Source organism: Arachis ipaensis, chromosome B7 (genome assembly GCF_059453495.1).
Source record: "Arachis ipaensis isolate K30076 ecotype BB chromosome B7, ASM5945349v1, whole genome shotgun sequence".
Taxonomy (NCBI): Eukaryota; Viridiplantae; Streptophyta; class Magnoliopsida; order Fabales; family Fabaceae; genus Arachis; species Arachis ipaensis.
The window spans coordinates 94,258,843-94,330,931 of record NC_142442.1 but is presented as its reverse complement, the minus strand read 5'-3'; the positions used below and the strand labels follow the sequence as shown (position 1 = coordinate 94,330,931).

Below are 72,089 nucleotides of genomic sequence, written 5' to 3'. Positions count from 1 at the left end.
CTCTAGGCATGGTGGTGTCCTGACCCATCTCCCAAGGAACAGTCGGGTCGAGAGCTATCCATGCCTTTACAGCATCCCAATCAAACTGCATCAGGCGCATGTCCTCCTAAGCCTTTGAATAACCATCAGGCTGATCGAACTTGGCTGGGAGCTGGAGAATGTCCTCTAAGGCCTCCTCAGTGACTAGAATTTGTTTTCCTCTTAGGTTCACTGTATCTAGGGTGGTGATGTAGTAGTTGCAGTAGAATTCCCGGACCCAAGATGCATTGACCTCTGTCAAAGTTCTCTCCAGAAAGAACCAGCCTCTTTGCTTGATTTGCTCAGTGGTGTACTGCTGAAGTGCTTCTGGAATCTTCAGAGTTCTCTCCAGGTATAGATTCCTAGAGTTTGCAAAAGTCGGGTACTTCAGCTCACAGTACCGGTTTGCAAATTTTATTGGATCATTTGCAGGGAGCAGCTGGTCAGCTTTTTCCTGCTGTGTAAAGTTCTTCTCCCGCCATGAGGAATCATGCATGAGGGCAATGATGGACTGGGAGGAATCTCCTCTCTTGCGCTTGCCAGTAGCCTTGCCTTTTCATTTCCTCTGTGAGGCAGACATCCTAAAAAATGGAAAACCAGGATATAGATAAAAATAGGGAGGCAAATAGGCAATTTAAACAAAGAAAACTCAAAGCGGCAAAGGAGAATAAGAATGAGGTAAATGAGTCAAGTAAATATGCATTAAGGATTGTGTAGTAGTTTAAAATTTGGAAAAGAAGAATTTACAATCCAAAATGTATCAGAATTCAAGTTAAATAGAAAAATTGTCATTATGCCATGGTTGGAAAGTTAGAGGAAAGTAAAAAAAATCAGAAACGAGAATTTGAAAAGGTTAGTATGGTTAGAATTTGAAAAAGAAGTTAGTAAATTAAAATTAGTGAGTGGGTAAGTGGCATAAAGAAAATAGTCCATGTAACAAGGATTCACAGGTAGGAACTATAGTGATTCATAACCAAACAAGGAAAACAGGATGATGTTGATTCAAACAGATAAAAAGAAAGCAAGAATCGGAATCAGAATATCACAGATGCAGTGTATAAACCAGGGAATCAAAGAGGATAGGAAAGTCTGCCATAGCATTCATGAAATGGTTTGGGTAAGGCAGAGGACAACAGAGTTCAGATTGCCAAACCAAAACATGAATGAAAACAATTTACAAAAAAACATGCTGTAGTTATCTATAATTAATAGAAACATGAAAATTCAGAGTAACAAGCAGCAAATGCAGGAAATCACAGCATATGAACAAGGTCACAGGAACAGCAGAATTGCAGTTATGATAAAACAGAAGCATGAATAGTGCAAGTAAACAGACCTAGATCCACTAACCACAGTCTAAGCTACCTAACAACCTAAAAATCCACTACAGCATGCATATCTATCTATCTTAATTATGAACAGAAACAGAAAAAAATTGTAAAATAACTGCGAAGGATAGGAAGGCGGCGTTCATCGGAGCCTGGTAGGCGTGAGGAGTAGAACGGGGTAAGAAAGCTGCTGGGTGGTGGCTGCGGCGGCGTCCGGCGCGGTGGAGGGGTACGGCGGCACGGTGGCGGCTGAGGGGGCAGTGGCAAAGGGGGTAATGGGGATAGGGTTTAGGGTAATTGATAGAGGAAAGGAGGGGGGTTGCGGGTGGGTGGCAGAGGGGCGCGGCTGGATGGCTGGCGGTGGTGGGTGGTGGTCGCGGAGGGCAGTGGTGGAGAGGGGAGAAGAGAGGGAGAAAGAAGAAGAAAGAAGGGGAAGGGGTGGTACGGCGGCGGTGTTTGGACGGCGGCGGCGTCTGGGTGGTGGCGCGGTGGTTGCTGGGTGGTGCTGGGTGGTAGTTGGGAGAAGAAGAAGAGAGGGAAAAGAGGGTTGGAGGGGCTGCGCGACTGATAGGGTTCGCGTGGCTGGGGAGTTATATTTTCGGATCCACGCAGCCGCGTGGGGCACGCGGTCGCGTGGTTGGGGTGAAAATGGGAGTGACGCGATCGCGTGGGTCGCGCGATCGCATGAAAGGGGTGGAAGAGGGGATGACGCGATCGCGTGGGTCACGCGATCGCGTCGCTGGAAATTGTGCTAAACGCACGACTCCAGCACCGTTTCAGCGCAACTCTCTATCTCGTCCTAGGGTGTTGTGCAATCCATGCGACGTGATCGCGTCGCTCACGCGGTCGCGTGGGATTGGTTTTGTGCAGGTAACGTGATCGCATGGGGCATGCGATCGCGTGGGCCAATTTGTGCAAAACGCACAAGGGCCGCACAATTCTAGCCTAACTCTCTGGACGTTGGATTTTTGACGCCGATCTTCAAGGCACGCGGCCGCGTGGATGACGAGGTCGCGTGGATAGTGTATTCGCAGTATGACGCAATCGCATGGGGCATGCGGTCGCGTCGTGCATCCTTTTTTTTTTTAATTAAATGCAGGATGCAATGCTTAATGTGAATGCTATGCATGATTCCAGGTTTAATAAAAATAAAATTCAAAAACAAACAAAACGAAATAAAATTAAAATTGCAAAATGAACGATCATACCATGGTGGGTTGTCTCCCACCTAGCACTATTAGTTAAAGTCCTTAAGTTGGACATCGGAGGAGCCTCTTGCTATGGCGGCTTATGTTTAAATTCGTCCAAAAATCTCCACCAGTGCTTGGAATTCCAATAGCCTCCGGGGTCCCATACTAGGCATGTAAAGCTTCTGAGCAGCTTCAGACAAATTTTCAGGCTCCTAGGGTGACAAATGTCAGAATAGATTCCAGGATCCCAAGCTTTGCTATTAAATCCGCCTCCGTCTTAATCTACACGTTTCCATCCGGGCGGTTTAAAAAGTAGAATCCCACCATGGTGACCAAACATTCTTCGTGATCCATGCAATTGAGCATGATACCAATCCATGTACTTCGAGGTGAATCATGGAACCTTATTGAACCTTGTGCACCAACTCTGAGTACGAGCCATTTCCCTCTTACTCTTAAAGCCGCAAAGAGCTCTAAGCTGGCCATCTGTTTCAAGCAAACCATATTCAAGTGAATAAGTAAAGTTATAGGTTAAGGATTGTACCCACTTGAAGCTTGTATTAGGTGGTAATGGCCTTGGGATAGGATTTTCTGGTGGTTCTATAAGTTCTACTCCCTTGTGCTCTTCTGTGAATTTCTCCACTTCCTTGCAAGGTTCTACAATTGTATCTGTGTCCTGGTCAAAGGCTTCTATGTCTTCCTCATCACTTGAGTCGTAGATTAGAGGTTGAGAGAAATCTACCTCCGCATCATCTTCATATTCACTTGGGGAAGATTCTTCGATCTCAGAGAATTCACTTGCGGATGCAAGTTCATTACTAAGAGAAATTGACTTGTGACTATCATCATCAAGGGAATTTGTGTCCTGGGTTATTCCGTCTGATTCGTCATAAACAACTTGCCTTGGAGGTTGTACAATATCCTCCTTAGCATCAACTGTAGCGTCCCTGACGGAGTTCTCCACAGTTCTGGATTCCCATGGAGGTTTAGCATCTCCTAGATCTTCAACCAACTCTTCTTCTTGAACAATGATAGCTTCTTCTACTTGTTCTAGTACAAATTCATTCTCTGTCTTATCCACTGGAGTTTCTGGTATTTCCTTCATGCTACGCTCTTCGTTAGGCTGTTCACATGGGGCTGTGGTTGATCCTTGTGTATTTGAGCGTCTAGAAACCCATTGAATTACTACTTGCTGCAGTTGTCGAATGGTTGTTTGAAATTTATTTATTGTTTCCTTTAGGCGAACCTCTACTTCTCAGGTTGCCGGACTTGGGCATGATACATAAGAAAGTGGTGGTGATTGGGAGTGATTGGATTGGTACTGGGGTAAGGAAGGATTATATGGTGGCGAATGGTGAAGAGAAGCTCGTGAGTGTGGTCGTTCGAGGTTATGTTGAAAGGATGGTTTATATGCACGGGGTGGGGCTTGTTGGTAGTTACAAGGTTGTCCACCATATCCTTCAGCTGGGTATGCACGGTAGAATGGTCTTTGTCTAGGATATCTCGGAGGGTGTTGCTGCCTAAAGGGTTGATTAGATCCTCTTGGCTCCATCCATCCTTGATTGGTCTGACCTTGATGCATATTCCTGCTGTAACTTTTATTTCTTTCAACAAAGTTAGAACCAAACTCAAAGCGAGAGGGGTGAGAGTTCATGGTAGCAAATAAAGATGAAAAGGAAAAACAAAAATATATAAACAAGCAAAAGGAAAAATATTTACAATAACCAATAATAAGGCACACGTTAGCAGTTCCCCGGCAACGGTGCCATTTTGATAAGAGGAACTTTTGCGTGGTCTAGAAATTTGCGGATAAAACCTCGTTGCAAGTATAGTTTCTAAACCTTCAAAAGTCCTTTCATACAAATGTTTTGGGTGTCACAAGTAACAAACCCCTTAAAAATTGTTAACCGAGTATTCAAACCTCGGGTCGTCTTCTCAAGGAACTGCAAGGAAGTATGTTCTTATTATTGGCTATAAAGGTTGTAATCGGGGTTTAGAAGGTGAGAAGCAAGTGATTTGAATGACAAGTAAAGTGGATAGCAATTAAAATAAATAAATACTGTAAAGCAACTTTTGGCAAGGTAAGAGAAATTGGAAGTCCAACTTAGTTATCTCTCTCAACAATAATGAAAGTTGAATCTAAATTCCACTTAGTTAACCTTTACTAAAGTAAAGGAAAGTCAAGGGACTAATTAGTTTGACCTTCGAATCCTGTTTATTTCCTAAGAAAAAGTTGGGATTATTGAAGTTCAGTTCAATTAGCAAGATAACGATTATCAATTATGCTGAGTTTAATAATGTTGAGTTACTGATTTCTTAACCAAGACCAAAAAGGGAATAGTAAAATTGTTGGAATAAAAATGTCCTTAGATGGAAAGAAATGGTAACACAGATTAAGGAGAAAGCAATCAATAACTGAAATACCTCAAATAATCATTAATTCAAATCATAACATGGAAAGGGTTTATAAGTCAAGTTGGCAACATTTATAGGAACGAATAAAAGCATTAAAGTAAATATTAAACCTGGATCGAGAGTCACTCTTACAAACTAAGAGAAGTCCCAAATCCTAATCCTAATCCTAAGAGAGAGAGGAGAGAACCTCTCTCAAACTAAATCTAAATCAAGGAAAGTGAAAATTGGCGAGCTCTCCCTGAATGGATGCATTCCCCCACTTCATAACCTCTGGTTTATGCCTTCTGGACTTGGATTTGGGCCAAAAAGGGCTTCAGAATTCGCTATGAGCGTTTTCTGCAATTTCTGGTGTGTGGCCTCTGTCACGCGTCTGCGTGGGTCACGCGGTCCCGTCATTCGGAGCATTTCCTTGACACGCAGTCACGTCAGTCATGCGACCGCGTCATGTGCGTTCTGCTTAACGCGCGCGGTCGCATCAGTCATGTGGCCGCGTCGCTGCTGATTCGCGCTTCGCACGCGATCGCTTCGTCCATGCGATCGCGTGGATGCCAGTTTCTTCAGAAGCTCCGTTTTGTGCTTTCCTTCCATTTTTGTATGTTTCCTTTTCCATCCTTTAAGTCATTCTGCCTTAGAAAATCTGAAATTACTCAACACACTAATCACGGCATCGAATGGAAATAAAGGTAATTAAAATAATTAATATTAAAGCTTAGGAAACATGTTTTTCACATAAATCACACAATAAGGAAGGGAAAGTAAAACCATGCAATTAATATGAATAACTGGATGAAGGATTGAATAAATCACTCAAACTAAGCACAAAATAACTCATGAAATATGGGTTTATCAGGGTCGCCCTCTAGTCACTAACAATAGTCCTTCCCAAGGGAGAGGATTGGAACTTGTGAATAGAAACTGACTTCCAACTTGCTTGACTTTCCTTTATCTGGTAAAGGATAACTGAGCAGAACAACCTTCAATTATCAATTAATCTTGGGAGAACTCCAACAAGGATAGAACTTCCCACTAATCTACTCCCGGTCAAGGTTTTTATTTAAATTACATAAATTCTCTAATTTAATTTCCTGTCTATCAAACTCAAACCCTTTTGGAAAATATCTGATTAATAAAATAGCACATCTTTCTGCAACTCGTTGGGAGACGACCTGGGATTCATACTCCCAGTATTTTAATTCTAATTTTGTGACACCCCTTCTAAATTGATAAGTGGATTTTTGTTGATTTAGAACTGTACTTGCAATGTATCTCTTATATTAATTTCTTAATCTGCCAATTTCCACCACGTCAATTCTTGGCGCCGTTGCCGGGGAGTTGCAATAGAGTGCTAAGTTATTGATTGGAATTTAATTATTTGCATTTTATTTTATTTTTGCTAGTATGAGCTGCATGTTTCTTTCATTAAATGACGTGTTCACTTCCTGATCCAAGCTTGCCAGTATTTGATCCTGAGATTGAAAGAACTGTTTTACGTATAAGGCAAGCTCGGCATCGGTTAGTCCTTTCTGAGGGTGATTCTGAAACGTCACGTAAGGAAGAAACAAGCTCCCTTTCTACTAATTCGGTTGATTTACGTGCAGGTGACATGGCAGCACCTAGGAGAGTTACTATCCAGGAGGCTTGAGCCCCTGATTTTACAATGCAACCGTTTCAAGCGCATCACCCAGTGGTGGCTACAGATTTTGAAATAAAGACTGCACTACTCAACTTGATGCCTAAGTTTCATGGCTTACCTGCTTAAGAGCCTATTAAGCACCTTAGGGATTTTCAAGCAGCCTGTTCTACTGTCAGGCATGATGGTGTAGATGAAACTTCTATTCTGTTAAAAGCCTTCCCATTCTCTCTTGAGGGAAAAGCGAGAGAGTGGTACTACACTCAACCCGCAGCAACTGTTTCTGACTGGGATACGCTTAGAAGAGAATTTTTGGAAAAATTCTTTCCAGCTGAAGTTACTAATAAACTGAGGAAAGACATTTCCATGATTGTTCAGGACAAATCCGAGACTCTCTACGAATACTGGGAGTGCTTCAACAATCTTCTGGAAGCATGTTCCCACAATATGATTGACAAGATAGTGTTGCTCGGCTACGTCACACAGGGCATGAGGCCTCAAGATAAGACCACATTGGAAAGTGCTAGCAATGGGTCTATGAAAAAGTACAAGACCACTGATGAGTCATGGCAATTGATCAGCGACTTAGCTGAATCTACTCGGAATCACAGGCAGAAACAAAGCCGGTCAAAAGCTATTGTAGAGGTATCTTCTATCAAAGAGACTACTGCTCTGACTCAGAGTATATGTGAAATGACCAACTTACTGAAGCAGATGCAGTTGAGTCAATAACAAGCGCACCAAAGCCAACAGTTAGTCCCACAGAGAGTGTGCATAATCTGTGCTGATTATAGCCATTATACTGATGAATATTCGTAGCTCTAGCAGGAAGACAACACTGTGGCAGCCACTCATAACTTCTATGACCGCCCCAATCAAGGCTACAATCGAGGTGGCATCTACAACCATGGATGGCAGGACAATTCCAACAAAGGTTGGAGAGATAATTCTAACCAGTGTTGGAGGGACAACAATAACATAGGAGGTAGAGACAATCAAGGAAATCAGAGGTGGAATAATAACAACAACAGGCAGCCGAACCAAAACCAGCCTTACAGAGCACCTCACCTGAGGCAATCCCAAGGACCACAGCACAGCCAACAACAAGTTCCGCAGATCACTCAATCTAATTCCTCTCCGAGTGACGAAGTATTTCAATCCATTGCGCAAGGACAAAAGAACGTGGAAAGTTCACTTAACGGTCTAACATCCGCTATACAAGCTCTCATCTCTCAGCTGGGATCATCCAATACTTCAAACACTCAACATGCAAGCTCCAGTGGAATTCTTTCTCAACCCTTACCCAATCCAAAGGGTGGCCTCAATGCCATCACCCTAAGGTCCAGAACCACACTGCAAAGGAGGAATTAGGAGGAGCCGATCCCATCAGAACACGCCTCAGCTGAAGAGGTGGTGGAAATAGAAGATGCTGAAGAGGAAGAGGACATGCAAGCCATGGTTGAAGAAGAAGAAGCTCAACCATAAAAAGAAGCACCAAAGGATGCAGACGCTGTAGAAAATACCCTTCCTATTCCATTTCCACAAATTGCAAGGAAGCCCAGGAAGCAGATGGAACTTGATCCCAAAATGGTAGAAATATTCAGAAAGGTTGAGGTAACTATTCCCCTTTTTGATGTTATTTAGCAGGTACCTAAAAACACAAAGTTTCTAAAAGATTTATGTATACATAAAGACAAAATTAATGAATTAGAAACTATTCCTTTAGGTAGTTCTATATCTGCTTTAATGGGAAGTATACCTGAGAAGTGTAGTGATCCAGGTCCGTGTATGGTTAATTGTACTATTGGTGGTGTGATATATTCTGACTGCATGTGTGATTTAGGAGCGTGTGTTAGTATAATGCCTTTGTCTATATATGATACTTTGAGGCTCCATCCCTTAAAAAGGTCGGCAGCTCGTTTTGTGTTAGCAGATAAAAGCATTATTACAGTGGTTGGAATTACTGAAGATGTATTAGTGAGCATTAAGGGGCTCACATTTGCCATTGACTTCTATATCCTGGAATACCCCCTAATGACTCAGGAAGGCCATCATCAATCTTGCTTGGAAGACCATTCCTGAAGACTTCAAAGTTCAAGCTGGACGCATTTTCTGGAACTTATTCTTTTGAAATAGATGGTAGAATAGTGAAATTCAGTTTAAATGGAGCTATGGAGCACCCTCCGGATCATCATTCTATCTCCTAGTATGACATGATAGATGAAACCGTGGCTGAAGTTCACCAGGAGGAATTAGAAGAGAAGTACATAGGGTAAGGTCCAAGTGTGGGGACATTCTCGGAGGACAATGAGGGCACCTCACCATTATCACCAGCTCTAGATGATCCAGAGCCTGGCCATGAGCAGAAATTAGAATTAAAACCCCTTCCTCCACACCTCAAGTATGCTTACCTTGAGGACAAGCAGAAGTTTCCAGTTATCATTGCAAGGGAACTCACTTCCCAACAAGAAGAACAGCTACTCAGTGTGCTGAGAAAACAAAAGAAAGCAATTGGATGGAGCCTAGCGGATATAGTGGGCATCAGCCCTCAAGTTTGTGAGCACAAAATATTCCAAGAAGAGGGAGAAAAGCCTGTCTGTCAACCTCAGAGAAGATTGAATCCCACCATCTTAGAAGTTGTCAAGAAAGAAGTGACCAGGCTACTTGAAGCAGATATCATTTACCCCATCTCAGATAGCGAATGGGTCAGTCCAGTACAAGTGGTGCCCAAGAAGTCTGGAATCACAACAGTAAGAAATGAGCATGGAGAGCTTCTCACAACTAGAGTGCAGAATTCATGGAGAGTTTGCATTGACTATAGGCGTCTCAACCAAGCCACTCACAAGGATCATTACCCCTTGCCATTCATTGATCAGATGCTTGATCGCCTGTCAGGTAAATCCCATTATTGCTTTTTAGATGGTTATACAGGCTATTTTCAAATTCATATAGCTCCTGAAGATCAGGAAAAGACTACTTTTACATGTCCTTTTGGAACTTATGCTTATAAGAGAATGCCCTTTGGCTTATGCAATGCACCAGCTACTTTCCAAAGGTGCATGATGAGTCTTTTCTCTGACCTTATTGAGAACTGTATGGAGGTTTTTATTGATGATTTCAGCGTTTATGGTGATTCCTTTAGCCTTTTCTTGGATAGTTTATCTAGAATATTAGATAGATGTGTCAGTACAAACCTTGTATTGAATTTTGAAAAATGTCACTTTATGGTAAAACAAGGGATTGTACTAGGACATGTTGTGTCTAATACTGGGATTTCTGTAGATCCAACAAAGGTGGATGTTATTTCTAGTTTACCTTACCCCTCCTCTGTGAGGGAAGTCCGTTCGTTCCTTGGCCATGCAGGTTTTTACCGAAGATTCATCAAGGACTTTAATAAGGTTGCACTTCCCTTATCCAGACTACTGCAGAAAGATATTGAGTTCGAGTTCAGTGAGGATTGCAAACAAGTGTTTGATAAACTGAAGACCGCCCTGACTCAAGCTCCAATTATGAGAGGACCAGACTGAAGCCAGCCATTTGAAATTATGTGCGACGCCTCCAACCATGCAGTAGGAGCGGCGCTGGCTCAGCGTAAAGGTAAGGATCCTTTTGTAATTGCTTATGCGTCTAAGACTTTAGACGCCGCTCAGAATAATTACACTACTACTGAGAAAGAGCTTCTTCCTATTGGTTTTGCTCTGGATAAATTCCGAGCCTATTTACTTGGTGCTAAAGTAGTAGTGTACTCAGACCACACAGCTCTAAAGTATTTATTAGCTAAAAAGGAATCCAAACCAAGGCTTATACATTGGATACTGCTACTACAAGAATTTGATTTAGAAATTAAGGATAGGATTGGTAACCAGAATCTAGTGGCAGACCACTTGAGTCACCTTGAGCACATTAGGGATGACTCCACTCCTATAGATGATAATTTCCCATTTGATAACCTGCAAGCAGTATCTGAAGTAGTCCCTTGGTATGCACCTGTAGCTAATTATCTAGTCAGCCGCACCTTTCCTCCAAACTTTACTAAGCATCAAAGAGACAAGCTGAAAAGCTAGTCCAAATATTATATATGGGATGACCCATATTTATGGAGATGTGGCGCTGACCAGGTAATTAGACGGTGTGTGCCTCAATCAGAATTCTAGTCCATTTTAGAGGCCTGCCACTCATCTGAGAGTGGAGGACATTTTGGCCCTCAAAGAACAGCTAGAAAAATTTTAGACTGTGGATTCTGGTGGCCTACTCTTTTTAAAGACACTGCTGAATTTTTGTAAATCTTGTTCCCCATGCCAAAGGTTTGGTAATATATCCAAGAGGGATGAGATGCCTCAACAGATTATGCTTTTCTGTAAAATTTTTGATGTTTGGGGCATTGACTTCATGGGCCCATTTCCAAATTCTAATGGTTATTTTTATATATTGTTAGCTGTAGATTACATTTCTAAATGGGTGGAAGCAATTCCTACCCGCACTGATGACGCTAACACTATTGTTTCCTTTGTTAGAAACCATATTATTTGTCGCTTTGGATCACCACGAGCAATCGTGAGCGATCAAGGCACCCATTTTTGTAACAGGAGACTAACAAGATTACTGAAGAAGCATGGGATAATTCATAAAGTGGCAACAGCCTACCATCCCCAGACTAATGGGCAAGCTGAGGTGTCAAATAGAGAAATAAAACGTATCTTGCAGAAGATAGTCAAACCTCGTAGAAGAGACTGAAGCACCAGACTACAAGATGCACTATGGGCATACAGAACGGCATACAAGATACCCATTGGGATGAGTCCCTTCCACTTAGTTTATGGAAAAGCCTGTCACCTCCCAGTTGAGATAGAACACAAAGCATTTTGGGGAGTGAAGGAGTGCAATATGGAATTTCAGAAAGCCAGAGCTGAAAGGAAGTTGCAACTGCAAGAATTAGAAAGCCTTCGCCTAGAAGCTTATGAGAACTCAAGGCTGTACAAGGAAAAGATGAAGGCTGTGCATGATAAGCACATCAAGAGGAGAGAGTTCCAACCTAGGGACTTTGTCCTCCTTTACAACTCTAGGCTGAGGATCATGCCAGGCAAGTTGAGATCAAGATGGGAAGGTCCATATAGAGTAGAGAAGGCCGAGCCATACGGAGTTTTCCACCTAAGTCATCCTTCCAGCTCTGAATTCATCAAAGTTAATGGGCACCGCTTAAAGCTATATCATGGTGAGAAGGTGACGAAAAACAAAGAGCTAGAGATCCTCCTCTTGGAGGATCCACCAACAGCAGAAGACTGAGCTAGTGGAGCGTCCAACTTAAGGACGTTAAAGTGAAGTGCTGGATGGGAGACAACCCACCAAGGTATGATCGTTTCTTTCTTTTATCTCTTTATTTCCTTTCTCAATAACTCTTCTCAGTGCTAGTGCCTATAGTTTGCATCTGCATTTGCATATTACATATATAAAAAAAAATGGCACGAGACGCGACAGCGTCGCCGACGCGTCCGCGTCACTAGTGCGTTGGGAAGGAAACAAAATCGAACAGAAAGTCACGCGAGAGCGTGGCTGGAGGCGTGCCTTTGGCACAAATTGCCCCACGCGACCGCGTCGTTGGCGCGTCCGCGTCATTTGCGAAAAATGCCTCCCACGCGTCCGCGTCAAGCACATGAACGCGTGCCCTGAAATCGACGTAAAAAAGGGGTGCATGGCAGCAAGTTGTGCTGAGGTGGGGCTGGAATGGTGCTTGACGCACAAGCCCTACCACGCGATCACGTCACCCTGAAATTTGGCAACAATGAGTTTCGAACAGAGAGTTATGCGAGCGCGAGGCTGCCCTCGTGCCAGTAGCACAGAACGAGTCACGCGTCTGCGTGACCGATGCATCCGCGTGATCGACGTGTCCGCGTCAATTCATATAAGCGCAATTCACGCGAACGCGTACCCCGCGCGTCCGCATCGCTAGCGTCGCACAACATATCCATATCTGCCAAAATATCTTATCTTTCTCTTCCCCATATCCTACCTTTTCTTTTCCCTTCTTATTTCTTTCTTCCCCTTTCTTCCTTCTTCCTTCTTTCTCACTTTCTACTCTCTCTCACTCTCACCACCATTTTCAAGGTTTTTCTTTTCTTCTTCCCTCCTTAATTTTCTATTCTTCTTCTTATTTTTATGTTTTCTTCTTCTTTTCTTTTTCTTTTCACTTTCATTATCCATGTTTTCTTTTTCTTTCTTTTTCTTTTAATTGGTGTTGAAAATTTATTAGGGTCATTATTATTCCTTATGATTTGTTTGTGGATTGTTAAGGAATTGTTTGGCAATTATATATCAATTTTTAAGGGTTGCTTGCATGTTCAATTTATTATTTTCATTAGCTTATTTACCATGCATGCTATGTGTTTGTGAAAACGCCCGTATGGCATTATGCACTGTTTTTCGATATCTTTTATTTTACTACTCTAAATGCTTGCTTTTCATAAAACCCTTTTTATATTATATTATTTAAATATAATTGTTATTACAACCAGGTTATTAGTTTGAAAGGCTTGGTAATCTAACTTGGACATTGAATGTTTGATCTATGCTACTCATGCCTTTGCCTGCATGCCAATAAACACCTTGCATTTAATTGTCATCATATGCACTTGCTATATTTTCATTGATGATTTTTCACATGTAGTCATGACCATGTGTTAACATCGTTCATCTTTTAATGTGCATTGATTGCCACCTTTCCCGTTCTCTTCCTTGCCCAAACCCTTGACATTTTAACATACTTTCTTTTTTCCTTCTTTTAAGATGGCCACCAAGAAAGGCAAAGAGAAAGATACTCCCAAATCAACAGCAAGAAGAGGAACAAAAAGAGTATTAGTGGCAGAGCCATCTTCAACTGCAGTTAAGCCCTCAATAAAAAGAATTAAGAGGAATATAAAGGTTGATGAAAAAGAGAAAGCCTTCCCAGCAAAGGACACTGCGCGATTTATCAATCGCTACTGTGAGCAGATGTTCCCCATACTGATAGAAAGGAGTTACAACAACTAATACCTTCTTATCCTCCCGACCCGTATTGCTAAATTTTTTGAGCCGTAAATTGAACGAAGACAATGGGGTTTCCTACAGAGACAGCCACCTGCCAACCCTGCAGTCTGTCTATGTTCGTCAGAAGCAAATCCCCATTACAGAAGAGGCCATTCAACGAGCTTTAGATCTTCCCCCTACTCTAGAAGGACTGGACGCATTTCAAAAATCCTCCCTCAAGTGCCAGACGTACCAATTTGACTGGGACGCTGTTCTCAGAGTTATCGCACTACCTGGCAGCAGATGGATTTATGGATATCATCGTTCCCGTCCTAAGGGAATATCGACTTCCGCACTTACCTTGGAGGCTCACGTATGGGCACAGATTATGTCCCATTACATCTTTCCAAGCACTCACGAGTCCTCCTTCACTGCAGGCATGGCTGTTTTACTATCGTGCATCCTTACAGACCAGCCTCTAAACTTACTAAGACACATTCAGAATGCAATGGGACACGTACAAATTACGGGTAACTTACCTTTTCCCGCCTTGGTTTCAGATCTCATCTCAACAGCCTGAGTCTCCTACAGAGCTGGAGACACCAAAGCCATGCTCCCACGGGATGATCAGTACGTCCCTAAAGGGAAATATATTAGACCTCCAGCAGTCACTACACGCCAGCCTACTGAACCAACTGAAGACATTCCTCCTTCAACACCACAAGCACCTACAACAAACCAACTGCTCCATCATATACTTGAGAGGCTGGATCGGCAGGAACACAAAGCAAAGCTAAGAGAGCGCCGTAACAAGCGCCGATTCATATACCTCAAGGAGCTACTTATGGGAAAATACAAAGACCCAGACACCCTGGACTCCACTTCATTTACCAGTACAAGGAGCCATGACGGTCCCGACTGTGGAGATACTGCTACCAACCCACCTTTGTTCCTCACAGATGGCACCAAGGATGGTACAAAGCCTTAAGTGTGGGGAGGTCGGTCAGTACCTGACTTCCGGAGGTAATTTCTCTTCCCTAACACCAATAAAATAGGATATTTAGTTAGTTTTTCTTTTGTAGAATAGGATAAATTGCATAATAATAGGTTAGTTACATGCATGTTCTACTTGATTGAAAAGATAATAAGTTTCTTCTAAGATCCTATTTTATTTAGAACAAAATTTCACTGATTTTAATCAAAACTTTTATATTAAATTTGCTTGAAGTTATATTTGGAACATAGTTTAAAAAGCTAAGAACACACAACCCGTAAAATTTGAGCTTAGTTACATGGTTACATTATTTAACCATAATTATTTTATTCTTGTGTGTTTACTTCTCTATGATTGTAATCTATATTTTGTTTCATCCTATATGTCCAATGTTTAGTATATTTATATGCTTGCATATGATTGAGGCCATTATTTGTTTAGCTCACTTATCCAAATTAAGCCTATCCCTTAAGTTACCTTTGTTAGCCATTTTGACCCTTTAAATCCCATTTGTTCTGTATTTTACCACATTACTAGCCTTAAGCGAAAAAACAATTATATATCCCAATTGAATCTTTGGTTAGCTTGAGATAGAATTGTGTGTTAATTAAGTATGGGAAGATCGTGGGAACAAAAGATACTAAGGAAATGTGTCATGATAATATAATGGGAATTTGGGTACCTACTCATGTGAAACTATAAGAATTAAAAATCCATGTGCATTGATAACCTATGTTTATTTTCATGCTTTAAAAAAATCCAAAAATAGTCAATAAATAAATAAGGGAACAAAATTACCCCAATGCTAAGTTAAAATTCAAGGATCAATGCATATATGATAAAATTAAAATAAAAGTTGATACATGAGTATGGAATGTGAAACGGAAATTTTGGGTAGCTAGGTATGAAATTTAAGTTATATAGAATATATATATGTGTGTTAGGTGAAAGCTTGGGTTAATTAAAGATTCAATTTATAAGCTTAGTTAACCATATATGTACCATTACCCTTGCCTTGGCCCCATTACAACCTTGAAAAGACCTCATGATGTTTGCATTGGTATATTAAATGTTGTTGATTGGTTAGGTGAAGAACAAAAAAAAATTAGAGAGCATGATTAGAGAAGGATAGAGTGATTACCCTATACACTTGAGAGGCTAGAATATACATACATCATCAGTGAGGGTTCAATGCTTAAATTCCATGTTCCCTGCTTTCATGAGCTACCTTCTTGTATTTTTATCTGTTGTTACTGTATAAGAATTGAATTAGTGGAATTTGATTTGTGAATGTGGTGTGCGAAATCGTGATCATTCCATTCCTTGGTAACGGCGCTAAAAACTCAATACGCACGTTCATGATCTTATAGCTATTTCACAACTTCGTAAAACTAACCAGCAAGTGCACTGGGTCGTCCAAGAAATAAACCTTACGTGAGTAAGGGTCGATCCCACGGAGATTGTCGGCTTGAAGCAAGCTATGGTAACCTTGTAAATCTCAGTCAGGCGGATTAAAATGTATTAAGAAATTATAGTGGATGAAAATAAATAAAATATAAAATAGGATAGTGGTACTTATGTAATTCATTGTTGAGAAATTCAGATAAGCGTATAGAGATGCTTTCGTTCCTCTGATCTCTGCTTTCCTGCTGTCTTCATCCAATCAATCCTACTCCTTTCTATGGCAAGCTTTATGTAGGGTATCACCATTGTCAATGGCTACATCCCATCCTCTCTGTGAGAAAGGTCCAAATGCTCTGTCACGGCACGGCTAATCATCTGTCGGTTCTCGATCATATTGGAATAGGATCCATTGATCCTTTTGCGTCTGTCACTACGCCCAGCACTCGCGAGTTTGAAGCTCGTCACAGCCATCCCTTCCCAGATCCTACACAGAATACCACAGACAAGGTTTATACTTTTCGGATCTTAGGAATGGCCATCCATGGGTTCTAACTTATACCACGAAGATACTAATAACTCGGACTCGGTCCCCTGTATTAGATATCCAAGAGATATCCATTCAATCTAAGATGATGACTGTCACGATCATCACAGCCATCATAGTTGAAGTGCGAATGAATATCTTAGAAGCGGAATAAGTTGAATTGAATAGAAAAACAGTAGTACTTTGCATTAATCTTTGAGGAACAGCAGAGCTCCACACCTTAATCTTTGGTGTGTAGAAACTCTACCGTATAAAAATACATAAGTGAAAGGTTCAGGCATGACCGAATGGCCAGCCCCCATGATCTAAGAACTAAACGTCCCAAGATGAAATCTCAATAGTAAAAAGTCCTATTTATAAAAACTAGTTACTAGGGTTTACAGAGATAAGTAAATGATGCAGAAATCTACTTTCGGGGCCCACTTGGTGTGTGCTTGGGCTGAGCTTGAAGTTTACACCTGGAGAGGTCATTCTTGGAGTTGAACGCCAGTTTGTAACGTGTTTCTGGCGTTGAACTCCACTTTGCAACTTGTTTCTGGCGCTGGACGCCAGACTGCAGCATGGAACTGGCATTGAACGCCAGTTTACGTCGTCAATCCTTACTCAAAATATGGACTATTATATATTGAGGGAAAGCCCTGGATGTCTACTTTCCAACGCAATTGAAAGCGCGCCATTTGGAGTTCTGTAGCTCTAGAAAATCCACTTTGAGTGCAAGGAGGTCAGAATCCAATAGCATCAGCAGTCCTTCTTCAACCTCAGAATCTGATTTTTGCTCAAGTCCCTCAATTTCAGCCAGAAAATACCTGAAATCACAGAAAAACACACAAACTCATATTAAAGTCCAGAAATGTGAATTTAACATAAAAACTAAAAAAAATCCCTAAAAGTAACTAGATCCTACTAAAAACATACTAAAAACAATGCCAAAAAGCGTATAAATTATCCGCTCATCACAACACCAAACTTAAATTGTTGCTTGTCCCCAAGCAACTGAAAATCAAATAGGATAAAAAGAAGAGAATATACTATAAATTCCAAACTATCAATGAAACATAGCTCCATTCAGATGAGCGGGACTTGTAGCTTTTTGCCTCTTGAATAGTTTTGGCATCTCGCTTTATCCGTTGAAGTTCAGAATGATTGGCATCTATAGGAACTTAGAATTCAGATAGTGTTATTGATTCTCCTAGTTCAGTATGTTGATTCTTGAACACAGCTACTTTATGAGTCTTCGCCGTGGCCCTAAGCACTTTGTTTTCCAGTATTACCACCGGATACATAAATGCCACAGACACATAACTGGGTGAACCTTTTCAGATTGTGACTCAGCTTTGCTAAAGTCCCCAATTAGAAGTGTCCAGGGTTCTTAAGCACACTCTTCTTTTGCCTTGGACCTTGACTTTAACTGCTCAGTCTCAAGTTTTCACTTGACACCTTCACGCCACAAGCATATGGTTAGGGACAGCTTGGTTTAGCCGCTTAGGCCAGGATTTTATTCCTTTAGGCCCTCCTATCCACTGATGCTCAAAGCCTTGGATCCTTTTTATTTACCCTTGCCTTTTGGTTTTAAGGGTTATTGGCTTTTTGCTCTTACCTTTTGGTTTTAAGAGCTTTTGGCTTTTTCTGCTTGCTTTTTTCTTTTTCTAATTTTTTTCGCCATATTTTTTTTTCTTTTATTTTTTTTCTGCAAGCTTTTGTATTCACTGCTTTTTCTTGCTTCAAGAATCATTTTTATGATTTTTCAGATTATCAAATAACATGTCTCCTTTTCATCATTCATTCAAGATCCAACATATTTAACATTCATAAACATCAACTTCAAAAGACACATGCACTGTTCAAGCATTCATTCAGAAAACAAAAAGTATTGTCACCACATCAAAATAATTAAACTAGTTTCAAAGATGAATTCGAAAGCATGTACTTCTTGTTCTTTTGTTTTTAAAACATTTTTCATTTAAGAGAGGTGATGGATTCATATTCATTACTTTAAGGCATAGACACTTAGACACTAATGATCATGTAATAAAGACACAAACATAGATAAATATTTAACATAAGAAAACTAAAAATAGAAAATATAAGAACAAGGAATGAGTCCACCTTAGTGATGGTGGCGTTTTCTCCTTGAGGAACCAATGATGTCCTTGAGCTCTTCTATGTCTCTTCCTTGTCTTTGTTGCTCCTCCCTCATTGCTCTTTGATCTTCTCTAATTTCATAAAGGATGATGGAGTGCTCCTGATGTTCCACCCTTAGTTGCTCCCAATAATTGTGTGGAGGAAAATGTATCCCCTGAGGTATCTCAGGGATCTCTTGATTTGCAGTCAAATATTCTACCACTAAGCTATAGACCCTTGAGATGAATCTCTCCATCTCCTATGACTCGGAGGTGGAAGCTTTTATCTTCCCTTTCCTCTTTCTAGAGGTTTCTCTGGCCTTTGGTGCCATCAATGGTTATGGAAAAACAAAAAAAGCTATGCTTTTACCACACCAAACTTAGAATGTTGCTCGCCCTCGAGCAAAAGAAGAAAGAATAGTAGAAGAAGAAGAAGATATGGATGTGAGTGGTGAAGAGGTGATGGGGAAGAGAGATTGAGGTGATATAGGATTATGAGAAGGGAAGGTGAGTGGAGGTATGTGGGGATCCTGTGGGGTCCACAGATCCTGAGGTGATCCTGTGGGGTCCACAGATCCTGAGGTGTCAAGGATTTACATCCTTGCACCAACTAGGCATGCAAAATGCCCTTGCATGCATTTCTGGCGTTTAAACGCCGAAGTGATGCTTGTTCTGGGCGTTCAACGCCCATGTGCAGCATGTTTCTCGCGTTGAACGCCAGCTTCATGCTTGTTTCTGGCGTTCAGCACCAGCTCCATGCTCTGTTCTGGCGTTGAACGCCAGCCAGATGCTCCTTACTAGCGTTTGAACGCCAGTAAGTCCTTCCTCCAGGGTGTTCTATTTTCAATGCTATTTTTCATTCTGTTTTTGATTTTTCAGTAGTTTTTGTGACTCCACATGATCATCAACCTAATAAAATATGAAATAACAAAGAGAAAATAAAATAAAAATGATTAAATAACATTGGGTTGCCTCCTAACAAGCGCTTCTTTAATGTTAATAGCTTGACAGTGAGCTCCCATGGAGCCTCACAGATAATTAGAGCAAGGTTGGAACCTCTCAACACCAAACTTAGAGTTCGATTGTGGGGGTTCAACACCAAACTTAGAGTTTGGTTGTGGCCTCCCAACACCAAACTTAGAGTTTGACTGTGGGGGCTTTGATTGACTCTGCAGTGAGAGAAGCTTTTCATGCTTCCTCTCCATGGTTACAGAAGGAGATCCTTGAGTTTGAAACACAAGGTTGTCCTCATTCAATTGAAGGACTAACTCTCCTTTGTCCACATCAATCACAGCTCTTGCTGTGGCTAGGAAGGGTCTTCCAAGGATGATGGGTTCATCCTCTTCCTTCCCAGTGTCTAGGATTATGAAATCAGCAGGGATGTAAAGGCCTTCAACCTTTACTAACACGTCCTCTACCTAATCATAAGCCTGTTTTCTTGAGTTGTCTGCCATCTCTAATGAGATTCTGGCAGCTTGCACCTCAAAGATTCCCAGTTTCTCCATTACAAAGAGGGGCATGAGGTTTATCCCTGACCCAATGTCACATAGAGCCTTTTCAAAGGTCATGGTGCCTATGGTACAAGGTATTAAAAATTTTCCAGGATCCTGTTTCTTCTGAGGCAATGTCAATTTATCCAGATCACTCAGTTCATTGATGAGCAAGGGAGGTTCATCTTTCCAAGTCTCATTACCAAATAATTTGGCATTCAGCTTCATGATTGCACCAAGGTACTTGGCAGCTCGCTCTTCAGTAACATCCTCATTCTCTTCAGAAGAAGAATACTCATGAATGGCATAAGGAGGTTCAATGGAATCTCTATGGTCTCTAGATGAGTCTCAAATTCCTTTGGTTCCTCAGAAGGAAACTCCTTATTGATCACTGGACGTCCCAGGAGGTCTTCCTCACTGGGATTCACGTCCTCCTCCTCTCTTGTAGGTTCGGCCATGATTGTTATATCAATGGCCTTGCACTCTCTCTTTGGATTCTCTTCTGTATTGCTTGGGAGAGTACTAGGAGGGGTTTCAGTGATTCCTTTACTCAGCTAGCCCACTTGTGCCTCCAAATTTCTATTGGAGGACCTTGTTTCGTTTATGAAACTCATAGTGGCCTTAGATAGATCAGAGACTATATTTGCTAAGCTAGATGGATTCTACTCAGAATTCTCTGTCTGTTGCTGAGTGGATGATGGAAAAGGTTTACTATTGTTAAACCTGTTTCTTCCACCATTAATAAAGCCTTGTTGAGGCTTTTGTTGATCCTTTCATGAGAGATTTGGGTGATTTCTCCATGAGGGGTTATACGTGTTTCCATAAGGCTCACCCATATAATTTACCTCTGCTATTGCAGGGTTCTCAGGATCATAAGCTTCTTCTTCAGAAGATGCCTCTTGAGTACTGTTGGATGCAGCTTGCATTCCATTCAGACTCTGAGAAATCATATTGACTTGCTGAGTCAATATTTTGTTCTGAGCCAATATGGCATTCAGAGTATCAATTTCAAGAACTCCCTTCTTCTGAGGTGTCCCATTACTCACAGGATTCCTCTCAGAAGTGTACATGAACTGGTTATTAGCAACCATGTCAATGAGTTCTTGAGCTTCTGCAGGCATTTTCTTTAGGTGAATGGATCCACCTGCAGAAGTATCCAATGACATCTTAGCTAATTCAGACAGACCATCATAGAATATATCCAGGATGGTCCATTCTGAAAGCATATCAGAAGGACACTTTTTGGTCAGTTGCTTATATCTCTCCCAAGCTTCATAGAGGGATTCACCTTCGTTCTGTCTGAAGGTTTGAACATCCACTTTAAGCTTACTAAGCTTTTGAGGAGGAAAGAACTTGGCTAAGAAAGCCATGACCAGCTTATCCCAAGAGTTCAGGCTATCTTTAGGTTGAGAATCTAACCATATTCTAGCTCTGTCTCTCACAGCAAAAGGGAAAAGCATGAGCCTGTAGACTTCAGGATCTACTCCATTAGTCTTAACAATATCACAGATCTGCAAGAATTCAGTTTAAGAACTGAAAGGGATCTTCAGATGGAAGTCCATGAAACTTGCAGTTTTGTTGCATCAGAGAAACTAATTGAGGTTTAAGCTCAAAATTGTTTGCTCCAATGGCAGGGATGGAGATGCTTCTTCCATGTAAATTGGAATTAGGTGCAGTAAAGTCACCAAGCATCCTCCTTACATTATTATTATTTTCGGCTGCCATCTCCTCTTCCTGTTCGAAAATTCCTATAAGGTTGTCTCTGAATTGTTGTATTTTAGCTTCTCTTAATTTCCTTTTTAGAGTCCTTTCAGGTTCAGGATCTGCTTCAACAAGAATGTTCTTGTCCTTGCTCCTGCTCATATGAAAAAGAAGGGAATAACAAAGAAAATATGGAATCCTCTATGTCACAGTATAGAGATTCCTTTGTGTGAATAGAAGAAGAAAAGAATGTAATGTAAAGAAGAGAAGAGGAAAAACTTGAACACAGAGAGGGAGGTGGTGTTCGAATTTTTGGATGGGAGAGAAGTGTTAGTAGATGAATAATTAAATAGAAAGAGATGAGGGAGAGGGAATTTCGAAAATTAATTTTTGAAAAGAAGTTGATGATTTTCGAAAATTAAAAGAGAATTAAAATTAAAATTAAAATTTAAACAATTAATTAACTAAGAAGAATTTTTTTTTTTTGAAAAAGAGGGAGATATTTTCGAAAATTAGAGAGGGATAGTTAGTTAGGTAGTTTTGAAAGAGATAAGAAACAAACAAAAAGTTAATTAGTTAGTTGAAACAGATTTGAAAATCAATTTTGAAAAGATAAGAAGATAAGAAGTTAGAAAAGATATTTGAAAAAGATAAGATAAAAAGATATTTTTGAAAAGATATGATTGAAATTAGTTTTGAAAAAGATTTGATTTTTAAAATCACAATTAATGACTTGATTCACAAGAAATCACGAGATATGATTCTAGAACTTAAAGTTTGATTCTTTCTTAACAAGTAAGTAACAAACTTGAAATTTTTGAACCAAAACATTAATTGTTGATGATATTTTCGAAAATATGATATAAAATTAAGAAAAAGATTTTTGAAAAATATTTTTAAAATTTTCATAAATAAATAAGAAAAATGAAAAAGATATGATTTTTGAAAAAGATTTTGAAAAAGATAAGATTTTTAAATTGAAAATTTGATTTGACTCATAAGAAACAACTAAATTTTAAAAAGTTTTGAAAAAGTCAACTCAAATTTTCGAAAATTTATGAGTGAAAAAGGGAAAGATATTTTTTTTTATTTTTGAATTTTTAATGATGAAAGAGAAAAACACAAAATTGACTCAATGCATGAAAATTTTGGATCAAAAACATGTGATGCATGCAAGAACACTTTGAAGATCAAGATGAACACCAAGAACACTTTGAAGATCAAGATGAACACCAAGAACACTTTGAATGTCAAGATGAACACCAAGAACACTTTGAAGATCAAGATGAACATCAAGACTTATTTTTTAAAATTTTTAAGAAAAGAAAATCATGCAAGACACCAAACTTAAAAATTTTTATTTTTTTGACACTAAGAATTCAAGAATGCATATGAAAAACAAGAAAAGACACAAAATAAGAAAATATGAAGATCAAACAAGAAGACTTACCAAGAACAACTTGAAGATCATGAAGAACACTATGAATGCATGAATTTTTCGAAATTTTTTATGCAAAATTTAAAACATGCAATTGACACTAAACTTAAAATTGACTCAAGACTCAAACAAGAAACACAAGAATATTTTTGATTTTTATGATTTTTAAATTTTTTTTTTTGGTTTTTTCGAAAATTATTTTGGGAAAAACGAAAAAGAAGAAATATTTTTTTTTTGAAAAGAAAACAAAAAGAAAGTTACCTAATTTGAGCAACAAGATGAACCGTCAGATGTCCAAACTCGAACAATCCCCGGCAACGGCGCCAAAAACTTGGTGTGCAAAATCGTGATCATTCATTCCTTGGTAACGGCGCTAAAAACTCAATACGCACGTTCATGATCTTATATCTATTTCACAACTTCGTACAACTAACCAGCAAGTGCACTGGGTCATCCAAGTAATAAACCTTACGTGAGTAAGGGTCAATCCCACGGAGATTGTCGGCTTGAAGCAAGCTATGGTCACCTTGTAAATCTCAGTCAGGCGGATTAAAATGTATTAAGAAATTACAGTGGATGATAATAAATAAAATATAAAATAGGATAGTGGTACTTATGTAATTCATTGGTGAGAATTTCAGATAAGCGTATAGAGATGCTTTCGTTCCTCTGATCTCTGCTTTCTTGCTGTCTTCATCCAATCAATCCTACTCCTTTCCATGGCAAGCTTTATGTAGGGCATCACCGTTGTCAATGGCTACATCCCATCCTCTCTGTGAAAAAGGTCCAAATGCTCTATCACGGCACGGCTAATCATCTGTCGGTTCTCGATCATACTGGAATAGGATCCATTGATCCTTTTGCGTCTGTCACTACGCCCAACACTCGCGAGTTTGAAGCTTGTCACAGCCATCCCTTCCCAGATCCTACTCGGAATACCATAGACAAGGTTTAGACTTTTCGGATCTCAGGAATGGCCATCCATGGGTTCTAACTTATACCACGAAGACACTAATAACTCGGACTCGGTCCCCTGTATTAGATATCCAAGAGATATCCATTCAATCTAAGGTAGAATGGAAGTGGTTGTCAGGCACGCATTCATAAGTTGTGAATGATGATGACTATCACGATCATCACATCCATCATATTAAAGTGCGAATGAATATCTTAGAAGCGGAATAAGTTGAATTGAATAGAAAAACAGTAGTATTTTGCATTAATCTTTGAGGAACAGCAGAGCTCCACACCTTAATCTATAGTGTGTAGAAACTCTACCGTTGAAAAATACATAAGTGAAAGGTTCAGGCATGGCCGAATGGCCAGCCCCCATGATCTAAGAACTAAACGTCCCAAGATGAAATCTCAATAGTAAAAAGTCCTATTTATAAAAACTAGTTACTAGGGTTTACAGAGATAAGTAAATGATGCAGAAATCCACTTCCGGGACCTACTTTGTGTGTGCTTGGGCTGAGCTTGAAGTTTACACGTGGAGAGGTCATTCATGGAGTTGAACGCCAGTTTGTAACGTGTTTCTGGCGTTGAACTCCACTTTGCAACTTGTTTCTGGCGCTGGACGCCAGACTACAGCATGGAACTGGCGTTGAACGCCAGTTTACGTCGTCAATCCTTATTCAAAGTATGGACTATTATATATTTCTGGAAAGCCCTGGATGTCTACTTTCCAACGCAATTGAAAGCGCGCCATTTGGAGTTTTGTAACTCCCGAAAATTCACTTTGAGTGCAGGGAGGTCAGAATCCAACAGCATCAGCAGTCCTTCTTCAACCTCTGAATCTGATTTTTGCTCAAGTCCCTCAATTTCAGCCAGAAAATACCTGAAATCACAGAAAAACACACAAACTCATAGTAAAGTCCAAAAATGTGAATTTAACATAAAAACTAATAAAAATATCCCTAAAAGTAACTAGATCCTACTAAAAACATACTAAAAACAATGCCAAAAAGCGTATAAATTATCCGCTCATCAGATTGTCTTGAAGAGCTTACTTACTTTTAACCAAGTAGACAAGAATCGTATAGTTGCATTCATATATATAGGTTGCATTGCATTGCATGAGTTTTACATGTTCCTACTCATTTATTTTATCTCCTTCAACTAAGCATGAGGACATGCTAATGTTTAAGTGTGGGGAGGTTGATAAACAATTTTTTATGGTCTATATTGTGTTTAATTGTGTGGTTTTATCAAATCTTTACCCACTTATTCATATGATTATCATGTATTTATAACTCCTTCCAAAAATTACTCCATGGTTAAAAACTTGCTTCCTAGAGACTTTTAATTATGTATTTTAATTCTCCTTTATTCCATTCGATGCCATGATCTGTGTGTTAAATGTTTCAGGCTTTATAGGGAATGAATGACTTGGAGATTAGAAAGGAGGCTTGCAAAAATGGAAGGAACACAAGAAATTAAGGAGATGACCAGCGAGAAGCGACGCGGACGCATGGCTCACGCGACCGCGCGAAATGGAGAAATCGGAGTGACGCGCTCGCGTGCCTGACGCGAACGCGTGAATTGGAAACTGCACAAGTGACGCGAAAGCATGGACGACGCGCATGCGTGGCAAGGCAAAATGCTGGATGACGTGAACGCATGGATGACGCGATCACGTGACGTGCGCGATCTGCAGAATCTGCAGAATTCGCTGGGGGCGATTTTGGGCCATGTTTTGACCTAGTTTTTGGCCCAGAAAAGCAGATTAGAGCCAGGGAACATGCAGAAACCAGGGAGAGATTCATTCCACATGATTTTTAGTTTTAGATCTGAATTTACTCCTCCTTTAGGTTTTCTCTTTACACATTCATAGTTCTTAGGATTTTGTTTTTATTGCTTTTTGGATTGGGATATTGAGAAGAGTTATTACCTCCGCCAAGACTTCATCATTCTAGTTTGTTTCCTTACTTGTCACTTACTCTTTCATATCTTTAATTTGTTTAGAATTACTATTGGATTATTTTTAGAGTTTATTGATACAAGAACTATTTTTATTTTTAATTGATCTTTTTTATTATTATTTATCATGTCTTCCTTTATTTCCCTTTCTTATTTTGTGAAGTTTACAATCATAATGAGTGAGTAGTTCCATAACTTGATTGGGAGCTGGTTGAAAGGAGAACCTTGAGTTGGAATGCTCAAGAGTAAAATTATAATTGGGTTTATCGTTGGGTCGCCCTCTAGTCACTGACACTAGTCCTTCCCAAGGGAGAGGATTGGAACTTGTGAATAGAAACAGACTTCCAACTTGCTTGACTTTTCTTTATCTGGTAAAGGATAACTGAGCAGAACAACCTTCAATTATCAATTAATCTTGGGAGAACTCCAACAAGGATAGGACTTCTGACTAATCTACTCCTGGTCAAGGTTTTTATTTAAATTACATAAATTCTCTGATTTAATTTCGTGTCTATCGAAATCAAACCCTTTTGGAAAACATCTGATTAATAAAATAGCACATCTTTCTGCAACTCGTTGGAAGATGACCTGGGATTCATACTCCCAGTATTTTAATTCTAATTTTGTGACACCCCTTCTAAATTGATAAGCGGATTTTTGTTGATTGAGAACTGTACTTGCAACGTATCTCTTATATTAATTTCTTAATCCGCTAATTTCCGCCACGTCAATACGGAACTTATCAATGAAAGCACAAGCAAGAAGTTCACTGTAAGGGGCAAAATTCTGAGCCCCTATCCATCTTCCTAAAGAGCTAACCGTCAAGCTAGTGACGTTAAAGAAGCGCTTGTTGGGAGGCAACCCAACCATAATTAAAGTTGTTTTTGTTTTTTCATAAAGTTTATTTAAGTTTATTTCAGTTTAATTTTCATATTTGTTTAAGTTTGTGATCATGTGCAGTAGTTCCTTTGCTGGCATTGAACGCCAGCCAGGGAGGCCAATGTGGGCATTCAACGCCCATAAGAAGCAGCAAAGCTGGCGTTGAATGCCAGCCAGGGAGCATGAAGCTAGAGTTGAACGCCATCCAGGGGGGAGAGACCTGGCGTTGAACGCCAGGTAGGAGTACCCCAAGGGGCATTTAACACCCAAGAGAGACACATTGCTGGCATTGAATGCCAGTCAGGAGCAAGAGCTGGGCATTCAAGGCCCACAAGGGAACAGGGAACTTGAATTCCCTAGCCCCTTAGGATCAATGGGTCCCTCAAAATCTCCACCTACCCTACCTTCTTCTCTCTCTTACTTTCACTCTTCCCCACACACTATTTCCTATAAATCTTAACCCAATCATATCCATATCACTTCCCAAAAACCATCATAAATCCCACCAACCCCCACCCACTTCAAAATCGAACATTTCCCATCCAATTCCCACCCATTCATTCGAACCCCAACCTATCCCACTCCTATAAATACCCTTTCTTCCTACCATTCACACACACACCATTCATACACTAAATGCCCCACTTGGCCAAATTTTCCTCTCTCCCTCCATCTCCTATATTCTCTTCTTCTTCTACTCATTTCTTCTTATTTTGCTCGAGGATGAGCAAAGTTTTTAAGTTTGGTGTTGGAAAATCCTTGCTTTTTGCTTTCCATTCCCACTTATGGCTACCAAAGTCAGAGAATTCTCTAGAAAGAGGAAAGGAAAATCTATTGCTTCCACCTCTGAATCTTAGGAAATGGATAGATTCATCACCAAAGCTCATCAAGACCACCTCTATGAAGTAGTGCCAAAGAAAATGGTGATTCCTGAAGTCCCCTTTAGGTTCAGAAAGAATGAATACCCGGAGATCCGAAGAGAAATCCAGGGGAGAGGTTGGAAAGTCCTTACCAATCATATCCCATAAGTTGGGATTTTGATGGTACAAGAGTTCTATGCTAATGGAGGGGTCACCAAAAACCATGATACAAGCGTGAACCCAATCCCCAAAAATTAGACCACTATGGTCCGAGGGCGACCCTTGGATTTCAGCCCAGAGAGTATAAAATTGGCACTCTAGTTGCCAATGATGCAAGAAGACCCACATCCTTACACTAGGAGAGTCAATTTTGACGAGTGATACGCGGAATTTATCTCTCAACAAATTCTTTCCGGCAAGTGCACCTGATTGTCGTTAAGTAAAAACTCACTGTAGAGTGAGGTCGAATCCTACAGGGATTAGTAGATTGAGAAATGTTAATTGGAGAATTATGCAGTTGAGCGAAATCAGAATTTAATTGGGATTGAAGAAAGTAAAATTGGCGGGAAACTTAAATTGCAAGAAATTAAAGGAACAAAAAATTAAATTGCAAGGAATTAAAATGCAGAAGCTTAAATTGCAAGAAATTAAATGGGAAGGGGGATTAGCATGAAATTAAAGAAGCAGAATCTAAACAGAATGGGTAGATCAGAGAAGGAAAATCATTAGGTTCAGGAGATGTACATTTCTCCAGATCAAATTCATTTCCATCTCTTCTGCAATCAATGCATTCATTGATCTCTTTGGCAATATTAAGTAATTGGATCCCAATTCCTTGGCTCACCAATCTCTTTAAGCATGAAGAATTGCCCAATTCCTTGATTTAAGTGCTCGTGGGAAGAGATGAAGTTTGGTCACTAATTATACCACACAAATTTATAGATCAAAGTATTGGTAGGATTACATGTCACTATATCCATCCAAACACCAATCTAATCCAATGTGGGAAAGTATTTATAGCGTGATCTCCTCATTCCTCTTCTAAGGTTTTGAGGAGATCCAATTATGAATAGCTTCTTTCCCAAGATAACTATCCAATTGGATGAAGAACGAAAGCTTTGTAGTAAAATTAAGAGAAAAGAAAGGGGAAGAAGAATGAAAACTAGTATTGTTCTATTGAATTTACACAGAGCTCCCTAACCCAATGAAATGGGGTTAGTTGGTCATAGCTTAATTCAATTTACAGATAAGGAAAGTGTAGGAAAATAAAACCTAGCTAAAAAGTAAAAGAAAAGAGAGTACATAAACAAAAGGGAAAAGTGCAGAAGAAAATTAAACAGAGTGTTGAGCCCTCAGAGAACCCCCTCAGGGACTCCCGAAAAGCTACTTAATCTTCAACAATTCTTCTATTTATAAACATCTTCTCATCTTCAATTGGATCAAGTATTTGGATGTGGGCCTTGGCCTTGATTGAAGTAATGAGGAATCACTCTAGCTGATGTTGACCATGGCTAAACATTCAAAACTTGTAGGGTGCCATTTTATAACTAAAATTGGCCTTAACGTTGGTGGTAACGTTTGAGGGAAAACGTTGAATCAAACACTACATTGAGAAAAATCAGTTCTGTTGCTGTCATTGGTGTTTGACTCAACGTTTGAGGGCCAACGTTACACTATTAACGCGTACACATGCGTTGCGCGTCCACGCAAAAGGGTCAAAAATGCTCATCCACGTGTACGCATATTGTACGCTTTCGCGCACATTGGTATTTTTTTCATCCACACATTGGTACGCGTCGATTCAAAATTCCCAACTCCCGTTTCTAAAATTTTATTGCGGACGTTGGAGGCAGCGTTTAAGGTAACGTTGGACCTCCAACGTTCGCACATCCACGCGTGCGCGTCACTGACGCGTGCGCGTGGATGCCAAATTTTCAGGTTCCAAACTGAATTTTGCATATCAAGCCCTGGGGACGTTACTTTGTCCTCTTGTCAACGTTGCAAATTTCATGCCGAATATAGAATATTTTATATGGTTGGAAAACTATGAATTTCAGATTTCTAACCCAACTGGAATCACCTCAATTGGACATATGCAACTCAAGTTATGCTCCTTTGAAGGGGACAGGATCGCTGGCGTCGGAGTGCAAAGTTGGAGGAAATGTCGGACCTCCAACGTTTGCGCCAATGTTGGAACATTACCAGATTTGGAAGCTCAAACGTGCTGTCCACCCCACACCATAATATATTATTGGAAAGCCTTGAATGTCTACTTTCCAATTCCGTTGAAAGCGCCCATTTAGAGCTCCACAGCTCGAGTTATACTCCATCGAAGGTGCAGAGGTCAGCTGGCCTTACTACAAGTTGGTACCATGTTCGTTTATGCACTTTTCGGGGCAGTTTTCTCCCTCCATTTTAGTTTCCACCATATAGTGTCATATATGCTTGGAAAGCTCTTGATTTCTACTTTCCAATTCTTTTAGAATCACCTTATCTAGAGCTCTGTAGCTCAAGTTATTCATGTTGGAAGTATACCCCCTTAAGGCTGTGGGGAGTGACGTTTCCAGCAATGTTGGAGCACCAACTTTGGCTCCAACGTTGCTTCCTTTGCCTCCTTTCATGGCCTTCTTGTTGCCTCTTTGCCTTTACTTTTCTTAGCTTCCTTTCCACCTATCATCAACCAAACAAATACATCAAAACTGTGCTATAGTCACAAGAATTTGCGTCATTCTTAGCACATACGTAATTATGGCATAGATCTCATGAAAATGCATAAAATTAATAATGTTTGATTGAATCAAGACAAGCATGAATTTCTCATCCAAATACATACTTATTGCCTAAGAAATGCATGAAACTACTCTAAAACAAACTAAAAATGGCTTGTGAAACTAGCCAAGATGCCCTGGCATCACAACACCAAACTTAAATCTTGCTTCTCCTCAAGCAAGTGATAAAACATGAAAATACAAGAGATACAAGTCCTTATTCATAGAATTCAAATCCTTGGTTCATGGAGTTTCATGCATAGCAACTTAGGTTCATGTTCATGCTGGTTTCTAAGCTCTCTTATGCTCTTGAACTCTCACTCTATTGCCTTTCTATGATACTCTTATTCTTGATCCTTAACGTCTCTGTTTTTGTTTTCTTTTCTTCTTTAGAGCTTATTGCTTTCTGTAGCTAAGTGTTCTGTGTTGAGGCAACTCTTTAGGATAGGTTTTTAGCCAACATTCTCGAACCAGTTGGTTCAAGGTGCTAGGTGTTGAAACACACCTAAGGACTTAATCACCCAAGTCTCTCCTCAGCACATACACACCACAGGCACATGGTTTATTATTCATTCCTTAGACCTTGGTGTCTAGCACCTCTTTGGGTTGCTAAATGCCTTGTGACAAGGTTGCTCTTGATAGTGGACTTTCAGTTGACAATCCCAGGTTAGTTAACCCAAGTTGTCAAGTGATGAAGCACTCCTAAGAACTTACTCATCCAAGCAGATCCTTGCACAAAAACACCATAGACACATGCCTTAAGATCCAAACTATTGGTGCCTAGCTTTATTTTTCTTCTTTTTTCTTTCTTTTTCATTCTCTTTTTCTCTTTTTAGGATCTTTATTACTTCATTTAAGTCTCATAGAATGCACTTCAAACTCATAATTCAAGAGATATCTTAGCCCTTTTACCTTAGTGATGAACCAACTTAGCTAACAAATACCACCACAACACTAGGACTCAATTCTGCACATTGGATTTCACTCTTGTTTTTCACATCAAATTCTCATAAACTCTTTTATTGAGCTCAAGGACACAGTATACAATTCAAGCAAGGAAGCAGTAGCCTAGTACTTAGACTAGCACACTTATGACAAAATTAAAGAAAATGAACACTAAATTCTAATGACTTAAACTAAAGAATAACTATCAACAGGGGCACATTCAGACTTCCAGTTTAAACATTCAAAAGCAGATGGAATTAAGTAACAATACAACCTCTTGGTGGTGCCTCCTAGCTCTCCCTTTGTCATCATCATCCATAGCTTTTGTGTCCTTCTTTTTCTTCTTAGCTGATGGTGTGTATTTCTTCCAAGAGATTGATCGAGTTCCTACAAAGTTATTGGAAGTTGCTTGTTCTCCAAGCGCTTGAGAGATTGTTAGCATGCATGTATGCTTGTGATTTTCTGAACTTAAGTTGGTGTGTGAACACCAAACTTAGTTCCTTGCCTAATGCAGCAAATTAAATATATGCAGAGAACTTCATGTGCTTTTATTAAGAAAACAACTATGAACTAGAAAAACAAACTATGAACTAGAAATTAAACTATTGTTAAGTAGTTTCCCTGATTGGTTGGAGCTAGTGACTAGGCATGCTGAGGGTTACAATGTGTTCTTTAATGAAATCTTTGGTGGAACACCAAACTTAGAATTACACATTCACCATTGGATTGTTTTGGTGTGGAACACCAAACTAAGCTCCTTGCAATACAGAGAATCTACTTAACTCTTTTATTGAATTAACTAGGAAAAGAAAACTACCTTTGGTTGGGTTGCCTCCTAACAAGCGCTCTTTTAATGTCATTAGCTTGACATTTTGGTCATGAATTTCTTCTTCTTCTTCCAGTTTGTTAAGAGGAATGACCTCAAATGGAAAAAGGAGCCAGTTAATGCCCCTTGCATTGAGTGACTCCTTCTAGTAAGCTTTGTTTTATGATTGGCTTGAGTGAATTTTCTTGTTGGATCAGCAGTTGGATTGTTCTTTGACCTTCTCCTCTTCATGGATATAGTTCTTTGTTTTCTGGTCACAATCCTCCTTTTTGTGTTTGTTTCTACTGCCTTCACACCTTTGATCTCAAGACTTGGGTATTGTTGGATAATTGGAGCATTTTTTCATCAAGAGCTTCTTGAATTGGTGGTTCACTGAACTCACCCTCTATGTAACTCTCTGTTTCATTGGAGTGTGAACTCCCTTGATTGACTTCCTCCCCTTCTTCTTCATGATGTTGCATTGAGTCTTTTGGGAGTGAATTTGCATGTTCCTTTGTCACTTCTATCAGCCTCTGTAGGTATGGAGCCTTAGGCTTATATACTCTCAAAACCTCCTTATTCTTCATAGGAATCTCACTTGGTATGAATACTTCTTTTTCTTGTTCCTCTGATTCCTCCCTTGTACTCACCCTTTGGTCCTCATCCTCCTTGCTAGGAATCTCTTCAAAGTAATTTGCATTTGCTTCCATGTTTCTGGAGGCAGTGTCTTGTTCTTTCCTCCATGCTCTAGACCATTGAAGGAACTCCTCATTTGCTATGTTCTCCTCTTTTGTCATCTTTGACAATTTTTCAAGGAGGAGCTCTATCCTAGTAAGTTGATCGTCTTTTCTCTTTCTTTTGAATTCTTCAAGGATGAGTTCTGCCTCAGCAAGTCTATCTACAAAAGATTGTGATGGTTGGTGATTGGCTTGTGAATGGAGTTGGTTGTTTTGTGGTTGTGTGTTCTGAAAGTGGTATGGCTCTTATGGGTAATGGAATGAGTTTGTGGACTGTGAACAGAATTTTGTGTGTAGTGGAATGAATTGTATGGGTCTGGGAATGAATTTTGTGTTGAGGCATACTCAAATGATGAAGAATTTGGACATATAAAACTAGTAGGTGAGGTTGGATAATTAAGAGGTGATGGCTCTTGATGAATGAGGTATGAATGAGTGAAATCCCTTTGATTTTGATCTTCCCAGCCACAACTTGAGTAGTGATCAATTTCACCAAAATATGGACCATTTTGTGGCTCTGGAAGTACCCCATTTCAACTTCTTGATGCTTTCATCCATCATGAGCATAATAACATGAATCATTCTGTGGTGGTAGGGAGTTTCTCCTGAATTTTGATTGACCAAAATATGATCGATGCTTCCTTCTTTCTTGCAAGATGCCCTATCTCAAAGAATAATCACCAAAAGACATTAGAATTTCCATAGTTATAAATGAGAGATTCTTAGTGAGGCAATATCATAAACAGCTAGTGGTTAGTGTGCTAACAAGTGAATGAAGAAAGAAAACCGACTAAAATTGCAGAAATTAGCAGTAATTAAATTGAAATAAAAACTATTAACAAAAGAAAAGAAAAATTTCTCAATCTAGTTATCCTCCAATTTAATCATTGTCAATACAAAACCAATCCCCGGCAATAGTGCCATAAACTTGATACGCGGAAACTGTCTCTCAACAAATTCATTCCGGTAAGTGCACCGGATTGTCATCAAGTAAAAACTCACTGTAGAGTGAGGTTGAATCTCACATGGATTGGTAGATTGAGCAATGTTAATTGGAGAATTATGCTAGTTGAGCAAAATCAGAATTTAATTGGGATTGCAGAAAGTAAAATTGGCGGGAAACTTAAATTTGCAAGAAATTAAAGGAACAGAAAATTAAATTTCAGGGAATTAAAGTGCAGAAGCTTAAATTGCAAGAAATTAAATGGGTAGGGGGATTAGCATGAAATAAAGGAAGCAGAATATAAACAGAATGGGTAGATCAGAGAAGGGGAATCATTGGGTTCAGGAGATGTACAATTCTCCAGATCAAATCCATTTCCATCTCTTCCGCAATCAATGCATTCATTGATCTCCTTGGCAATCTTAAGTGATTGGATCCCAATTCCTTGGCTCACCAATCTCTCTAAGCATGAACAATTGCCCAATTCCTTGATTTAAGTGCTCATGGGAAGAGATGAAGTTTGGTCACTGATTATACCACACAAATTCATAGATCAAAGTATTGGTAGGATTACATATCACTATATCCATCCAAACCCCAATCTAATCCAATGTGAGAAAGCATTTATAATGTGATCTCCTCATTCATCTTCCAAGGTTCCGAGGAGATCCAATTATGAATAGCTTCTTTCCCAAGATAACTATCCAATTGGATGAAGAAAATAAAGGGAAAAGAAAGAGGAAGAAGAATGAAAACTAGTATTGATCCATTGAATTTACACAGAGCTCCCTAACCCAATGAAATGGGGTTAGTTGGTCATATATCAATTAAATTTCCAGATACAAAAAGTGCAGGAAAATAAAACCTAGCTAAAAAGTAAAAGAAATGAAAGTACATAAACAAAAGGGAAAAGTGCAGAAGAAAATTAAACAGAGTGCTGAGCCCTCAGAGCCCCCCTCAGGGCCTCCCAAAAAGCTACTTAATCTTCAACAATTTTTCTATTAATAAACACCTTCTCATCTTCAATTGGATCAAGTATCTGGATGTGGGCCTTGGCCTTGATTGAAGCAATGAGGAATCACTCTAGTTGACGTTGACCATGGCTAAACATTCATAACTTGCAGGGTGCCATTTTATAACTGAAATTGGCCTTAACGTTGGTGGTAACATTTGAGGGCAAACGTTAAATCAAACGCTACATTGAGAAAAATCAGTTCTATTACTGTCATTGGCGTTTGACTCAACGTTTGAGGGCCAACATTCCGCTATTCACGCGTACACGTGCTTTGCGCATCTGCGCAAAAGGGTCAAAAATGCTCATCCACGCGTGCGCATGGATGCAGAGATTTCATTTTGTAATTTTAAAACCAAGCAGGGGATGTTGTCCTCAGTGTTGGACCTCCAACGTTCCCTCCAACGTTGGCGTTTTCACACGTATGCGTGCTGTACACTTACGCGCACATTGGTATTTTTTTCATCCGCACGTACGCATCACTGATGCGTAGGCGTCAATTCAAAATTGCCAGCTCCCATTTCTGAAATTTTATTGCGGATGTTGGAGGCAGCATTTGAGGTAACGTTGGATGTCCAACGTTCGCACATCCACGTGTGCGCGTCACTTACGCGTGCCCGTGGATGCCAAATTTTCAAGTTCCAAACTGAATGTTGCATATCAAGCCCTGGGGACGTTACTTTGTCCTCTTGTCAACGTTGAAAATTTCATGCCCACTATAGACTATTATATATAGTTGGAAAACTCTAAATGTCAGCTTTCTAACCCAACTGGAATCACCTCAATTGGACATCTGCAACTCAAGTTATGCTCCTTTGAAGGGGACAGGATTGCTGCCGTCGGAGTGCAATGTTGGAGGCAGCGTTGGACCTCCAACGTTTGCCCCAACATTGGAAACATTGCCAGACTCAGAAGCTCAAACGTGCTGTCCACCCCATACTATAATATACTGTTGGAAAGCCCTGAATGTCCACTTTCTAATTCCGTTGGAAGCGGATCATTTGGAGCTCCACAGCTCAAGTTATACTCCATCGAAGGTGTAGAGATCAGCTGGCCTTACTACAGCACTACAAGAAAAACACCCATTCAGGTACACTTGAAAAGTGTAGCCAAAAATGAAAAAACATGATGCCTTAGGCTACGGCTACGCTTTTTGGGCTACGGCTACGCTTTTTGGGGTGATTCCTATTCTACCGTTGCCTATTCTCAAAGGCTACGCTTTTCTGCACCAAGGGCTACGCTTTTGGCGTTTGGGAATAAGCTACGCTTTTCAAGTGATGCTGTCCAGGACCAAAGGCTACGCTTTTCAGCTTTCATTTTTCTAGAATAGGCTACGCTTTTTAACGCTACTGCATCACTTGTAAAGCGTAGCCACATTGTATACCATAGCTACTTTTTATAAGCGTAGCCTTAGATCCCTCTTTTTTTTTTTTGTATACTATAGCTACTGTATATAAGTGTAGCCTTAGGTCCCTCATTATTTTTTTTATTTTCTATATATATATATATATATATTCTAATAATTTTTTTTCTAAAACCTAATATTTAGTAATATGATTATATATATAATCCTATTTTTTTAATTAAATTAGTTAAAAATTATAAAATAAAAATAAATACATAATAATACCATACAATATTCTTTAAATAATAAAAATTATCCTTTAACAAAATATATTTATAATGAACTAAAAATATTGGGATGATCATAAATGAGTATTCATACATCTCACACTAAATTAAACATACCCATATCAAAATATACATTAGACCACTTAGAATTTACTACTAATAAACTATAAAAAACTAAAATATTGTATCCTACATAAGTATCTTCTAATAAAAGTTATTAACCTTCTGATGGAAGAGGAAAAAATCTTGTTCTTTAAATATCTTGTTCGACGGAAGATCGTATTTGGGAGATTTCTGGTTCTTCATCTGCCTCAAATCTTGTTTTGTAGGTTCTGGCAATTACAAAAGAAAAAAAAATCAAAATTATATAACATTTACTAAACCCCTTAAGGCTTAAATTTGAAAGCATACATAGCACAAAAATGGGAAAAAATGAAATTCACAAACAAAATCAGAAACAAGGTAAAGAAGTGTATATCATACCAATTCAATGTGACCCTGAGGGAAATAGAAAACTCTATCTTGAACACAAGGAACATCCATTAATAGCCCTGCACAGCCTCCATAGCTCTTTAAACAAATCATCACCAGCCCCATCTGCCACAAAACAAAACACAAACATGTTGGAAACTTTGCATGGTTTTTTTCAGACCAAAAGTTGGAAACTTTTTTCTCTCATTTTTGCATTAAGCTCTTCCTTAGTAACCTCCATGTTCAAAAGGCAAAAAGGGTCATTCACTTCATATTGAAAAATTAAAGGAAAACATTAAAAATGAAGGGTCCCAACAACATTAGTCAATTGCTAAAAGAACACAGACATTACTCTTTTTCAGCTCAACACTCACATTAACCAAACATGGTAACAACAAAACCACATGAAAATAAATAAATAAGTGGGAGATATTGAGCAGAAGAAGAGACATTATTAGATCCATTAAGACTTAAAAGAGTCAAATATCTAAGGTAAAGAGTCAACCATAGTCTCTTGAAACTCAGCTCCAAGATAGCCACTAGAAACATGGAACCAGTTATCCAATAACAAGTAGTTTGCCACAGTACCAGAAATATATAGATAATAATAAGAGACAATCAAGAAGACATGAAAGGAGAGAATGAAGGGCACAGACCTCATTTTGGATCCTGTTGCATAAAGATTCAACCAATTGATTTCTGTCAAATCCCATATTAACCACTTCCTGAAGAAGCTCTTCGTCAATCTGCAAAACCATGATATTGGTGGATTTTTTAAGTGAATAAGTGTGAGTATCAAAATTGTTTAAGGTGGAGTTAATGTCAAAAATAAAAATCAGGCAAATTGATAAACATAAGGACACTATTCTATTCTTTATCAGAAGGTAAGATAAAGAACAAATATGTTCCTTTTGCTTCACTCAAATTTTAACTCCTGTTGGCACAGTCTCAGAGAAAGAACAAACTTTGAAATGCTGAATTCAATGATAGGAATATTTAGGAACATGAAGCTCAATAGTTGACAATAGTTGATAAATTGCCATGAGCCACGAAAATACTGCAACAAATATAATCCACATAAAACAAAAATAATTAACATGAAATTAGTAAACTACTCTAGACAAATGAATAATAGTCTCCATTAGTACTTGATTTTTGTTTATTAGAACATTACCATTTACCACTACAAAGTAAACTGCTGATTAAGAAAGCAACAATCATTCACATACAGATCCAAGAATCAAGCAGCCGACTGGTCAATAAATATATTATGTAGCCTAACTTATTTAAGAATAAGCATACTCAATAGAAAGGTTTCTGCCATTTAATCACCAAATACAGCTAAAATCAATATCTAATTATTCTAACCCTTACCTCTTTGTTGATCAAATACACAAGACTTGTCCCTATTTTTCTCTTGAGCCCAAACCTTAACCGTTCCAAGAACCAAAATTTTGGTTACATTTCACAAGGCCATTCGACCAAATTAAACACAGAGGAGAGAAAATCACTCACCTCTCTTTACTTGTGGTGGTAGTTGTGTTAAAAGAAATTGAAAAAACTGGAAAAAATGGAGCAATAGAATTATCAGAATTTTGAATTAGAGGAGAAAAGAAAGAAGGTGAAGTCGCTGTCCTCACCTAGCAAAGAAACTCGAAGAACAGTTGGGTGAGTGGAACGTAGCTCTCTCTTAAGCTTCAGTCAGCTCCCTCCTTGGCCATTATTCTCTTCCTCTTGGTGCTATGATTGATGAAGAGCCAAAAACTTGAAGAACGCTCCTGCTTTTGCTCCCTAGTGCTTTGGCTATTCCTCTGTTCCTTGCCCTCTCTCTACTGTCTGTGAATTCATGAGGGAGACAGACGGAGACACAATGTTATGTTATGATTTGTGAATTCATGAAATAAGTATAATTTAGCAAATTAAGTCAAGTCACAAGATTCCTCGCCTCAAGCCTTGGATTTGCTACGGGTAATTCTTTATTTGCAGAACATATTTGACTATATGCTTAATAAGATCAGCATCACCCCTAGCATAATATGAAAATAAACCAGAATTAAAGCATACTAGATATACTTATTCTTTTGCTGAAAGAAATCTAAATTGGAGAGAATAAGAGTTTCACACACAACTCAACTGCCATATTAAACCGACTGACTTATTTTTAATTGAAATAATATTTTTTGTATTTTATAAAAAATCGGGAGAACTTCCTGTCCTTTTTATTTCTTGGTCTCTAATATCTTGACCAATTCATACAAGCACCACTCGCTGGAAGCATAGTCCTGTGAGAAAACATCAATAGATACATGTGAACTTTCAATAGCCTTTGAGAGTGAAGGCCCTATGCTCTGCCCCTTTGGGAGATCCTCATCTATGACCACTTTGACTTGCTGTTCGTTGTTCAGAGCTACGCGGAGATGAATCACGAAGTTGGTGCGTGTGTCGTTGCCCCTAAAACTGATAAAGTAAAGAAGTGCCCCTTTCATGTTCCCCACATTTTCGATACACAGAAAAAAAATAACACAAGAAGAAATATAAAAATGATTCAACGAAAAATCTGATAATACAGGAAACAAGTGCTGCTAAATTGTCAGAAAGCAAGTTGCGTGAGAACTTGAACAAACTGCAGGTAAAGTATATTGGTTTAACACAAAAAAATGCAGAACACAAAAAATGCAGAACACAAAAAAATGCAAGAAATATAAAAATGCATATGCCTCAGATTCAACACATTGAATCTCAAACAAGAACAAACCCCTCTTAATGTATAAAAGAATGCACAGCTTCTAAGACTAGTAGAATGATTTCCCTAGTTTAGCATGCACGTATGAAATTTCCAGCACCTATTGCTTCCGTTTATGCCAAACATAGAAAGGAATCATAACAAATTGAGAATCAGAAGGAGAAACCCCCAAAATTTGAAAACCTAAAATTAGAACCCAAAACCTCACAGAACCAATTGAAAATTGATACATACCTTCTGTATCTCAATTAGCCATTGCAGTTCATCATCACTATAAAAATCATACACACCTTCGAACTACAAAGTGAGAGCGAGTTAGAGAATGAGCAAGTAAGAGAAGATATAGAATAGAGAATGCTTACCTGGTGACAGAGGATACGACGATGGTGTTGAGCAGTGATAGTGAAGAGATGAGCGGCGACGCAACGGCTTGGAGACGGTGCAGCAGCTCAGCGGCGAGCTCCAATCGACGGCAGCGCCGCGACAGAGTACGAAAGCGGCGATACATCCCTCCTTCCTCCCTTCGATCTCCTCGGTGGGGGCACAGAAGCCCGACGGTGGCAGAACGGCGACTGAAACAAGCCCTAGCAGTGGTGGTGGAGCTCCAGCGGCGACGGAGCACCTCCTTTTTCTCTCCTCCATCGCGTTTCCTCTCATCCTCGAGCTCTCTCTCTCACCGGCGCTCGACGACGACGGCGACGGAGGTGAATCCCTAGACGGCGTCATCCTCTCTTTCTTTCCTTCCCTTCTCCTCTCTGATTTCTTCTCTCTTTCGTGTTTGGGTATGCTGAGTGAGGATGAGAGTATGTGCTGTACTGCTGCGTGAGTAAGGGGGAGGGCCAACAAATTTTTTTACTAAGTGTTTATTGAGGATTCCCATATTATGAGACATTTTAAAAGTGCACCTGAAACAAAATAAATAAGCTACTCTTTAAAAGCGTTTCCTTTGATGAGAAAAGTGTATTCATAGATATTTAGATAAGGCTACACTTTATAAGTAATTTCTAAAATACCTAAGGCTACAATGCTTTTCGAATCATCTCATTTGGAGCTCTGTAGCTCAAGTTATTCTTGTTGGAAGTATACCCCTTCAGGCTGTGGGGAGTGACGTTTCCAGCAATGTTGGAGCACCAACTTTGGCTCCAACATTACTTCCTTTGCCTTCTTTCATGGCCTTCTTGTTGCCTCTTTGCCTTTCATTTTCTTAGCTTTCTTTTCACCTATCATCAACCAAACAAATACATCAAAGCTTTGCTATAGTCACAAGAATTTGCCTCATTCTTAGCACACACGTAATTATGGCATAAATCTCATGAAAATGCACAAAATTAACAACGTTTGATTGAATCAAGACAAGCATGAATTTCTCATCCAAATACTTATTGCCTAAGAAATGCATGAAACTACTCTAAAACAAACTAAAAATGGCTTGTGAAACTAGCCAAGATGCCCTGGCATCAACCAGCGGCTGGACCAAGTCCTTTCAGACATCAGTGTGGAATGAGCTCAGTGGAAGAGGGATTCTCAAGGCAAGCCTATCCAACTAAGAAGGCTTGAACTCAAGCCCGTGGCTAGAGGATGGTTGGAATTTATCCAACACTCTATCATCCCTACTAGCAATCAGTCAGAAGTGACCATTAACAGAGCCATCATGATTGGAAGTAAGGTGGAGGTACATGAGGTGATACCTCAAGAGTTGTACAAGAAAGCTGAAAAGCCTTCCCCTTATCAAGGTTGGCATTCCCCCACCTTATCTGTCATCTATGCAATTCAGCTGGAATTGTCATAGAAGCTGGCATTCATATTGAGAAGTACAAGCCCATCACTAAGAAGAGGATGGAGCAAACTAGAGAGCCAGCACATGGACCACAGCAAGAGCATGTCGAGTTACCTCAACAGGAAATCCCTAAAATGCCTTAAGGGATGCATTTTCCTCCCTAAGGCTATTGGGATCAATTGCACACTTCTCTAGGAGAATTGAGCTCCAGCATGGATCAACTAAGGATGGGACATCAAGAGCATTCTACCATCCTCCATGAAATAAGAGAAGACCAAAGAGCCATAAGAGAAGAACAAAGAGTTATAAGGGAAGAACAACAGAGGCAGGGGCATGATAAACCACTATTTTATGGTTTATCTTGTGCTAAATTGAGTGGTTCTTATAAAGTCTTTCCACACTTATTCATACAATTTGCATGATTTTACAATTCCTTCCTAATTCTGTTCTATGATTGAAAACTTGCTTCTTACGCTTTTAAATTGTGTATTTTTATTGTCCTTTTATGCCATTCGATGCCGTGATCTGTGTGTTAAGTGTTTTCAGGCTTTATAGGGAAGGAATGGCTTAGAGGATGGAAAGGAAGCTTGCAAAAATGGAAGGAACACAAGAAACTAAGGAGCTGACCAGCGAGAAACGACGCGCGCGCGTACCTGACTTGTGCCCGTGACTTGGCGCATTCCACAGCGACGCGTGCGCGTACCTAATACGTACGCGTGACACACAAAGAAGACCATCGACACGTGTGAATGAATGACGCGTACGCGTGACGTGCGCCACGTGCAAAAAATGCAAAAGATGTTGGGGTGATTTTGGGCTGAGTTTGGACCCAGTTTTTGGCCCAGAACAGACTAGAGTCAGGGGACAAGCAGAGACTCAACAACACATTCACTTTTACACAATTTTTAGTTTTTAGTTTTGAATCTGAGAGAGAAAATACTACTTCCTCTAGGATTCTTCACATTCATAGTTTTAGAGTTTTATGCTTTCGATTTGGATATTGAGAAGAGTTACTACCTCCATTGAAGTCTCTATCATTATAGTTTGTTTCCTTATTTCCTTACTCTTTTAATCACCCATTTACCCTGTTTAGAGTTACATATGGATATTTTTTATTTTGGAATTTATTAATGCAAAGAATTATTTTTACCTTCAATTAATTTTCTGTTATTATTTTAATTAAATTTCTATGTCTTCTCTTCATTCCCCTTTATCGTTTATGAAAATGGCATTCATGTCAATGGAGTAGATGATAAACTACTATTTTATAGTTTATCTTGTATTTAATTGAGTGGTTTCATCAAGTCTTCACCCACTTATTCATACTAATTGCATGATTTTATAATCCCTTCCTAGTTTTGTTATATGGTTGAAAACTTGCTTCCTAGAGATCTTTAATTTGTGCATTTTAATTCTCCTTTATACCATTCGATGCCGTGATCCGTGTGTTAAGTGTTTCAGGCTTTATAGGGCAGGAATGGCTTAGAAAATGGAGAGGAAGCTTGCAAAAATGGAAGGAATACAAGAAACTAAGGAGATGACCAGCAAGCATCGACGCGCACGCATGGCTCACGCGTACGCGCACGTGTAGAATTGGAGTCTGCACGAATGATGCGCACGTGTAGACGACGCGTACGTGTGACAAGGAAAATCGTTGAATGATGCGCACCCGTGACTGACACGTACGCGTGACCTGCGCGATCTGCAGAATTAACAGAAAATGCTGAGGGCAATTTCGGTCCGCATTTTCACCCAGTTTTCGGCCCAGAAACACAGAATAAAGCCAGGGAACATGCAGAGACTCAAACACACAATTGAGACAATCTCATTAGGATAGTTTTTAGGTTTTCTTTACATTCATAGTTTATTAATTAATTGCTTTTGCTTTTGGATATTGAAGAGTCATTACCTTCGTTGAAGATACTATTCTAGTTTGTTTCTTTACTTGCTCTTTTATTTATTCCATATTCTTAATTCTTGTTTTGAATGGTAATTGGATTATTTTCATGCATTGTTGATGCAAAGGATTTGATGAGCGGATAATTTATACGCTTTTTGACATTGTTTTTAGTATGTTTTTAGTAGGATCTAGTTACTTTTAGGGATGTTTTCATTAGTTTTTATGTTAAATTCACATTTCTGGACTTTACTATGAGTTTGTGTGTTTTTCTGTGATTTCAGGTATTTTCTGGCTGAAATTGAGGGACTTGAGCAGAAATCAGATTCAGAGGTTGAAGAAGGACTGCTGATGCTGTTGGATTCTGACCTCCCTGCACTCAAAGTGAATTGTCTAGACCTACAGAACTCGAAATGGCGCGCTTCCAATTGCGTTAGAAAGTAGACATCCAGGGCTTTCCAGCAATATATAATAGTCCATAGTTTGGCCAAGAATAGATGACGTAAACTGGCATTCAACGCCAGCTTTCTACCCAAATCTGGCGTCTAGCGCCAGAAAAGGAGCCAAAACCAGAGTTGAACGCCCAAACTGGCACAAAAACTGGCGTTCAACTCCAAGAAGGACCTCTACATGTACAACACTCAAGCCCAGCCCAAGCACACACCAAGTGGGCCCCGGAAGTGGATTTATGCATCAATTACTTACTCATGTAAACCCTAGTGACTAGTTTATTATAAATAGGACCTTTTACTATTGTATTAGGCATCTTTGATCAGTTGTATGCTATCTTAGATCACATTTGAGGGCTGGCCACACGGCCATGCCTGGACCTTCACTTATGTATTTTCATACGGTAGAGTTTCTACACTCCATGGATTAAGGTGTGGAGCTCTGCTGTTCCTCAAAGATTAATGCAAAGTACTTCTGTTTTCTATTCAATTCATCTTATTTCGCTTCTAAGATATCCATTCGCACCCAAGAACGTGATGAAGGTGATGATTATGTGTGACCGGAATCTTCGTGGCGTAAGCTAGAATAATGGCGGCATTCAAGAGAATCCGGAAAGTCTAAACCTTGTCTGTGGTATTCCGAGTAGGATTCAATGATTGAATGACTGTGACGAGCTTCAAACTCGCGATTGTTGGGCGTTAGTGACATACGCAAAAGGAGGGTGAATCCTATTCCAGCATGATCAGGAACCGACAGATGATTAGCCGTGCTGTGACAGAGCATGTGAGCATATTTTTCACTGAGAGGAGGGGATATAGCCACTGACAACGGTGATGCCCTTGCATAAAGTCAGCCATGGGAAGGAGTAAGACTGATTGGATGAAGATAGCAGGAAAGCAGAGGTTCAGAGGAACGAAAAGCATCTCCATTCGCTTATCTGAAATTCCTACCAATGATTTACATAAGTACCTCTATCTTTATTCTATTATTTATTATTCGAAAACACCATTATCAATTTATATTTGCCTAACTGAGATTTGCAAGGTGACCATAGCTTGCTTCATACCAACAATCTCCGTGGGATTCGACCCTTACTCACGTAAGGTATTACTTGGACGACCCAGTGCACTTGCTGGTTAGTTGTATCGAAGTTGTGAACCATGGTATTGGCACCATGTTCTTGGCGCCATTGCCAGGGGAAGAAAGAGCCATGAATTTTACATAATTAAAGTGTAATCACGATTACGCGTACCAAGTTGCTCACGTTGCCAGGGATTGTTCGAGCCTGGACATCACAATTTCGTGCAACAAGTTTTTGGCGCCGTTGCCGGGGATTGTTTGAGTTTGGACAACTAACGGTTCATCTTGTTGCTCAGATTAGGTAATTTTCTTTTTGTTTTCTCTTCAAAATTTTTCAAAAAAATATTTCAAAAAATTTTTCTTTTGTTTTCGAAAAAAAAAATAATAAAAATGTTTTCAAAAATTTTATTCAAAATTTTTAAGAATGAATTCTAGTGTTTCATGAAGTATGTTAAAGCCTGGGTGGCTGTAAAGCTATGTCTAATTCCTTTGGGAATGAGTATGTCAGGTGTGTCATGTCTGAATTACATGCTGAAGTTGGCTGGCCATTGGCCATGTCTAGTGTTTTGGACCGGAGCTTTCATTGAAAGCTTGGCTGGCTAGTGAGCCATGTCTAATTCCTGGACTGAAGCTTTAGACTAAGAATGCAAGATTCCTGGAATTCATATTAAGAATTTTGGAATCCTTATTTTTCTTTTTCATATAATTTTCGAAAAAATCCAAAAAAAAAATTAGAAAATCATAAAAATCAAAAATATTTTTCTGTTTCTTGTTTGAGTCATGAGTCATGTTATAAGTTTGGTGTCAATTGCATGTGCATCTTGCATATTTTTCAAAAATTTCATGCATTCATAGTGTTCTTCATGATCTTCAAGTTGTTCTTGGTAAGTCTTCTTGTTTGATCTTGATGATTTTTTGTTTTGTGTCTTTTCATGTTTATCATATGCATTCTTGAATTCTTAGTGTCTAAGCATTAAAGAATTCTAAGTTTGGTGTCTTGCATGTTTTCTTTACATTAAAAATTTTTCAAAATTGTGTCTATGATGTTCATCTTGACATTCATAGTGTTCTTGGTGTTCATCTTGACATTCATAGCATTCTTGCATGCATCACATGTTTTGATCTAAAAATTTCATGCATTGCATCATTTTAGTGTTTTTCTCTTGTATCATAAAAATTCAAAAATAAAAAAAAATATCTTTCCCTTTTTCTCTCATCAAATTCGAAAATTTGGGTTGACTTTTTCAAAAATTTTTAAAATCAAGTTGTTTCTTATGAGTCAAATCAAATTTTCAATTTGAAAATCTTATCTTTTTCAAAATCTTTTTCAAAAATCAAATCTTTTTCAAAATTCTTAGTTATTTTCGAAAATTCCAAAAATATTTTTCAAAAATCTTTTTCTTATTTTTATATCAAATTTTCGAAAATAACAATAACAATTAATGTTTTGATTCAAAAATTTGAAGTTTGTTACTTGCTTGTTAAGAAAGATTCAAACTTTAAGTTCTAGAAGCATATCTTGTGATTTCTTATGAATCAAGTCATTAATTGAGATTTTAAAAATCAAATCTTTTTCAAAAAACTAATTTCTATCATATCATTTCTAAAATATCTTCTCATCTTATCTTTTTCAAAAATATCTTTTCTAACCTCCTAACTTCTTATCTTTTCAAAATTTGTTTCAAACTAACTAACTAACTTTTTGTTTGTTTCTTAACTTTTTCAAAACTACCTAACTAACTTTCTCTCTCTAATTTTCGAAAATATCTTCCCTCTTTTTCAAAAAATTTCTTTTTAATTAACTAATTATTCTTATTTTTATTTTTGATTTTAAAAATTTTCGAAAAAATACTAACATTTTTCAAAAACCATTTTCGAAAATCACTAACTCTTTTTCAAAAATATTTTCGAAAATTCTCCCTCTCCCATCCTATTCTATTTATTTATTCATCTACTAACATCTCATCTCACATCTCTGCCATCCTCACAGTTGTGTTTCTTTCTTTACATCACACTCTTTGTCTCCCTCTTTTCTTTCACTCACAAAGGGATCCCTATACTGTGGTATAAAGGATCCATATTATTATTATTATTTTTTTCTGTGCCCTCTTCTTTGTCATATGAGCAGGAGCAAGGACAAGAACATTCTTGTGGAAGCAGATCCAGAACCTGAAAGGACTCTGAAAAGGAAACTAAGAGAAGCTAAAATACAACAATCCAGAGATAACCTTTCAGAAATTTTCGAACAGGAAGAGGAGATGGCAGCCAAAAATAATAATAATGTAAGGAAGATGCTTGGTGACTTTACTGCACCTAATTCCAATCTACATGGAAGAAGCATCTCCATTCCTGCCATTGGAGCAAACAACTTTGAGCTGAAACCTCAATTAGTTTCTCTGATGCAGCAGAACTGCAAGTTTCATGGACTTCCATCTGAAGATCCTTTTCAGTTCTTAACTGAATTCTTGCAGATATGTGATACTGTTAAGACTAATGGAGTAGATCCTGAAGTCTACAGGATCATGCTTTTCCCTTTTGCTGTAAGAGACAGAGCTAGATTATGGTTGGATTCTCAACCCAAAGACAGCCTGAACTCTTGGGATAAGCTGGTCACGGCTTTCTTAGCCAAGTACTTTCCTCTTCAAAAGCTGAGCAAGCTTAGAGCTGATGTTCAAACTTTCAGACAGAAAGAAGGTGAATCCCTCTATGAAGCTTGGGAAAGATACAAACAGTTGACCAAAAAGTGTCCTTCTGACATGCTTTCAGAATGGACCATCCTGGATATATTCTATGATGGTTTATCTGAGCTATCAAAGATGTCACTGGACACTTCTGCAGGTGGATCCATTCACTTAAAGAAAACGCCTGCAGAAGCTCAAGAACTCATTGACATGGTTGCTAATAACCAGTTCATGTACACTTCTGAAAGGAATCCTGTGAGTAATGGGACGCCTATGAAGAAGGGAGTTCTTGAAGTTGATACTCTGAATGCCATATTGGCTCAGAATAAAATATTGACTCAGCAAGTCAATATGATCTCTCAGAGTCTGCATGGAATGCAAGCTGCATCCAACAGTACTCAAGAGGCTTCTTATGCAGAAGAAGCTTATGATCCTGAGAACCCTGCAATAGCAGAGGTAAATTACTTAGGTGAACCTTATGGAAACACCTATAACTCATCATGGAGAAATCACCCCAATTTCTCATGGAAGGATCAAAAGCCTCAACAAGGCTTTAATAATGGTGGAAGAAACAGATTTAACAATAATAAACCTTTTCCATCATCCACTCAGCAACAGATAGAGAACTCTGAACAAAATGCTTCTAATTTAACAAACTTAGTCTCTGATCTGTCCAAGGCCACTGTGAGTTTCATGAATGAAACAAGGTCTTCCATTAGAAATTTGGAAGCACAAGTGGGCCAGCTGAGTAAAAGGATCACTGAAATCCCTCCCAGTACTCTCCCAAGCAATACAGAAGAGAATCCAAAAGGAGAGTGCAAGGCCATTGACATAAGCAAAATGGCCGAACCCAATGAGGGAGAGGAGGACGTGAATCCCAAGAAGGAAGACCTCCTGGGACGTCCAGTGACCAATAAGGAGCTTCCCTCTGAGGAACCAAAGGAATCTGAGACTCATCTAGAGACCATAGAGATTCCATTAAACCTCCTTATACCCTTCATGAGCTCTAATGAGTATTCCTCTTCTGAAGAGAATGAGGATGTTACTGAAGAGCAAACTGCCAAGTTTTTGGGTGCAATCATGAAGCTGAATGCCAAATTATTTGGCATTGATACTTGGGAAGTTGAACCTCCCTTGTTCATCAATGAAATAAGTGATCTGGATCAACTTACATTGCCTCAGAAGAGATAGGATCCTGGAAAGTTCATAATACCCTGTACCATAGGCACCATGATCTTTAAGGCTCTGTGTGACCTTGGTTCAGGAATAAACCTCATGCCCCTCTCTGTAATAGAGAAACTGGGAATCTATGGGGTGCAAGCTGCCAAAATCTCATTAGAGATGGCAGACAGTTCAAGAAAACAGGCTTATGGACAAGTAGAGGACATGTTAGTAAAGGTTGAAGGCCTTTACATCCCTGCTGATTTCATAGTCCTGGATACCGGAAAGGAAGAGGATGAATCCATCATCCTAGGAAGACCTTTCCTGGCCACAGCAAGAGCTGTGATTGATGTTGACAGAGGTGAAAAAGTCCTTCAATGGAATGAGGACTCCCTTGTGTTTAAAACTCAAGGATCTCCCTCTGCAACCATGGAGAGGAAGCAGAAAAAGCTTCTCTCAAAGCAGAGTCAACCCAAGCCCCCACAGTCAAACTCTAAGTTTGGTGTTGGGAGGCCACAACCAAACTCTAAGTTTGGTGTTGAACTCCCATATCCAAACTCTAAGTTTGGTGTTGGAGAGTTTCAACAAAGCTCTGCACATCTGTGAGGCTCCATGAGAGCCCACTGTCAAGCTATTGACATTAAAGAAGCGCTTGTTGGGAGGCAACCCAATTTTTATTTATCTAACTATATTTTTCTTAGTTATATGTCTTTGTAGGTTCATGATCATGTGAAGTCACAAAAGAAATATAAAAATTGAAAACGGAATCAAAAATAGCAAAAGAAAAATCACACCCTGGAGGAGCATCTGTCTGGCGTTCAGCGCCAGAACAGAGCATGGTGCTGGCGCTGAACGCCCAAAATGGGCAGCTTCTGGGCGCTGAACGCCAGAACAGGCATGGTTCTGGCGTTCAACGCCAGAAATGGCACACAAATGGGCGTTGAATGCCCAAAATGGCCACCAACCTAGCGCTGAACGCCCAGAGTTGTGTGCAAAAGCATTTTTACATGCCTAATGGGTGCAGGGATGTAAATCCTTGAACACCTCAGGATCTGTGGACCCCACAGGATCCACTCAGGATCTGTGGACCCCACAGGATCCCCACCTACCTCCATTCACTTCTTCTCACCACTTTCTTTCACACAACCCCATAAACACCCTTCCCTATATAAAGCCCTCCATTCTTCATCAAATTCACACAACACACCCCTCTACACTCCTCTTGGCCGAAACCACATCTCCTTCTCCCTCTCCATATTTCTTCTTCTTCTTCTTCTATTCTTTTGTTTATTGCTCGAGGGTGAGCAATATTCTAAGTTTGGTGTGGTAAAAGCATAAGCTTTTTGTTTTTCCATTACCATTGATGGCACCTAAGACCGGAGAATCCTCTAGAAAGGGGAAAGGGAAGACAAAAGCTTCCACATCCGAGTCATGGGAGATGGAAAGGTTCATCTCCAAAGCCCATCAAGACCACTTCTATGATGTTGTGGCCAAGAAGAAGGTGATCCCCGAGGTCCCTTTCAAACTCAAAAGAAATGAGTATCCGAAGATCCGACATGAAATTCAAAGAAGAGGTTGGGAAGTTCTAACAAATCCCATCCAACAAGTCGGCATCCTAATGGTTCAAGAGTTCTATGCCAATGCATGGATCACCAAGAACCATGATCAAAGTAAGAACCCGGATCCAAAGAACTATGTTACAATGGTTCGGAGGAAATACTTGGATTTTAGTCCGGAAAATGTGAGGTTGGCGTTCAACTTGCCAAAAATGGAAGAGAATGCACGCCCCTACACAAGGAGAGTCAACTTTGATCAAAGGTTGGACCAAGTCCTTATGGACATATGTGTAGAAGGAGCTCAATGGAAGATTGACTCCAAAGGCAAGCTGGTTCAACTAAGAAGATTGGACCTCAAGCCTGAAGCTAGAGGATGGTTGGAGTTCATTCAATGCTCAATCATTCCCACTAGCAATCGGTCTGAAGTTACTATAGACCAGGCCATCATGATCCATAGCATCATGATTGGAGAAGAGGTGGAAGTTCATGAGATTATACCTCAAGAACTCTACAAGGTGGCTGACAAGTCCTCCACCATGGCAAGGTTAGCCTTTCCTCACCTCATTTGCCACCTCTGCAATTCGGCTAGGATTGACATAGAGGGAGATATCCTCATTAAAGAGGACAAGCCCATCACTAAGAAGAAGATGGAGCAAGCAAGAGAGCCCATTCATGGAGCTCAAGAGGCGTGTGAAGATCATCACCATGAGATCCTGGAGATGCCTCAAATGCACTTTCCTCCACAAAACTATTGGGAGCAAATCAACACCTCCCTAGGAGAATTGAGTTCCAATATGGGACAACTAAGGGTGAAACATCAAGAGCACTCCATCATGCTTCATGAAATAAGAGAAGATCAAAAAGCAATGAGGGAGGAGCAACAAAGACAAGGAAGAGACATAGAAGAGCTCAAGGACATCATTGGTTCCTCAAGAAGGAAACGCCACCATCACTAAGGTGGATTCATTCCTTGTTCTTATTTCTTCTGTTTTTCGTTTTCTATGTTATGTGCTTATCTATGTTTGTGTCTTCATTACATGATCATTAGTAGTAGTAACTATGTCTTAAAGTTATGAATGTCCTATGAATCTATCACCTCTCTTAAATAAAAACTGCTTTAATTCAAAAGAACAAGAAGTACATGAGTTTCGGATTTATCCTTGAACTTAGTTTAATTATATTGATGTGGTGACAATGCTTCTTGTTTTCTGAATGTATGCTTGAACAGTGCATATGTCTTTTGAAGTTGTTGTTTAAGAATGTTAAATATGTTAGCTCTTGAAAGAATGATGACTAGGAGACATGTTATTTGATAATCTGAAAAATCATAAAAATGATTCTTGAAGAAAGAAAAAGCAGCAAAGAACAAAGCTTGCAGAAAAAAAAAAGAAAAAAAAACTAGGCGAAAAAAAAATTAGAAAGAAAAAGAAAAAGCAAGCAGAAAAAGCCAAAAGCTCTTAAAACCAAGAGGCAAGAGCAAAAAAGCCAATAACCCTTAAAACCAAAAGGCAAGGGAAATAAAAAGGATCCCAAGGCTTTGAGCATCAGTGGATAGGAGGGCCTAAAGGAATAAAATCCTGGTCTAAGCGGCTAAACCAAGCTGTCCCTAACCATGTGCTTGTGGCGTGTAGGTGTCAAGTGAAAACTTGAGACTGAACGGTTAAAGTCAAGGTCCAAAGCAAAAAAAGAGTGTGCTTAAGAACCCTGGACACCTCTAATTGGGGACTTTAGTCACAATCTGAAAAGGTTCACCCAATTATGTGTCTGTGGCATTTATGTATCCGGTGGTAATACTGGAAAACAAAGTGCTTAGGGCCACGGCCAAGACTCATAAAGAAGCTGTGTTCAAGAATCATCATACTGAACTAGGAGAGTCAATAACACTATTCGAAATCTGAAGTTCCTATAGATGCCAATCATTCTAAACTTCAATGGATAAAGTGAGATGCCAAAACTATTCAAGAGGCAAAAAGCTATAAGTCCTGCTCATATGATTGAAGCTATGTTTCATTGATAGTTTGGAATTTATAGTATATTCTCTTCTTTTTATCCTATTTGATTTTCAGTTGCTTGGGGACAAGCAACAATTTAAGTTTGGTGTTGTGATGAGCGGATAATTTATACGCTTTTTGACATTGTTTTTAGTATGTTTTTAGTAGGATCTAGTTACTTTTAGGGATGTTTTCATTAGTTTTTATGTTAAATTCACATTTCTGGACTTTACTATGAGTTTGTGTGTTTTTCTGTGATTTCAGGTATTTTCTGGCTGAAATTGAGGGACTTGAGCAAAAATCAGATTCAGAGGTTGAAGAAGGACTGCTGATGCTGTTGGATTCTGACCTCCCTGCACTCAAAGTGAATTTTCGGGAGCTACAGAACTCGAAATGGCACGCTTCCAATTGCGTTGGAAAGTAGACATCCAGGGCTTTCCAGCAATATATAATAGTCCATATTTGGCCAAGAATAGATGACGTAAACTGGCGTTCAACGCCAGCTTTCTACCCAAATCTGGCGTCCAGCGCCAGAAAAGGAGCCAAAACCAGAGTTGAACGCCCAAACTGGCACAAAAACTGGCGTTCAACTCCAAGAAGGACCTCTACACGTGCAACACTCAAGCCCAGCCCAAGCACACACCAAGTGGGCCCCGGAAGTGGATTTATGCATCAATTACTTACTCATGTAAACCCTAGTGACTAGTTTATTATAAATAGGACCTTTTACTATTGTATTAGGCATCTTTGATCAGTTGTATGCTATCTTAGATCACATTTGAGGGCTGGCCACACGGCCATGCCTGGACCTTCACTTATGTATTTTCATACGGTAGAGTTTCTACACTCCATGGATTAAGGTGTGGAGCTCTGCTGTTCCTCAAAGATTAATGCAAAGTACTTCTGTTTTCTATTCAATTCATCTTATTTCGCTTCTAAGATATCCATTCGCACCCAAGAACGTGATGAAGGTGATGATCATGTGTGACGCTCATCACCATTCTCCCCTATGAACACGTGCCTGACAAACACTTCCGTTCTACATGAAATAAGCTAGAATGAATATCTCTTAGATCTCTTAACCGGAATCTTCGTGGCGTAAGCTAGAATGATGGCGGCATTCAAGAGAATCCGGAAAGTCTAAACCTTGTCTGTGGTATTCCGAGTAGGATTCAATGATTGAATGACTATGACGAGCTTCAAACTCGCGATTGTTGGGCGTTAGTGACAGACGCAAAAGGAGGGTGAATCCTATTCCAGCATGATCGAGAACCGACAGATGATTAGCCGTGCTGTGATAGAGCATGTGAGAATATTTTTCACTGAGAGGAGGGGATGTAGCCACTGACAAAGGTGATGCCCTTGCATAAAGCCAGCCATGGGAAGGAGTAAGACTGATTGGATGAAGATAGCAGGAAAGCAGAGGTTCAGAGGAACGAAAAGCATCTCCATTCGCTTATCTGAAATTCCTACCAATGATTTACATAAGTACCTCTATCTTTATTCTATTATTTATTATTCGAAAACACCATTATCAATTTATATTTGCCTAACTGAGATTTGCAAGGTGACCATAGCTTGCTTCATACCAACAATCTCCGTGGGATTCGACCCTTACTCACGTAAGGTATTACTTGGACGACCCAGTGCACTTGCTAGTTAGTTGTATCGAAGTTGTGAAACATGGTATTGGCACCATGTTCTTGGCGCCATTGCCAGGGGAAGAAAGAGCCATGAATTTTACATAATTAAAGTGTAATCACGATTACGCGTACCAAGTTGCTCACGTTGCCAGGGATTGTTCGAGCCTGGACATCACAATTTCGTGCACCAGGATTACTTTTATTTTTAATTAATTTTGAATTTCTATTTTATCATGTCTTCTTCTTATATTTTTATGAGCGCTATATTCATGTCAATGGAGTAGATTCCATACTTGACATGGGGGTTGATTAAAAGGAGATACTTGAGTTGGAAGGCTTAAGTGCCGATTAAACTGGAAGTTGTTGGCTAGTTTTGTATTTACTAACGCTAGACCTTCCCAAGGGAGAGGACTAGGATTTACGAATAAGAGTTAGCTCAATCACTTGACTTTCTTTTATTTAGTAAGGGTTAACTAAGTGAAAACAACAACCTTTTTGATACTACACTTAAGAGATCCCAACAAGGATAGAACTTCCAATTAATCATTCCCCCAGTCAAGGCTTTTTATCTAGAATATTAATAATCATTCTTAGTTTTTATTGCTTTAATTTATAATTATTTAATTGCTCATTATTCAACTCTCAAACTTTCTTGGAAACTCCTAATTAATAAATTAGCATCCTTCCTTGCAACTCGTTGGGAGACGACCTGGGACTCATACTCCTAGTATTTTTATTCTAAATTTTTGTGATACCTTACTAAATTGGTGAGGTAGATTTTAGCTGGTTAAGGGCTATACTCGCAATACTGTTCTTACATTACAATCTCTTAATTGACCTAACTTCCATCACACACTAGTTTCTGGCGCCGTTGCCGTGAAGTTGCAATTGTGTGCTAAATTATTAATTAGTGTACATATTTTTATTTTTTATTTGCATATTTTATTTTTATTTTATTACCATGAGCTATATGTTTCTTTCATTGAATGATGCGTTCACTACCTGATCCGAGCTTAGCCGCATTTGATCCTGAAATTGAAAGAACTATTTCACGTATTAGGCGAGCTCGATGTCGGTTAGCCTCTGAGGGTGGTGAAGTGATTGTTATCGATTCACTAGTCTCATATGAGGGCGAATCTGAACCGCCATCTGAGAGCGAAAGAAGCTCCTTCACTACTGATTCAGTTAATTCACGTGTAGATAGAATGGCAGCACCTAGGAGGATTACTCTCCAGGAAGCTGGAGCCCCAGATTTTACAATGCAGCCGTATCAAGTGCACCATCCAACTCTGGCTGCAGATTTTGAACTGAAGACTGCACTAATCAACTTGATGCCCAAGTTTCATGGGTTGCCTGCTCAGGAGCCCATCAAGCACCTCAGGAATTTTCAAACAGCCTGTTCTACTGTTAGACGTCAGAGTGCGAATGAAACTTCTATTTTGTTAACTGCCTTCCTGTTTTCTCTTGAGGGAAAGGCGAGGGAGTGGTACTACTCCCAACCTGAAGTGACTGTTACTAACTGGGATACGCTCAGGAGATAATTTCTGAAAAAATACTTTCCAACTGAAGATATGGATAGATTGAGAAAATAGATCTTACGCATTGTTCAAGGTGAATTAGAAACTCTCTATGAGTACTGGGAGCATTTTAAGAACCTTATGGATGCATGCCCCCATCACATGATTGATAGGCTAGTATTGATCAGCTATTTCACTCAAGGTATGAAGCATCGGGATAAAACTACACTAGATGGTGCTAGTAATGGTTCTCTGAAGAAGTACAAGACCGCAGATGAAGCATGGCAACTAATCAGCGACTTAGCTGAGTCCACCAGGAATCACAGGCACAGGAATAGCCACTCAAAAGCCATTGCAGAAGTTTCCTCTAGCACTGAGACTTCTGCTCTTACACAGAGTATATGTAAAATGACTAACCTACTAAAGCAATTACAGTTGAATCAACAACAAGCTCAGCCTTTCCCACCACAGCAAAGCCAACAGTTAGTTCCTCAAAGAGTATGCGGCATATGTGCAGATTATAGTCATTATACTGATGAATGCCCGTAGCTCCAACAAGAAGAAAATACTGTGGCAATTACTCATAACTTCTATGACCGTCCAGATCAAGGATACAATCAACAAGGCGGCAACTGCAACCAAGGATAGCAGGATAACTCCAACCAAGGTTGGAGGGATAATTCCAACCATGGCTAGAGGGACAACTATAACAGAGGAGGCAGAGACAACCAAAGAAACCAGAGGTGGAATAACAACAACAGACAACAGAATCAGAACCAACCTTACAGAGCTCCTCACCTAAGGCAATCACAAAGACCCCAGCACAACCAACAACAGGTCCCTTAGATCACTTATCCCACTTCCTCATCAAATGACGAGATGCTTCATTCTCTTGCACAAGGACAACAAGACATGCAGACTACACTGAACTCTACTCTAAATGGTCTGAATGCCACTTTACAAGCTCTTGCCGCCCGGATAGATTCATTACCTACTTCCACTATCCAACCTTTAAGCTCCAGTGGAATTCCTTCTCAATGCTATTACTTTGAGGTCTGGAACCACACTGTAGGAGAGGAATAAAGAGGAGCCAAGCACACAAATACACGCCCCAGCTGAAGATATGATAGAAGTGGAAGATGCTGAAGAGGAAGAGGAAGTACAAGACAAGGTTGAAGAAGAAGTAGCTCAGCAAGGGAATGAACTACCAAAGGATGCAGAAGCTGCAAGTGGCTCCATTCCTATCCCATTTCCACACCTTGCAAGGAAGTCCAGAAAGCAGATTGAACTTGATCCCAAAATGGTAGAAATTTTCAAAAAGGTTGAGGTAACTGTTCCCCTTTTTGATGTTATTCAGCAAGTACCTAAATATGCAAAATTTATGAAAGATTTATGCATTCATAAAGAGAAAATTAATGAATTAGAAACTATCCCTTTAGGTAGTTCTATATCTGCTTTAATGGGAGGTATACCTGAAAAATGTAGTGATCCAGGTCCATGCATGGTTAATTGTACCATTGGAGGTGTAATATTTTTTGATTGCATGTGTGACTTAGGAGTGTGTGTTAGTAGAATGCCATTGTCTATATATGATACTCTAAGACTCCCTCCCTTAAAAAGGTTGGCAGCTTGTTTTGTGTTAGCAGATAAAAGCATTATTACAGTAGTTGGAATTGCTGAAGATGTATTAGTGAGCATTAAGGGGCTCACATTTCCCATTGACTTCTATATCCAGGAAATTCCACCTAATGACTCAGGAAGACCATCATCAATCTTGCTTGGAAGACCATTCCTGTAAACCTCGAAGTTCAAGCTGGATGCATTCTCAGGAACTTACTCCTTTGAGATAGATGGCAGAACAGTAAGTTTCAGTTTAAATGAAGCTATGAAACACCCTCCGAAAGATCATTCTATCTTCTAGTATGACATCATTGATTAAACTATGGCTGAAGTTCACCAAGAAGAAGTAGAAGAGAAGCACATGGAGCAAGGTCCAAGTGTGGGGACACCATTTGAACATAATGAAGACACTTTACCATTACCACTTGCCCTGGATGATCCAGAGCCCAGCCAAGAGCAGAAATTGGAATTGAAACCCCTTCCTCCACACCTCAAGTATGCTTACCTTGAGGATAATCAGAAGTTTCTAGTTATCATTGCAAAGGAACTCACTTCTCAATAAGAGGAACAACTGCTTAGTATGCTGAGAAAACATAAGAAAGCAATTGGATGGAGCTTGGCGGATATAGTAGGCATTAGTCCTCAAGTTTGTGAGCACAAAATATATTTAGAAGAGGAATCAAAACCTGTCCGTCAACCCCAAAGAAGATTAAATCCCACCATCTTAGAAGTTATCAAGAAAGAAGTGACCAGGCTACTTGAAGCAAATATCATTTACCCCATCTCAGACAGTGAATGGGTTAGTCCAGTATAAGTGGTGCCCAAGAAGTCTGGAGTCATGATGAACCGAATATTCTTATGCCAGTTAGAATTTAGCAATGAATCCAATCGTGAGTATAGTCTAACCAACATGCAAATATCGCATCAAATAATTCTAAAATCTATGACCGAGAGTATTGATCCCGGGTCGTTCTCCCTAGGAATTGCTTTAGAATGCACATCTTTGATTAGGAGATCTTTTGTGGTTTTGAGAGTTGGCGCAAGAATTTAAGCTAGTAAAAGCAAACAACAATTACTTGAGATAAAGGCCTTGGCTAAGGGTAAGTATTGGAAGTTCCATCATTATAGTCTCCTTCAATTATGATAAGAATTGATTATTGCTTCACTTAGTTAACCCCCTAACAATAGAGGAAAGTCAAGCGAGAGTAACTAACTTGAGTCACAAGTCCTAGTCTCACCCTAGGAAAGTCTAGCTTTAGTGCACTCCAAGTCAATTAGCAATTCTCAATTCATAATCTACAATTGATATCCACTATTCAAGTGTCTCCAATGACTCAACCCCTAAGCCAAGTAAGAGAAATCTACTCCATAGCTAGAGTTGTCATTATCACAAACAATTGGTAGGCAATTATAGAAGACATGATGTAATTGGGAGAAGAAGATTGAATTAAAGCTATCTAATCCAAACAATCATCAATAATAGAGCATTTGAATGAAATTCCACAATTCATCAATCCAAATTCAAAGTAACAAAGTCAAACACATCTACATCTAAGAGATTGAATCAAAAGAACATCAATTAAGAGTAGAAAAAGAGTAGATCTACACTTGTATCAAAACAAAAAGTCAATTAGCAATAGATCTCACCAAGAGTTTAAAGGAAACTTGCAATAGAGGAAGTGAGAACCTAGAGACAAGTTGGAGTTTCTCTCTTTAAAAACAAAATGTAACTAACTCTCTAAAAATATCTAGAATTATGACTAATTCTCCTAACACTCTTAATCCTTGGTCTTCTTAAGCTTTCCCTCCAAAATTCTACTCCAAAATAGGGCCTGGGACTCCTTGAAATCACTGGTCACGTATTTTGATTAAAAAATCACGTGCGTCCATCGACGCGTCCCTGGGGTCTTTTTGCGATCTGCGCGCAGGCGTATGGTGCACGCGAGCGTCATAGGGAATATGGCCCAGCCATATAAGCGCGCCGACTCCTCACTCATGTGCAAACTTCAAATATTTAATTTATTCCATGCTCCTTCCATTCATGCATGCTTCCTTCACTCCTCTTAGCCATTTTTGCCCTGTAACTTTTGAAATCACTTAACAAACAGATCAAGGCATCGAATGGTAATAGAGGAGGATTACAATATATCAATTTTGATGCAAAAGAAGCATATTTTCACCTTTGAGGCAAAATGGGGAAAGAAACACAAAATCATGCAATTTTATATGAATAAGTGTGGAAGATCATTGACAAAGCCCCTTAAATCTATGCATGATAAACCCTAAAAATAGGGTTTATCAACCTCTCCACACTTAAAGTATAGCATGTCCTCATGCTAAAGAAAAGCAAAAGATCGAAGGATCACAAGAGAGTGGGACTCATGGAATGCAATCTACCTACATGAATGCAACTAGGGTGTATGCTACTACCTACTTGGTCAAGAGCAATTCGATCTTCCTAGAATTCATATATATATACAAATAGGGCAAGATGATGAGCAATGTATGAACTCTACCAATTCTAGTATCAAAGTCAAATATGCATAGCTTGCATGAAGAACGCTCGCGAGAGCCGGGAACAAGAAATTGAGCTTGAAACCCCTCACCGGAAGTATTTGCACTTTATTCGCTCGATGTATAGGGTTGATCACTCAATCCTTCCATACTTTATGCTCCTCCAAAAATTGTTCTTCCTCTAACAATCAACAATTGTTCTATGCATGCTTACATATATATATATATATATATATATATATTTCTTCCTTTTCTTTTCTTGTCTTTTCTCTTTCTCTTTATCCTATACACATATGTGTGTGTATGTATATATATATTTTTTTTCTTCAACTTTATGCAAGAGTGTCAATGCATAAGGTCTATATATTTAATCAACACATGAGTATGTATCCACTTCCCAATATTTTCAACAAAAATAACATGCTCTTATCTCAACCAATGCTTCCCCTCCCCCCCCCCCCCGGTTTTCCCATACTTGAACGGCACATACGCACTAGCCTAAGCTATTCAAGGATTCAAATAGGGACATTCATGGCTTTTCACCTTTGGCTTGTGATATGCTAAAATTAAGAATAAGCGGATTAAACGTAGGCTCAAAATTGGTTACAATGGTTGTTATAAGGTAAGTTCATTTGGGTAAGAAGCTAAGTGAATTGAGGGCCTCAATCAAGCACATGCATTCATACATATAACATTGGACATATAGAGTCAAACAAATTAAAGATCACAATCATAGAGAGAGAACAATGCACACAAGAAGGAAAATAAATGGTTATAAGATGTAACCATGCAATTAGGCTCAAAACACACTTGCTTGTGTTCTTCACTCAAAATCCATGTTCCAAATTACATTCTTCGAACAAGTTTAGCATAAAAAAATTTTTTTTTTCAAAATTGGTAGGGTCGCCCTAAAATTCTAGTTTTCTAGGAGAGAAGTCATTACTCTAACCAAGTGGATTTATTAAGAGATACTAACATGCAAATGGGGTAAAAGGGGTGAAAAAATTAATTATGCAATCTTTCCTAATTAACAAAAGAGATTCAAAGAATTTATTCGGGTGTTACCTATGAAGACTGGTCGGCCGACCGACCTCCCGACACTTAGAAGTTGGCACGGTTCTCCGTGCCCTGAGTGAGACGCGGTGGTTGAGCGGCTTCTGAGTGTCCATCCTCTTCTTCATTATCGCTTTCCTCATTATCGGTGCTGGTGGACGTGGAAATTTCCGGTTCTTCCATAGGTGGTGCTAGGCAACTTAGAAGCTTTTTGACAAAAGCATATCGGCATTGGTTACGCTGCTCATAATGGTCAAGCTTCTTGTGGAGTTCCTCTATGCGTTGCATGGATGACTTTGGTGGTGCGGATGAGGTGGAGTGGATGTTCATGGGGACGGTTAAGTTTGGCTCTTTGGTGTCCGCCGGAGGGTAGAGATATCTTCCGTTCGAAACAACATCGCCATCCACCGAGATCATGGCCCTTCTATCCTTAGTATCCCGGGGAACACCGGCTGTGACGACTAAGTCGGTCACTAGGACGGGAAACGGTAGGTTCCCCTTAGCGTGGATGCGGCCCATAGATTGGTGGATGAGACGGGGAATATGCACCGGTCTCTCTGTGAGGAGACACTAAACCAACAAGGTTAACTCGGCAGTGATAGATGAGCCAGGGGTGCTAGGGAGCACATCGTGGGCTAGAATTTGGGCCCATGCCTGAGCCTCTCTAATGAGAAAATGTACGGTGATGCCCTTGGGCCGGGGTCTCATCCTTTCGCGAATCCAGAATGATTCAGGTATAGCAATGACCATGAGGATGGCATCCCAATCAAACGCATATTGGCACCGTGCCGACAAAATCTCTTGGTAAGCATCAATCCCTTCCACTAACGGTCCGGTCTTAAGCACATTTTGAATGGCCTCCTTCGTGACGGAAACTTTCCTTCGGCGCACAAATACCGATGTAAGGGAAGAGGAGTGGTAGTTAGTGTAAAATTCAACCATCCAAGACAAGTTTGCTTCCCGAGGTTTCCTCAATAGGAACTCCCATTGCCGCCGTTCGATGCGGGGCATGATGAGTGGTATGACATGAGCCGGAGGGGCTAGAAGAGGCTCTGTATGATAGTTCCTTGGTTTAATCAAGGGGTAGACAAGTTCGCAATAGCGGTTGGGGAACTTGTTCGGATCCCTCGACAGATTGTCCTTTTCCGAAACATCAATGTTAGCAACGCTCCTTGTCTTAGTGAGGAGGGGCTTAGCGCTAGGTGCTTGTTGTGCTTTAATAACGGACCATGAGGGTGCCTTCTTGGGTGCCTTTCCGTTGTCTCTTTTGATCACCATCCTATGAAAAGAGGGAAAGATGGTGAAATTAAGCCCAAAGAAGCACTTAAGAAATAATAAGCATGCTAATAACAAAGCCGAAGGGGATAAGTGACTTAGATACATGACAGCTACAACATGTAACTAAGACAATAATGAAGGTCATGGTTAAGCACAAGCATGTGATGTATGGGTGGTATATGCATGAAAACAAGAAGCATGAGAAGCACACACTCTTAACAACAATAACAAGAAGTGAGAAATAGGGAATGAGCATATAGAAATGAAGCAAGAAATGTAGTAAGCTTAATGCACATACGAACAGGCAAGTGAATGAGAAAGAACACAAAAATAGAAGAGCTAAATCAAATGGAACACCAAAAAGTCATGTGGGCCTTCCATCAAACACTTGGTGTGCATCCCTTGTTATGACAAAAATGGGAGAAGGGTGACAATGTAACATCCCATAAAGCATCATCAACCATCATAGCATACCACATATTGTAAAAGAAAGCAAGTAAATCAAACTAACTCATCAATGCAAGGGTAATCTCCACTTGTAACACCCGTAAGAAAATAGAAAAGAAAATAGAAATCAAGGAAAATCAACAAACAAAACAAGAAAATTCAACAAACAAAGAAAACATGAATGAAACTAACTAAGAGGAAGAGTAGGGGAATATAGCTAAGGAAAGGTGAAAGGAAGAGAAAAGAAAACTAAACAAGAATAATAATGAGAAGTACCTTGAGAGGAAGGAAAGAATTGGGGTATGGAAGTGAGAGAAAAGGTAGTGAAGAGAGTTGAGAGAGAAGAGGAGAAAGAGAGGTGTGGGGCCGCCGGAGGTGATGGTTGCCACCGGTGGTGGTGGAGAAGAGATGGTAGAAATGGTAGAAGGGGGGTAGAAGTGAAGAAGAAGGGTGATGGTAAGAAGAGAGAAATGAGATTGAAGGGGAAGGGCGCACTCTAAAGCAATTGATTCGCGGAGCCGACGCGCGCGCACCAAGCACGCGTGCGCGTGCATGGGCGGAAATCAGTAAGAGCGCGGACACGCATGGTGCGTGCAAGCATGAATGGGTGAAATACGGGTGTGCGCGCGAGCGCCAGGTACACAGGCGCGTGCATATGAGTTATGCCCTCAGCACAGGTTGGGCACAACTTTGGCTTAACTCTCGGGAAAGTACCAGGAGATGAATTTTAATAATCGACGCGGACGCCCACGGTGCATTGACGCGTCGATTGGCATGATGGTCGAAGTGCGCGTGCGCGCCCGGTGCGCGTACGCGTGAGTTGAGTTAGGCCAGTGGCATAAGATTGGCCTAACTTGGGCACAAGTCTCAGGAAAAATGGCCCAGAATGGCAAAACGCAATGATGGCGGGGACGCGGCTAGTGCGCGTGCGCGCGCTTTTGCAAAAACGGCCATGGATGCGTACACGCATAGTGTGCGCACGCGTGACTGTGTTTGTGCCCAGGGCCCAGAAGTGGCCTAGAATTTGCAAAACTCTCTGGAAAATGGCCCAAGAGCTGCGAAGGCTGATGGACGCGTCCGCGCATAGTGCGCGCACGCGTGCCTTTTTTTTTTCAAAACATGAAGGATGCCTACTTATCATGTAATTAATGGCCAAGTAAGCCAAAGAGGCCAAAAACAATTAAAACTCAATGCATAACCTAAAGAAGGGGTGTTTTTCCACCAAACAATCGGTTCATTCATTGAAAAATCAATGCAAGTCTTTATGAACAAGTTGTCTAAGGTAGGCACAATCAACTCTAATCAAGCAAAACTATAGCTAAGCAATCTCAAAATAATTCAAAATTCAAAAACTATATACAAAAGGGAGAAAGGATAGATCTCACCATGGTGGGGTGTCTTCCACTTAGCACTTTTGTTTAATGTCCTTAAGTTGGACTTCCACTAGCTCATTACTCTTTGCCAAGAGGTGCATTTTCCAAAAGGAATACCTCAATCTCCTTGTTGCTCTTCATTTGCTCACTATAGTACAACTTGAGACGGTGCCCATTGACCTGGAAGATATCCGCACTTGAGGGATGGCACAAATGGTAAACACCATAGGGTTCCGCTTTCACTACTTGTTACATGCCTTCCCATTTTAACCTTAGTTTTTCGGACAACAATCTCAATCTAGAATTGTAAAGAAGGACTAGATCACTGGCTTTAAATGCTTTACCTCTGATGTTCCTATCATGCATGACTTTCATTTTCTCCTTGTAAAGTATAGAGTTCTCATAAGCTTCAATCCTCAAACATTCCAATTCCGCTAGTTGTAGCTTCCTCTCAATTCCGGCTCCACCCAAACTTGGATTACACTCCTTGATGGCCCAATATGCCTTGTGCTCTATCTCCACTGGTAAATGGCAAGCCTTGCCATATACCAACCGAAAGAGACTCATGCCAATTGGTGTTTTGTATGCCGTTTGGTAGGCCCATAATGCATCGGTGAGCTTGGCACTCCAATTTTTCCTATTGAGTTTCACAATCCTTTCCAAGATGCGTTTATTCTCCTAATTTGAAACCTCGGCTTGGCCGTTTGTTTGTGGGTGGTAGGCCGTGGCTACTTTGTGCATGATGCCATATTTTCTCATTAGCCCTTCCATTCTTTTGTTACAAAAATGTGAACCTTGGTCGCTCACGATTGCTCGTGGCGACCCAAATCTACAAATGATGTTGTTTCTCACAAAAGAAAGGACCACATTAGCATTGTCCGTCCGGGTGGGTATCGCTTCCACCCATTTGGACACATAATCAATGGCAAGTAGAATGTAGAGAAAGCCATTAGAATTTAGAAATGGTCCCATGAAGTCAATTCCCCACACATCAAAAATCTCACAAAATAGCATGGTTTGTTGGGGAATTTCATCCTTCTTGGAGATGTTACCAAATCTAATGCATTAAGAACAAGATTTACAAAAATAAGAAGAGTCCTTGAAAAGAGTTGGCCACCAAAATTCACAATCTAGGATTTTCCTTGCCGTTCTTTGAGGTCCAAAATGGCCTCCTCCTTTGGAGGAGTGGCAAGCTTCCAAGATTGAGTGGAATTCGGTTTGTGGAATACACCTCTGAATTACTTGATCCGCTCCACATCTCCAAAGGTATGGGTCATCCCACACATAGTATTTGGATTCACTTTTTAGCTTATCCCTTTGATGTTTGGAGAAATTAGGAAGAAAAGAGCGAGATACTAAGTAATTGGCGATTGGTGCATACCAAGGAATGGTTTCCGAGATTGCATGCAAGCCCTCAAAGGGAAAAGAATCATTGATAGGAGTGGTATCGCCTCTTGTGTGTTCAAGGCGACTTAAGTGGTCCGCCACTAGGTTTTGCGTACCACTCCTATCCTTAATTTCCAAGTCAAGTTCTTGCAACAATAAAACCCATCTAATCAATCTCGGTTTGGATTCATTCTTAGCCAACAAATACTTTAACGCCGCATGATCCAAATACACTACCACCTTTGAACCAAGTAGATATGTTCGGAACTTGTCCAAGGCAAATACAATGGCCAAAAGTTCTTTTTCGGTGGTAGTGTAGTTAGGTTGGGCTCCATCTAGTGTTTTTGATGCATAGGCTATGACATATGGATTCTTACCCTCGCATTGTGCTAACACGGCTCCCACGGCAAAATTTGAAGCATCACACATTATTTCAAATGAACGACTCCAATCCAGCCCTCGCACAATGGGAGCTTGGGTCAATGCTACCTTGAGCTTGTCAAAAGCCTCCATGCATTCCTTGCTTAAATCAAACTCAACATCCTTTTGTAACAACCTTGAGAGAGGCATTGCTACCTTGCTAAAATCCTTTATGAATCTCCGATAAAATCCTGCATGTCCAAGGAAATAGCGGACCTCCCTCTCGGAAGAGGGGTAAGGCAAACTAGATATGACATTAATCTTTGCCGAATCTACAGAAATACCATCTCTGGAAATAATATGTCCTAAAACAATGCCTTGCTTGACCATGAAATGACACTTCTCGAAATTCAAGACAAGGTTGGTTTTAGTACATCTTTCCAAAACTTTTCAAGATTATCCAAGCAATGATCAAAAGAATCACCATATACCGTGAAGTCATCCATGAATACCTCCATTCATTGCTCTAGAAAATCTGCAAAGATGCTCATCATGCACCTTTGGAAAGTTGCCAGTGCATTGCATAAGCCGAATGGCATACGCTTGTAGGCATAAGTTCCAAAAAGGCAAGTAAATGTTGTTTTTTCTTGGTCCTCTAGAGCAATGTGTATTTGGAAGTATCCCGAATATCCATCTAAAAAGCAATAATGGGATTTAACGGATAATCAATCGAGCATTTGATCGATAAATGGAAGTGGAAAATGATCTTTTCTAGTGGCCGAGTTCAACCTTCGGTAGTCTATGCATACTCGCCAATAGTTTTGCACCCGTGTTGCTATGAGCTCTACGCTTTCATTCTTGATTGTGGTTACCCCGGACTTCTTAGGCACAACTTGAACGGGACTTACCCATTCACTATCCGAAATAGGGTAGATGATGTCCGCCTCGAGTAACCGTGTCACCTCTTTCTTGACAACCTCCAAAATGGTCGGATTCGAGCGCCTTTGAGGTTGTCTCACGGGTCCTGCTTCTTCTTCCCAAAAGATCCGATACTCGCACACTTGGGGAGTTATCCCCACTAGATCTGCCAAACTCCACCCTATTGCCCTTTTGTTCTTCCTCAAAATGCATAGCAACTTTTCTTCTTGTTGAGGATTTAGTTCCCTTGCTATGATCATCTGGAACTTGTGGGCTTCATCAAGGTATGAGTACTTTAGGTGGGGTGGCAGTGGCTTCAATTCTTGCTTTTGCTCTTGGCTTGTCACTTGAACTTCTTCACTTGGATCTTCACTATTTTCTTCAATCATATGTTTTTCTTCTAGCTTTGCATAATGCACTTCGACAACAATGTTGTCAATTAGATCACACCGAAATATGGAATGGTTCTCTGGTGGGTGCCTCATTGCTTCTTCTAGGCTAAAACTTACAACTCTCCCATCTATCTCGAATGATTAGGTTCCCGAATAGGCATCCAACTTGAATCTAGAGGTCCTCAAAAATGGCCTCCAAAGTAGGATAGATGATGCCCTCTCGGATTCACTTGGTGGCATCTCAATGATATGGAAATCAATTGGAAATATCAAATCCTTTATGTCGACCAACACATACTCCGCAATACTCGGCACGGTTATTATGCTCTTGTCCGCCAAGACAAACCTAGCCGCCGACCGCTTCAACGGTGGGAGCTTCAATAGATGATAAACAGAAAGAGGCATAATGCTAACGCATGCACCAAGGTCGCACATACAATCAATGAATTGGACTCCGTCAATGACACAAGAGACTAAACAAGGACTCGGATCAACACACTTTTCCGGAATGGATCCCATCAAAGTCGAAATGGAACTCCCCAATGGAATGGTTTCCAACTCATGAATTCTATCTTTGTTCATACACAAGTTCTTAAGAAATTTCGCATAGTTAGGCACTTGATGTATAGCATCAAAGAGGGGGATAGTTACTTCCACTTTCTTGAACATCTTTACCATTGTTGGGTCAAGTTCCACACGCTTCTTAGCCTTTCTTACCAATGTAGAAAATGGGATTGGTTGAGCCACTTCCTCCAAGATTTGCTCCTTTCTAGGGACTTCATTCCTTGGTAGAGGGTCTTCATCTTCAACTATTACATGTGACTCCTCCTCCTCTTCAATTTCTTCTATCTCAACTCTATCTTCCTCTTGAGTGACTTTCATTGGACTAGGTGCCTTTGAATCCCTTTCCTGCAATTGAGTTCCGGACCTCAAGGTTACGGCATTGATGCCACCCTTGGGGTTGGGTAGAGGTTGAGAGGGTATGGCACTAGAGGTTGAGGCTTAAGGAGTGAAAGTAGAAGGTGGTTCTATGCGAGTAATGAGATCTTGGAGGGTGGAAGTGAGACCATTAAGACTTGAGTTGAGTGTATTTTGGAGTTCTTTTTGTCCTTGGAGTATGGACCAGAGTGTGTCATCCTGATTTGAAGATGTGGAAGGATAGGTGATTTGTGGTGCTTGGGGTTGGTTGGGTGGAAGTGGTTGTCTCTGAGGTGGTATGTAGGTTTGATAGTTCCTTCCTTGATTTGGTTGTTGGTTAGGAGGGTTTTGTGAATAGCGATTTTGTGGAGTGTTGTTATTCCACCTTTGGTTGCCTCCATTGTCCCTTCTTCTTTGTTGATAATTGTCCCGCCAACTTTGGTTGGAGTTATCCCTCTATCCTTGATTAGAGTTGTTGCTCCCTTGGTTATAGTTGCCTCCTTATTGGGGGTACCCTTGGTTATAATTGCTCCCTTGGTTATGGTATCCTTGATTAGCACGTTCATAGTAGGAGCGATCATAAAAGTTATGGGTAGCCGCTAGAGTGTTATCTTCTTGGAGACTTGGACATTCATCCGTGTAGTGGGAGTAGCATGAGCAAATGCCACACACTTTTTGTGGGACCAATTGTTGGCATTGTTGGTTTTGAGGAGAGGATGAGTATTGTTGAGGTGGAGGTTGTTGTTGATTCACTTGGAGTTGCTTTAAGAGACTTGTCATCTCACACAAGGTCTTAGTAAGGGTAGTGGTCTCACCACTATAAGAAACTTTATTTACGGCCTTTGGGCGGTTAACTCTCTGTCTAGCATGTTGAGTGGACTCGGCCAAGTCAGTAATGAGTTGCCATGCCTCCTTTACTGTCCTATACTTTGACAAAGAATCGTTGCTTGAAGCATCCAACAAATTCTTATCTTGCTCCCTCATGCCTTAGCATGCATAGCTAAACAAGACTTGAGTGTCAATTATGTGGTTGGGACATGAATCAAAGAGTTTGCAAAACCGTTCCCAATATTCATATAAAGTTTCCATCTCGCCTTGTACAATACATGAGATCTCCTTCCTTAGCTTGTCTGTCATTTCTACGGGCATGAATTTATCAAGGAATTCTCTTTTAAGCAAGTTCCAATCGGACACAACCTCACTAGGTAAGGTATAGAACCACTCATTGGCTCTTCCCTCAAGAGAGAAAGGAAAAGCAAACAACCATATAGCCACTTCATCGGATCCTTCCCACCTAGTAGTCGAGTATACACCATGAAAGTCCTTGAGGTGTCTAATTGGATCTTGTGCGGGAAGTCCATGGAACTTTGGTAAGAGATTGATGAGAGCAGTCTTGAGTTCAAAGTTTGCACTCAAGTTGGGATGAAGCACATGTAGAGGTTGGAGAACAAAATCCGGTGCACCTGCTTCCTTGAGAGTAACTCTCCTTGGAGCGGCCATGTTGTCAAAACCTAGATCAAAAGAAGAACTATTAGTAGTATCAACGGAAGAGTAATTAGTGCCTTCGTTGGATGACGATGATATGGTCGGTGAATTGGTAAAAACCTTTTCACCTTCCTCAAAGGCTAACCGCCTCCGAACTTGCCTAATATAAAGCAAAGTTCTTTCAATTTCTGAATCAAATGGTGCTAAGCTCGGATTTGGTACTAAACGCGTCATACAATGAAGGAGATAAGAAGCTCATGACATCAATTAGTATCTAAGCTAAATCTATTCCTATGTAACAATCAACCAAACAATCACACTAACCAATAGAATGGTACACATAAGCAATTCTCCGGCAACGACACCATTTTGATGAACCGAATATTCTTAGGCCGGTTAGAATTTAGCAATGAATCCAATCGTGAGTATAGTCTAACCAACATGCAAATATTGCATCAAACAATTCTAAAATCTATGACCGAGAGTATTGATCCCGGGTCGTTCTCCCTAGGAATTGCTTTAGAATGCACATCTTTGATTAGGAAAACTTTTGTGGTTTTGAGAGTTGGTGCAAGAATTTAAGCTAGTAAAAGCAAACAACAATTACTTGAAATAAAGGCCTTGGCTAACGGTAAGTATTGGAAATTCCATCATTATAGTCTCCTTCAATTATGATAAGAATTGATTATTGCTTTACTTAGTTAACCCCCTAACAATGGAGGAAAGTCAAGCGAGAGTAACTAACATGAGTCACAAGTCCTAGTCTCACCCTAGGGAAGTCTAGCTTTAGTGCACTCCAAGTCAATTAGCAATTCTCAATTCATAATCTACAATTAATATCCACTATTCAAGTGTCTCCAATGACTCAACCCCTAAGCCAAGTAAGAGAAATCTACTCCATAGCTAGAGTTGTCATTGTCACAAATAATTGGTAGGCAATTATAGAAGACATGATGTAATTGAGAGAAGAAGATTGAATTAAAGCTATCTAATCCAAACAATCATCAACAATAGAGCAATTGAATGAAATTCCACAATTCATCAATCCAAATTCAAAGTAACAAAGTCAAACACATCTAGATATAAGAGATTGAATCAAAAGAACAACAATTAAGAGTATGAGAAGAGTAGATCTACACTTGTATCAAAACAAAAAGTCAATTAGCAATAGATCTCTCCAAGAGTTCAAAGGAAACTTGCAATAGAGGAAGTGAGAACCTAGAGAGAAGTTGGAGTTTCTCTCTCTAAAAATAAAATGTAACTAACTCTCTAAAAATATCTAGAATTATGACTAATTCTCCTAGCACTCTTAATCCTTGGTCTTCTTAAGCCTTTCCCTCCAAAATTCTGCTCCAAAACAGGGCATGAAACTCCTTGAAATCGATGGTCACGTATTTTGATTAAAAAATCACGTGCGTCTATCGACGCATACGCGGACGGCACGCGTACGCGTCCCTGGTGTCTTTTTCCGATCTGCGCGCAGGCGTATGGTGCGCGAGCGTCATAGGAAATATGGCCCAGCCATATAAGCGTGTCGGCTCCTCGCTCGGCTCCACTGCGCTGGATCTGGGTGTACACATCCACGCGTACGCGCACGGTGCGTGTGCGCATGCATGTGCAAACTTCAAATCTGTAATTTATTCCATGCTCCTTCCATTCATACATGCTGCCTTTACTCCTCTTAGCCATTTTTGCCCTGTAACTTCTGAAATCACTTAACAAACGGATCAAGGCATCGAATGGTAATAGAAGAGGATTACAATATATCAATTTTAATGCAAAAGAAGCATATTTTCATCTATGAGGGAAAATGGGGAAAGAAAAACAAAATCATGCAATTTTATATGAATAAGTGTGGAAGATCATTGACAAAGCCCCTTAAATCTATGCATGATAAACCCTAAAAATAGGGATTATCAAGTCACAACAGTAAAGAATGAGCATGGAGAGCTCTTGACTACTAGAGTGCAGAATTCATGGAGGGTTTGCATTGACTATAGGCGTCTCAACCAAGCTAGTCGCAAGGATCACTACCCCTTGCCATTTGTTGATCAGATGCTCGATTGCCTATCAGGTAAATCTCATTATTGCTTTTTAGATGGTTATACAGGTTACTTTTAAATTCATATAGCTCCTGAAGATCAGGAAAAGACCACTTGTACATGTCCCTTTGGAACGTATGCATACAAAAGGATGCCTTTTGGCTTATGTAATGCACCAGCTACTTTCCAAAGATGCATGATGAGTATCTTTTCAGATCTTATTGAGAACTGTGTGGAAGTATTTATGGATGATTTTAGCATTTATGGCGATTCATTTGACCTTTGCTTGGATAGTTTAGCTAGAGTATTAAACAGGTGTGTTAGTTTAAACCTTGTATTGAATTTTGAAAAATGTCACTTTATGGTAAGACAAGGGAATGTTCTAGGACACATTGTCTCTAAAACTGGTATTTCAGTACATCCAGCAAAGGTAGATGTCATTTCTAGTTTACCTTACCCCTCCTCCGTGAGGGAAGTCCGTTTGTTCCTAGGCCATGCAGGTTTTTACAGGATATTCATTAAGGACTTCAGTAAGGTAGCATTACCTTTATCCAGACTGCTACAG

General features: G+C 39.8%; 1 protein-coding gene and 2 non-coding genes across 3 annotated transcripts; 1 reads left to right on the top strand and 2 right to left on the bottom strand.

Annotated features, from left to right (window-relative positions):
• The first annotated feature begins 21,352 nt into the window (after nt 1-21,352).
• On the top strand, nt 21,353-21,460 carry LOC148553408 (small nucleolar RNA R71). The gene has a single exon (XR_015893514.1). It is a non-coding gene; the product is annotated as a small nucleolar RNA R71 (small nucleolar RNA).
• A 26,383-nt stretch (nt 21,461-47,843) lies between these two features.
• LOC148553407 (small nucleolar RNA R71) lies at nt 47,844-47,951 on the bottom strand. The gene has a single exon (XR_015892909.1). It is a non-coding gene; the product is annotated as a small nucleolar RNA R71 (small nucleolar RNA).
• A 16,321-nt stretch (nt 47,952-64,272) lies between these two features.
• Nucleotides 64,273-67,961, bottom strand: LOC148553406 (uncharacterized). Its single transcript, XM_088494819.1, has 4 exons — nt 67,310-67,961; nt 66,724-67,207; nt 65,618-66,118; nt 64,273-64,660 (listed from the first exon to the last, which is right to left on the bottom strand). The coding sequence occupies exons 1-4, from the start codon at nt 67,959-67,961 to the stop codon at nt 64,273-64,275; spliced, it is 2,025 nt and encodes a 674-aa protein (XP_088350945.1).
• Nucleotides 67,962-72,089: the final 4,128 nt, after the last annotated feature.

Bases quoted from the DNA above. Each gene is read 5' to 3' on its own strand.
- LOC148553406 (XM_088494819.1), bottom strand. From the start codon at position 67,961: ATGAAAGTCACTCAAGAGGAAGATAGAGTTGAGATAGAAGAAATTGAA. The intron at 67,208-67,309 runs GTGAATCCGAGA...CATTCGAGATAG, and splicing joins TATCATTGAGATGCCACCAA to ATGGGAGAGTTGTAAGTTTT. The intron at 64,661-65,617 runs GTATTTGTTGGC...GAAACTCAATAG, and splicing joins TTGGATCATGCGGCGTTAAA to GAAAAATTGGAGTGCCAAGC.